At 31.9% G+C, this 61,682-nt stretch overlaps 2 protein-coding genes across 4 annotated transcripts; both read left to right on the top strand.

The window, feature by feature from the left end:
* Positions 1-1,950: 1,950 nt before the first annotated feature.
* LOC136272212 (heat shock 70 kDa protein 12A-like) lies at positions 1,951-37,120 on the top strand. Of its 3 annotated transcripts, none has more exons than XM_066073437.1 (12): positions 1,951-2,064; positions 3,646-3,835; positions 3,972-4,082; positions 13,183-13,240; positions 14,412-14,539; positions 14,831-14,935; positions 15,517-15,621; positions 31,685-31,749; positions 33,369-33,683; positions 35,423-35,647; positions 35,948-36,095; positions 36,189-37,120. In XM_066073437.1, exons 1-12 carry the CDS (start codon positions 2,002-2,004, stop codon positions 36,830-36,832), a joined length of 2,157 nt encoding a protein of 718 aa, XP_065929509.1. In that variant the 5' UTR covers positions 1,951-2,001; the 3' UTR covers positions 36,833-37,120. The 3 variants fall into 3 exon arrangements, with proteins under 3 accessions (XP_065929509.1, XP_065929511.1, XP_065929510.1); XM_066073439.1 differs by having other exon boundaries at positions 35,592-35,647; positions 36,189-36,384; XM_066073438.1 differs by lacking the exons at positions 1,951-2,064; positions 3,646-3,835; positions 3,972-4,082; ... (2 more) ...; positions 14,831-14,935; positions 15,517-15,621 and adding an exon at positions 16,149-16,252 and having other exon boundaries at positions 36,189-37,115.
* Positions 37,121-57,701: 20,581 nt separating this feature from the next.
* On the top strand, positions 57,702-60,300 carry LOC117683885 (uncharacterized). Its single transcript, XM_066073458.1, has 2 exons — positions 57,702-57,813; positions 58,511-60,300. Exon 2 carries the CDS (start codon positions 58,548-58,550, stop codon positions 60,297-60,299), a length of 1,752 nt encoding a protein of 583 aa, XP_065929530.1. The 5' UTR covers positions 57,702-57,813; positions 58,511-58,547; the 3' UTR covers position 60,300.
* The last annotated feature ends 1,382 nt before the right edge of the window (positions 60,301-61,682 follow it).

Below are 61,682 nucleotides of genomic sequence, written 5' to 3'. Positions count from 1 at the left end.
CTTATCCGCCATATTTATGCTTAACTTTTCCACACTACAACTGAAGTGCAGTTTTTTGTTTTTTTTTTGTTTTTTGTTTGCAAAACTTTTTTATTGCCCCATCAATATCGTTCTAAGTTTAATGACAAGGTTGGGGAGCCTTGGTATCATTAAACTAATTTTACAAATTTTCTTCCTATTACATATTGAAGAGACGTTTTTAAACAAGTATACATATAAACACCCACTCTGTAATTCATTCATACAATACATGTGTACTGTGTTCTTCAAAATTAAATGTTATAAACATGGAAGTAATAATGAAACAGTATAATTAGATGGCAAATAAAAATAATGTCATAAACTATTTAAGTTGAGCAAAAATCCCCCATCTTTTGGCAAAGTTTGAGTTATTACCATCTTTGTCGTACATAATTATATTTTTCAACTTTTTTTTGTAATACAAGACTTCTTTTTTAGCACCTTCAAAATATGGTATTTGATTACAACATCTCTTTTTCTATATGTATCTTTTAGTGATCATTAGAACAAGGTTAAAAATATTATGAAATATGCGATATCTACCGAAAATAACATCAATTACTGTAATGTCTATATCAACATTTAAGGTACTATTTATCCAATCTATAAGTTTATTCCAAAATTCTTCAACATAAATACATTCCCAGAATAAGTGTGTCAAAGTTTCAACAAGAGTATTACAAAAAGAACATTGTTCTTTATTCATGATTTTCATTTTAAGTAGGAGGGAATTGGTAGCTAATACTCGGTGAAGTATGCGGTACCGGAACCATCTTAACTGAATATCTCTTGTTAAACGAAAAACCAGGTGATAACATTTTTTTCCACCAGTTTTGATCAACATAAAGATGAAATATCAATTCCCATTTTTTTCACTTTTTGGTTTGTTCCATTTTTAACAATAAATTCATTATATATATCTATTGAGCCTTTTTTGCTCTTGCATATTATTTTTTAAAAAAGACGGGTAAAATGGCGAATTGTACATAAGGTCATCAGAGTCAAAAGGTAAAATAATTTTCCGTATACAGTTAGATAGTCCATAAAAGGTAGTAAATGATACTGTAATACTATACTGTGTACAAAATTCTTCGTAACTCATTATCTGGCCATTAGGGTGATAGAGGTCACTTATATAATATATACCTTTTTCAAACCAATGTAGAATATACATTTACCATTAATTTTAACTTGTTCATTGAACCACAGTGGATTCTTAATTGACATTTCAGTATCAATACATTTTCTGAATTCATAAAATGCATAGAGTACATCTTTCCAAAAGATATTGCTATATAGACAAGCAAGTTTCTTGGTATACATATTGCCAAATATTGCCATATTGACAATCTTTGGAAAATAGCACTCTATAAAAGTCTTCCATGCTGATGAACAATTGGTTATAAATAATCTTCGAATCCAAGTAGTTTTTAGGCTTTGCATAAAAGATTTAAGGCCTAACATTTGTATCCCACCATTTTCATAACTTTGAATAATACAATTTTTAGATACTTTATGTGTTTTAGAATTTCATATAAGTATATTGCAATAAATTCCTTTCAGTTTCAAGTATAGTTTTACTTGGAGGATTGGGTATGCTAATCAACAGGTGTGTTATTTTAGGAATGATAAGTGTTTTTACTACAGTTATTCTACCTGCTGTTGTCAATGACCTTCTGGACCATGAAGATATCATTCGCTTCATTTCCTGAAGTTTAGTTGAATAGTTTAAGCCAATCATTGTATCATTATCCAAATCAACACAGTAAGTAATCCCTAAAACTGTAAAAGGCTCTTGTGACCATTTAATATTATATTCCGGACAAAAATTTTCAACTTGTGCAGTTGATATGTAATCATATGCAATACAAATTATTTAAACCGATGAACACAGGTGTATACCCAAGTAGGCTTACTCAAGCGCGTCACAATCAATATCTGTGCACTCGGGTAAAAAGCTCCATTATTCTAGTGGGTAAAATGGTGTGTCTAATGCTGTTGGGAACATTTTTTTCGATTTTACCTCTCCAGGAATCTGTATTTGTAAGTATAACTGTTTTTTATAATCTATAAGTGTGGCCGATCGAGGGCAACGTATTATATCAAACAAACTTATACTGACGTGCTTTTAATAACCGGAAGTTAATAAAAACACAAAACGAAAGAAGACCACAGCGTGGGTAAAACAGTCTTTAATGCAAATTTAACCACCTTCACCCATAATCCCCTCAGGAAATAATTATTTATATTTACATTCCACACATTTTTTGTATGTAAAATGTGTGGGAAGCTACTGCACACTTTTAACACTGTAACACTCACAGGGTACCGAAAGGTAAAAATGTCGAGTTTTATAAAATGAAATCACAAATGTTAAACGCTGTAAAATGCAACGTCACAAGCGAAAATCAAAGTTCACGCTTGTGGCTGCTACAGTGGCTCTTTCATTTATTTGAACTTAAGGTATAAATCACATTTGCAAAAAAAAAAGTAATAAATGAGTCTGGTAACCTGGTGTAGTGAAAAAGTGGACTAATTTTATTCAAATCAGTCCGGCCATTTTACAGGAAATCATCAGTGAATGTAATATTGGTGTGAGATATTTACCGATTGGAGAAAGATCAGCTGAGTTTCTGATGATAAACATTAAGAATTTTTTAAAATCATGAATGTGACTGGTTTTGTCTGTTATAAAGTATAGAAAAAAAGTGTAAACTAATGTCTCATAACATTAAAAAAAATTACATTATTACATATATTCCAACTAAGCCGGACAACATGAACATTAACATTTCACTTGGTTCTTCTATCGATAAGATTGTGTGTATATATATGTGTTTTACGCGTGCCGTCCAATTTGAGACTTCGACTGACAGTAAACTACTGTAAACCAAAATTTATTCGCGTCGACTTTAATTCGTGATTTACTTCCAATAAACTGGTTCGCGACGACTAATGTTCGCGACTAAGCTTTATCCAGACCCGTATTTTGTTATAACAACCATACGATAAAGACTGGTTCGCGGCGAGAAATATTCGTGACGATGAGGCTCTCGCGAACCTCGCGAAAATTTCTCGCACGCGAATAAAAGTTGGTTTACAGCAATAGACGGGGTCACGTGACCCCGTCTAAAAAAGAGACAGATTGACACGGTTATGAACAAAAGAAGGATCGTCATCGGAAACCATGTACATTGATGGAATAATAATTAAGGCCGAATTTAACTTAGGTTTCCATCTTGAAGTTGTAGATCTAGAGGTTTTCAGTTGCTAGTCAGGTTTGTGTTTCATATGTTTCGTGTCTTTACTCAATAAAATTATAAACCACAAGTGGCTTTTCGTTAAGAGAAAGTTTTGAATAAAGAACAAATGAACACTCTATACAAGCATCCCTCAGGGAGAAGGATATTTACTCTGATTACCATATCGATGACGCTTGACGCTAAAGTCGTGTTTCACCTTTATTACACATACACGACCTTTCTACAAAAGATTGATACATGTATCTTTTAAAGGGCATTTTGATTATAACTGTTTTAACTATAGATTAATGTTTGGGGTTTTTTTCTTACAGTTTCCCTTCCTAAGAATTAAAGTTATGTAAAAGCATTTTTTGACTTACAGGAAAAGCTAGATGGATATAAATTCCCGGTATATTCAACGCAGTTTTGTCCCAGAAATGCAACAGAATGGAAAACGATGTCTAAAGTTTTAAACTGTACTGAGGAAAATGGTTACACGTGTTTACCAAATGAGGAAATCACCGGGCTGTTACAGTTCTGCTACACAGATCCTCACATACTTATTGAAGAAGGTCAACTTTGCTTATATTTGCTACACATGACGATATTGAATTTAAATAATTTTACTAGTACTTATCTATATATGTGTAAATAATCTATATGTTATCAACTCGATGTTGAGAATAATTTTTATTTTCTTATTTGCAGGACTTTGTTTATACTTGATCAAAAGTAAATCTCTGGTACATGGGTATAGGTGCCATGAATTTCGGTTCGGATGCCCTTCCTCTTCATATCTCAGCACGGAGATCTATAATTGTAAGTGATAATTGCTATATACATTCAAACACATATGATTGCGCCCATGAGAAAGGGCTTTGTGGCTTCTTCTTTTTTTTTTACAATTTCAAGATTTTTATAGATTTATATTTGTATTTGTCAGAAGATTAAAGTTATGAAATTCTTGAAGATCCAATAACTATAAATATCTTTATTTGGCATTTAATTATTATTTTTTTTTACCTATGACTTTGTTCACCTTGCGACGTTACGTTATGATTACATCAAAGTCATTTTTAAGTTAGGTATATTGTCCCATTGTTTTATTTGTTATAATCTTTGCTTTTGAAGATATCATTAGTAAATTCATATTAAATAACTTATTAATAACTTTTGATAAGAATAATGCATTTATATCAATACATATTTTTTAATATAACCCGTGCACATTGAAAATGTAACTGTCACGAAAAGTATGAAGTCTTTTTAACGCACATTCATTTTTTCTGAATTTTTTTTATCTCAGTCTAGCAGATATCTGCTTTTATATACTATATGTACACTTCAAAAATGTTTCTAAAGTTATTCATTATCAATACCTAAGTACAATGAACATGGCATTTTAAAAATTTATGTTGTCAATATATGCACATTGGATTCCAGTGCATGCTATGTTACAACGCACTTTGAAAAATTACGCACTTTGAAAACAAATTTCAAAGTGCGTTAATTTTGGGACTTAGTCAACGAACTTTGAAAAAAAATATTTTTTTAAAGTGCGTTGATATCGTCGATATTAACGCACTGTGAAAAAAATGTTCATGGTTTCATGAAAATAGTTGATAGTTTTATATACACGTAAAATAAATTATTGTTTTAACCTTGTTTAGCTTAATGTGATATATTTAACAAAAAAGAACTTATTGCATTCTCAGGTAACTTGATAAACATTTTCTAGATGAGAATTATTTTCTTTTCTCATAAGACAATAATTTACACAGAAAAAAAAATTCGGGAGGTTTGAATTATCCAATATGACATGAACTTCATCGCCTAGCAGTTGCACTTTCCTTTTTTTTAGTATGCAGCAAATTTACCTTTTATCTAGTATATTGGGCTATGCCCGAACGAATATGATTTATATATATGAATAATGGAGATCAATGTATAATAAATTTCAACTGGCTTATTGCAAATATGGTGTGAAAAAAGGATACCTTAGTTATGTTTATCAAAAGCAATATGAGCTTTTAGAAGATCAGTGCGAGAAAAGTAACCCACATCCTAATGCTTGTTTTTAATTTTATAATAATTTAATGTTCGTTAACGTTAATATCCTTTTATTGAAGTGATTTATTTGATTAGAATACGAAAAGAGGGTTACAGTAACTGTTGAAACACATAGATTCTTTAACATACAAATGGAGAAACCAATGGAGAAATTATTGTTCGGCCAGCACGTTTTTTCAATAACACTGCATGTACTTATACAGAGCATATTTCTTTTTCCGATCTTAAATATTTACCCAAAGTTGCTGAATATCATATGTTTTGGAGGCAAAATGAGGGGTAGGGGACCTTCATCCTGTAATCAATTAAATGATGCACTGGTATTTGACCTGTATCTTTGGTTAACCCCACCCATCCTCGTTCTAAAAACGTTAAGTTAGATTCACGAGTGTTAACAAATCATCATAAAATCAAAAAATTGGAAACTCAGTTCAATTTGTGATATAAAAATATTTTTTCAAAGTGCGTAAAGAGTGTCGATACTAAAAAATGTTGATGTACCTTCATAACGCACTTCGAAATTTTTTTTCATAGTGGGTTAACTTGGTCCAAAATTTAACGCACTTTGAAAAAAAATTTCAAAGTGCGTAATTTTTTCAAAGTGCGTTGCCACAATGCTATATGAAAGAGAAACTTCGCCAAAAGTCGATGTTTCTTTTTTTTTCATTTTGCTTTATAACTTCTTTATTCTTCTGTTCATTTACACATGATTGTCACTTTAGGGGTTTCATATCAATGTTTTTTTCATACTTTACTTTGATTTGTTTTTAATTTTTCATGGCTTCTTTAATTCTATGCTGCTTTAATATTTTTTAATCCGTCATAATTTGAATAACTTTCTTTTATATTTACTCTTGTTCCTTACTACATTATTTTACCTAATAGTGTCTCTGAGTCTATTACAAATGTGAATTCAATCAAGTCATTTAAATGAAAAGTCGCACTTTTAAGCAAAACGGTTATGTTTTTGTTGCAATTCCTCCCCCGTCGCGGTTTATGATAATACACAGCAAGCTTTGTAAAATTTTGCGGGATGTTTCGTTCTTAGAGAGAAAATTCGCGGTGGGCATTTTGTTCCGACGTGTATCAATAAAAGATACACTGGGTTTACCATGTTCTAATATCACCATACATGTAGTTTATATCCATATAATAATAATCATCTTCACAAGCTTGGTATAGATCTCGAGAGTCAGAAAATAAGCACAGATACTTGAAAAACTAAATGGGGACAACATCTTGAAAGTAAACATAATAGTGTGCGATATACGTAAAACAACACTTTTTCGCCAACGTACACATATTTTCTCTGCTACAGAGACAATACACGGAACACATTCTATCGTTAAACTGGGTCCGTAAGACATTTATCATTTTAACAATAAAACATTCTATCTTCACTCTCCTAAGAAATATAGTGTGATTTTTTTTTGCATGGAATCAAATATTTTTTGCCATCACGAAGACAAAAGTAAGTTCATGTACTAAGTTGATATGAATATTTGTTATTTTATAATTTCTCTCATAAGAAATCATAGATATATATGAACAGCTAAATATACAACAAGTTTGCAATTAAAATTTACACTTATTCGTATTATACGAGGGTTGTTCGGAAATTATTGAGACAACTCGAATACTTTCTTTTCTAAGTGACGAATTTTGATGAAAATTGGCATAGACACTGAAGAAACGCCAACAAATAATAAAACAAAGTAATATAAAAAGAATATTTAATATTTTGTTTACGACGGTAGATAAACAAGTCGGTGGTCGGAGTACCCGGCGCAGCCTTGAACTCGGAGATTTAACAACTTAAACATATACTTTATAAGTGTCCGTAGAATTACAGTTAATGATAAAAGAAATCAAATTAAATTTGTTCATTTTGCTATTCTTTGCGACTAACTTTTGATTAAGATTCACTGATGTTCGAGTTGAAATACGGATATGGTACACAAATATGTACCAAACAATAGAAATCTGACAACGACTTTACATTGAATTTTGACGTCAAGGCGGCGCATTGAAAACCGTCAAACTTAAGGCCATGCAATTGCTTTAAACACTATACGATTACAAGACAGGGTATAGAGCTTCACCTCATCATATTTTTTTTACTGATTGTTTAACTAGAATTAGGCCAAAGGGATTAATTATCAAGTACTTAAGACACTCGAACTGTTGTCAACTGTTTTAAAATATAAAAACAAATGACTGCAGGGGACATTCACAGTAATTAGACTTTCGGGTAAAAATAACTTGATTATTTTTCCCCAAAAAACAAGAATGAGAGTAAATGTAAATGATGACATCTTGAAATGAAAACAAAAGATGAGAAATAAAGAATAATTCTTATTTCCGTTCGTTTGTAAGGTGTTTAAAACACAGGAGCAATAAGAAGCGTTAAAATGACGTTGCGAAAAGTTTGCGGTTGCGCCGGGTCGCTGGACGAAGGCACGTTGGTCAGCTTACCAGGAATGATCTATTCATGCCATGGACAAGAAACTGTTCACATTGATAAACTCTATCCTGATTTACGTTTTGGTGAAATTTCAAGAGTTGATCTTTTTTACTAAAAGAATAAGAGAAAATGTCTCAATAATTTCCGAACAACCCTCGTATATCGTTTCTGAGTTTATTCGTGCAAATATGATATTGTGGAAACATAAACTAAAAATCCCGTTAGCGTGAATGTAATGCACACGCGCAACATTGTATAATAAAAAAAAATCCAGATGATTTCCGGGATTTTATTTTAGGTGATTTCGTTGATTATTAATTTAGCGAAGCTTAGATGAGAAAAAATAAAAACAAATTGGTAATCTTCAAGTACCAATAATGTTTAAAATAAATAAAACAAAAGACAGTACTTTTCCGATTTATCGCTAAAAAGCACAAAAATTTGAGTCTATTATTTTAATATAGAAGTATAGATGTGTAAATCAATATGTAACGTTGCTGATATTGTCGATTTTCATATTTTACGTGAGTACTTATTCCGCATGGTTTATGTTTTGTGTAAATTGCAAGAATATCAAATCATGGAAATCACGAGCAAAAATAATTTCATAAAGTTTACGACAACAGTTTACTGCATGTGTGAAAAATAAAAGCGTAGTGGAATGTAAAAAAGGGATATGGAAATGAAAATGTGCAAAGTATCGAATATTAAACCTTGATTAATTTACCCCCTCCACTCGACATTTTTTATCTGAAATCTCAATACAAGCAGTAAAGCTGGTGACTTTGTTCTCTTGTAGCATTTTCTTAATGTTTTTGAAGCACAAAATTGTTCATTAAATAGATTATCAAGTTCCTGAAGCAATAAATCATAATGTAATTTTGTCAAATAATAAAATCAGACACAAGTTAAATACTCTTTGCTTTAATGAAAACTATAGTTTACGTCTAAGTTTAATTAGAATGTAATGATTCAAAATTTGTATACATATTAATAAAATGAGTTGGCTCATTTGTTAACATGGGGTATTTGTCGACACATGAAAGCGCTTATATATGTAGCTCAATGCCACGGAGTCTTTAAATAATCAATACACTAACTTTTTAAAAAACTTCTTTCATGTTTTTGAGCGTTTTCTAAAATTACTGGTACATGTATCTTATCTGCCTGAATGCATCTAAATGTATGATAAAACAAACTGAGCAGGTTATATTCTATATACATGCTATAATAGATCTTGTACGCACAATTTACATGTACACTTTGTCATTTAGGAACTTTTCCAAAGAGGTGAGTCAATACCTCTCCCCCTCCCAAAAACTATATATAAAAAAATTAGGCTCCAAAATTTTTTGGGCAACTAATTTAAATTTGAAAAAAGCTTAAAGTCTAATCAATTAAAAATAATTATTGTTTCATTTTTTTTGCCCGAACTTGTAATCAATGCTAGCTTTGAATAATTTAAACCAGTGCATGTACATCGCTAGACTACATACGAAATTGAAATATAAAATCACTTATTCACAGCACAAATAGGTTTTGTAAACTTAAGGTGTTTGGAAAAGTTAGCCAACTAATAGATTGGATTAATACCCCCCTCCCGTTATCTCGCTCTGCTTAAATCATTTAGCATAAAACTTTAAACAAACAGGGGCCTGTTTCACAAAACTATCGTATGACTAAGATCTATCTTAAGACCAATAAATGTCATAAGATCTCATTATAGCCTTTTAAAAAAACTGTCATTACTTTTGATTATCTTAACGAGGCCGGGTCTAATTTGTTCTGCCCTAGATTTTTTAATGAAATTTTTTACATGAATCTCTACTGATATAATTATTATTTTAAGATAAAAAAAAAGACATCTACTACACCGTTTGTTGAAGGGGTCATCTCAAAATTTATTAATTTTTAACATAGGACCCTATGGGATTTTGCTTGAAATGTAGATAGGTAAAGTTAGCTACTAGTAACTGGCTACGAGAAGTAAGAAAAGCTAGCTACTAGTGACTGGCTACGAGATGAAAGAAACTTGGCTACTAGTTACTAGTTACTGTCCAAGTGAGTAAACATACCTAAGATTTCTATTTGTGTTCTTAAGATGTACATTGCATTATATGACTGTCAATTGTCAATATATCTAAGTAGCTGTATATATAAATTGAAGATATATGCCAGACCTGCTAATATCAACATTCTGTCAAGTCATCCACATAATATCACGACACTATTACTCAGATATCTCTCTTAAAGTAGCCAGCTACTTGTGCATTTTGTTACAAATATCTTTATATTTTGGCAGTTTGGTCAATATATCTCAAGTAGCTGTATATTTAAATTGAAGATATATGCCAGTCTAGCTAATATCAACATACTTTCAAGTCATTCACATAATATTACGACACAATTACTCAGATATCTCTCTTTATGTAGTCAGCTACTAGTGCATTTTGTTACAAAATCTTTATTTTTTGGCTGTTTTGTCAATATATCTCAAGAAGCTGTGTATGTTAATTGAAGATATCTACAAATGTGGTCAATTTGAACATTCTATAAGGTCACCTGCATGATAGTATGACACAATTACTCAGATATCTCTTTAAATCTCGTCAGCCACTAGTACATTTTGCTACAAATATCTTTATTTTTTTAAGGGTTTTGTCAACATATCTCAAGTAACTGTACAGTACCCATCAGACCAAACCTAACACCAGAGTAAACCCCAACTAAACCCCAGGTTTACTTTCTGGGTTGACTTTGGGTTTACTTTTTGAAAATTTGGGTCCACTCGGGGTTTACTTTGGGTTTACTCGGGGTTTACTTTGGGTTTACTCGAGAATTGCTTCTGGAGTCAACTATACGCACTGAAATGTGAAGCAGACCTGTATTTTATCTTATCATCCTACTGCCTGTAATTCCTGCCCCATGCATTCCGAATACACATGTAGCGTCTGCTTTCAGGGTATTCTTCTGATCGGGGTTTACTCTCTGTGTCCACTTTGGGTTTACTTGGGGTTTACTCTGGGTTTACTCTCGGTCCACTCTAGTTAACCCAGAGTAAACCCAGAAAGTAAACCCAGGGTTTAGTTGGGGTTTACTTTCTGTAAGGTTTGGTCTGATCGGTACTGTATATATAGATTGATGATATGTAATAGTCTTGCTTATTTAAACATTCGATGAGATGATATTACAGCACAACTAATCAGATATCTCTCTTAATCATGTCAGCTACTTGTGCATTTCGTTACCAATACCTCCATTTTTAACAGTTTAGTTCATATACCTCAAGTAACTGTCTTTAAAGATTGAAGATATCTACAAGTGGTGTTAATTACAACATTTTGTGAGGTAATCCACATGATATTACGATACAATTTCTCAGATAAATCTCTTACGAGAAGTCAGAAAATCCAGCTCCTAGTAACTGGCTACAAGATGAAATAAGAATTGGCTACTAGTAACTGGCTAATAGTAACTGGATTTAAATTAGATTTAAAGAGATATCTGAGTAACTGTGTCGTAATATAATGTAGATGACCTGATATAATTTTGAAATTGACAACGCCTGTAGCCATTTCAATCTTTTTGTACAGCTACTTGAGGTATATGGAAATTGTTTTAAAAAATGGAGGTATTTCTAACGAAATGCACAAATAGATTTATAGAGATATCTGAGTAATTGTGTCATAATATCATGTAGGTGACCTTTTAGAATGTTCACATTAACCACACCTGTAGGTATCTTCAATCGATATATACAGCTACAGTACCGATCAGACCCATCTTAATACGAGAGAAAACACCGACTTAACCCTTGATTTACTTTTGGGGTTTACTCGGGGTTTACTATGGGTTTACTTTTTGGGAGTTGATTTTAATCAGCTCTCCTATCCAGTTACTCTGCATGGCAAACCGAAAGTGAAACAGTGTTTGGACTTAAGCACAAATCATCACCGCTGACAAGACTTAATTCTCGGAAATAATCGATAAATTGGCTGTAATGTTTTCTGAAGCATTGTTTTTCAAGGAAACTTATTTATTGATACCTTGAAAATAGTCAGATTTCAAATGGTAGGAAACAATTTAGACATTTTCTGTAGTGGTACATGTAGGTATTCCTACGCTAGAGTTTACTATAGTATTGTTCAACCAGACGATCGGTGGTTTCCGTAAATCTTCGACAAGCAGAAAAATTCTCTTGCTTGTCGGAGACTAACGGAGACAGCCGAACGTCTGGTTGAACGAAGCTAGAATTCAATATTGCTTGGATCCATACAATTTTGCAGAAATAATTCGATTACTGATACGTACGTTGATGGAATTAATAGTGTCTTTAAATATTCATATGGTTTTTTTCGAAACTCTTTTCGGAAGACTCCGAGTATTCATATAATAAAAAATCAAATACATACAAGAAACCACTTGCTATGCAAAATAACATTATCGTTAATTCTAAACTAAATAATAATCGATAAAATCAACTCAGTACTTCAGTACTTTGATTGAAAATTTGTGTCCTTTCGGGGTTTACTTTGGTTTTACTCGGGGTTACTTTAGGTTCACTTGGAAATTGCTTTTAAGGTCAACTGTACGCACTGAAGTGTAAAGCAGACCCGTCTTTAATCCTATTATTCTACTGCCTGTAATTCCTGCCCTTTGTTTATTCCGAATACAGAGTTAGCGTCTGCTTTTAGGGGTATACTTCTTACCAGGTTTACTCTCTGTGTCCACTCTGGGTTAACTTTGGGTTTACTCTGGGTCCACTCTAGTAAACCTGGAGTAAACCCAGCTAGAGTTAACCCAGAAAGTAAACCCGGGGTTAAGTTGTTGTTGTTGTATAATAAGGAAGCATATTTGCAAATGTAAATATTTTATAAAGCCCAGTTGAGCAATAACACCCCCCCCCCGGTAAAAGATATTCAGTTGATGCAAAATTCAAAGCGTAAAATTGATACACTATCTAAAAATGAAATAATAATAAAAAAAATTAGTTTGCCCCCGCACATGTATAGGAACATCTTTAGGCAGGTGAATGCATGTAAATTGATATAAATTTTAAAAAATTGAATACTCAAGAATGAAGTTGTCTTATGAACTGTCTAAGAATACTTATGATTTTGTAAAACGGAACTGATATATCTTAAGATTGTATTGAGTTTAATCTTATGACAATCTTAAGAAGATGTGTCTTAGGGTAAATCTTAAATTATAATACGATGACAGCACTTAGCCCCGGGATTTGGGTCTTTTTCGATCGCATTCGTTTCGTTAATTCGTTACCAAAATCAAATGTTCTCTTGTTAAGCTTGCATAGTGTCCAATATTAATTTATATTATTTGATTGGCTTTTTCTTATGAATTAAAGCACTGATTGCTCTATTACAGATCCAAGCTGTATACATGTTGAAAATGGTTGTTTCTTTGCTGATCAAAGATGTAAAAGGTATGATTCTTACATACACCTTGTAATTTAAACAAAAGAATTATTCACAGGATTTTTAAAATTAATAATGATTTGATTAAAACATATTTTTATAGTTAATCGGTTCAAGTTATAGATACATTGTGATTGATAAGACTTCTTTATAACATTTGGATGTAGTTGTAATTGTGATTAACATGAAAGTATTATAGTGAGTTAGTAAAGTTCAGCAATAAATATTTTACAGAGATATGATTAAACACACCAATATTTTACGACCTATGAAAAAGTAAACAACCATTCAGAATATATATGAATTTAGTTAATTTATTTCTTATTTTAGTCTAAAAATAAATAATAAAAAAAATCAAAATAAAATTAGATAAACTAAAAATCAAAGCTAGACACGTTGTTGTCTCAATATATCCAAAAACCTTGTAAATTCAATAAATTCATATAAAGTGGGGAAATATTCACAATTGTTTTGATAAAAAAACATAAGCTTTTTTCCGTTTATAGGTTATCGAGTTCAAATCTCATATCAATATTATGATAAATATATTGTAAGGTGTGAAAATGTTTTAAAGATGCATTCTTAAATTCATAACATAACATAAATTGATATACAAGAACTAATTTCAATGTTGTTTAAAAAATGGAAAATTGAGAACACAGGTGAGCGTTTTGCTTCATTTTAGGACCAGCATCCAGTTAGAAAAAGGTTTAAATCAGTGTTTTGTCCTCTTGCTGTTATCAAAGAATAAATGCGTGTACTAAAACTTTGTGTTACAATATGTCCTTTAAAATAATATTATATATATATATATATATATATATATATATATATATATATATATATATATATATATATATATATATATAATCACAACACCGAAATAAACTCATCTAGTTTCATTTTAAATCATGATGATTTAAAATGAAACAAGTTGAGTTTATAAATTTCTTTTTTACTCAAGTAAACAAAATCAACGGCATCGCCTTTTTATCGAATCATGAGGATATTTAGATACGAAAGCTAGATTTTAATCTTATTTCATATAGATCACCTCTGTTAGAAAAAAGGCATTAAAATTGTCGAGGTGCGATTTTTTTCGCAATTTCCTAGCGTTTTTTAAGGATTGAGAATTCATCGTGCCTCTTGTGAATGATTGTTTTGTTCTCTTTTCAAAAGCAACAGGACTATAGCCGCTAACGATAAAAAAACTACTAAGAATGAAAGAGTGCTCTTGTTTGTCTTAATACCATCATCAATCATCTTCTCTGGTGTTTCAACTGCGCTGTTTATCATCTGCAAACGAAGTAAGCCTGTATATTGTTTTTTTTTTTTACTTATTTTACTCAATCTAAATACATTCAAACTTCGATCGACATGTTTTTGATATTGCTCAAATTCGAAATAGGTGTTTACAATGAAAAAATATCTATCCAAACAAAAGATACTTTCTTAGAGCAAATGATACATATTAATACATAATGCACCTTCTCTCAATACCATTTTCTGAAATATATTGAAGAATAATTTTAAAATGAATTTTCTTAAGTGGTGACTTTTTTGTTGTTGTTGTTGTTGTTGTTTTTCTAACATTAAAGAAATCCAAACGTGTAGACAAAAAAAGGATGAAATAGAAATTGGCAAACACAAAGAAGAGAAAGACCCCTTTATAGTGGAAAATACACCAACGATCTCCGAAAAAGGTATGATATCCAAACATTTGATTAAAATTGCTTTTTTTTTCATTCGTATTTATCCAGATGAAGAAATAATGTACATTGTTTTACTAGTAGGGGTTTCTGTCATTAGTATACAAATTAACACCATCGATAACAGAGGGTATACAGATTGTAAACAAATATCATTTTAAAACCGTATAAATACTTTACTCTCTCCTAACTGACGTTGTAAAGCTCAATTACTTTAAAACAACATTTTCCTTATCAAAATTGGTGATCTGTGTTAAATACAAGCATACTATAGCTAAATAAAACGCAATGGAATAATTTAAATTCCCCTCGACATTGCCTATCTTCCTTTGAAAGAAAGTAACGAATGTTTTTGATATCGATCCAATTCGAAATAGGTGTTCACAATGAAATAATATCTATCCAAACAAAAGATATCTTCTTCGAGCAACTGATACATATTGATAACATATTGCACCTTTACTCAATACCATTTTCTGAAATATATTGAAGAATAATTTTAAAATATATTTTCTTAAGTGGTGACCGGGGTTTTTTTTGTTTTTTTTGTTGCTGTTGTTTTTCTAACATTAAAGAAATCCAAACGTGGAGACAAAAAAAGGATGAAATAGAAATTGGCAAACACAAAGAAGAAAAAGACACCTTAATAGTGGAAAATATACCAATGATCTCCGAAAGAGGTATGATATCCAAACATTTGATTAAAATTGCTTTTTTTCATTCGTATTTATCCAGATGAAGAAATAATGTACATTGTTTAACTAGTAGGGGTTTCTGTCATTAGTATACAAATTAACACCATCGATAACAGAGGGTATACAGATTGTAAACAAATATCATTTTAAAACCGTATAAATACTTTACTCTCTCCTAACTGACCTTGTCAAAATTGGTGATCTGTGTTAAATACAAGCATACTATAGCTAAATAAAACGCAATGGAATAATTTGATTTCCTCTCGATATTGCCTATCTTTCTTTGAAAGAAAGCAACGAATGTTTTTGATATCGATCAAATTCGAAATAGGTGTTCACAATGAAAAAATATCTATCCAAACAAAAGATACCTTCATAGAGCAAATGATACATATTGATAACATATTGCACCTTTATTCAATACCATTTTTTAAAATATATTGAAGAATAATTTTAAAATGTATTTTCTTAAGTGGTGACTGTTTTTTTTTATGTTGTTCTGACATAAAAGTAATCCAAACGTGGAGACAAAAAAAGGATGAAATAGAAATTGGCAAACGCAGAGAAGAAAAAGACACCTTAATAGTGGAAAATAAATCAATGATCTCCGAAAGAGGTATGATATCCAAACATTTGATTAAAATTGTTTTTTTTTTCATTCGTATTTATCCAGATGAAGAAATAATGTACATTGTTTAACTAGTAGGGGTTTCTGTCATTAGTATACAAATTAACACCATCGATAACAGAGGGTATACAGATTGTAAACAAATATCATTTTAAAACCGTATAAATACTTTACTCTCTCCTAACTGACGTTGTAAAGCTCAATTACTTTAAAACAACATTTTCCCTATCAAAATTGGTGATCCGTGCTAAATACAAGCATACAATAGCAAAATAAATAGCAATGGAATAATTTAATTTCCTCTCGATTTTGACTATCTTCCTTTGAAAGAAAGCAACGAATGTCAGTTCATTCTAAAATACTAATTTTCTGTTATCTGTAATTGTTTTCGTCTTTTACGGTTTATTAAGAATTCTTGCTAACGTTTCAATGGATTGCGCAAGAAAAAAACTTAAAAAGATGACTTTCTGTTTATATTTTTGTAAAATTCACCGCTATGAACGAGGTTTTATAAAAAGGAAACAACAGAACATTCTTTATTACTCAAAATGTTTCGAGCATTTCAATCCTTCATATGAACTCTTTCTTGGTTTATGTTCGTATCAGGCTTGGGGTATTGCTAAATGTAATGGTTATGCATTGCAATTCAATACATATTTTCAAAGTAATGCTAGTAATGTGTAATGCCACAATTTTTGCAATACAAGTAATGGTAATGTAATGCATTACTTCCAAAAATCTACTGTAATGCTGGCATTACATGACATTACTTTGCATTACTATGCTTTCTATGCATGTTTATTTGTAACATCGTGATGAATTGAATAACTGAAATTGTATTTGATTAAAAATTGTTTTAAAGAAGAAAAATAACTCTTGATATAAAAATATTTTAGTTGTATGATTAAGCATGTTAAAAAAATGAATACCCATTCTTAAATTGTCAATATAACTGGCTATATCAACACAATTTCATAACATTTCAAGAGTGTTGTTATTAAGAATTTCAAATCATTTGAAAAATGTATTCCAATGAGTTGTTCATTCAATGAATTCTTTACTGCGAAGAATGTGTCAACAACATGCAATGCCCCAAGGATAATCAAAAGTATCAAAACAATCTATTGTTTTAAGAGGTGTTAAACACCCCAATCACCACCCTTCTGTTGGCTGTGTTCCATTAGAATAGAGAACAGACATACACCCTTAAAAGCAAAAATGGATTTACTAAAACAGCAATCTTGTATAAGTCATAAAATAGGAACCTGATAGTAAACATGAACCTGTAAATATGTTAAAGCATGTTTTATTTATGAAACATTTATAAAAACTCTTTATATTCTCCCTCACTCCGTTCGTCCGAATATAAAATAATTATACTCTATGATGGTATAAATATGCTGAATCAATCGAAAAATAACAAACTCATGAATATGGATTTCTGCTCGTTAGAACGTTTATACTGTATATTTCATTACAAACAACACACACCAACACCATTATATTGAACACACATATTGCATATATAATTATAATAACAATTTACTGGTAGCCATTACTCCTTCTCTACGTCCCAACGAGCGGTAGAATGACCACAAAACCCGCGCAATTACTATTTATATCCCAATGTCACGTGACCATAAAAAACACACAGATCCACCCCTTAAACCACACAGCTCACACAGAAATATACCAAAAACGAACATAATTTTAATTATATTCTCCCTCACTCCGTTCGTCCGAATATAAAATAATTATACTCTATGATGGTATGAATATGCTGAATCAATCGAAAAATAACAAACTCATGAATATGGATTGCTGCTCGTTAGAACGTAGAACTTACAAAGAGATGACGGCTGTAAACTGTAAAAGCAAATCAACATATATTTATTAAATTCATTCAATCAAAATACTACTAGACACTTTTAATTTATTATCAACAGAGTCTTTGATATAATTTCCCTGGAATAATCAGTTTTCCACCGACCATGTATTTTAATAAGACGATCCGACACATTTTTCTCAGCTGCAGCTGTAGCACCTCCACTTCTTAGACTATGTAGCACGAACGCTTTTGAATCTATTCCGACTTTTTCTAATGTTTCCATCAGTAATTCTCGAGCTCTTGTATACGATATAGGTTTGTTAATCTTACAAAGCATATATTTTTCAGAAGATTTGTAAAAATGCACTGCTCTAAATATATAATCCTCTGAATTGTTTCCGATTTCGGCTAGTGACAAATATTGCTTTATCCACGAAACAGGACACAACTTCCCTCCAGTCTTTGCTATTGTTATTTCATTTCCACGTCTGTATACGTCGGTTTTGCTTGTCTCGACACAAATGTTCATATACAAATCTTTGAAAGTTATGTTTTTCACTTTTATGTTAGCAAGCTCATTAAATCTAAGAAAACCTGCAAAACTAAGAAGCAGTATCGCTATTGTTCTCATACTACGTAAATCACGGTTTTTCTCTCTGTCTCCAAATAAATCTATGACTTTCTCTAAAATGTCGGACAAGGTTTTTTGAATTTAATGTTTTACCATTTGGGTGTCGTCAGCAGGTTATGTTTTTACAAAAGCAGTTAGAGTGTTAGTGAAGTACTGGAGATCATGTGGCATACCAGTGATAATGTATTAGGATGATGGTTGGGTGTGTGGTGATTTTAAAACATGCAAGTCTGCATCAGACTTAATACAAGAAATTTTACAAAAAACAGGTTTTGTTCTAAATACTGAAAAGTCAGAGAATTAAAAACAGTGTAAGTAATTTATTAAGTCTTGCAGAGGAACTGAGTGGAAGATTAGTGAAGTTATTTACTGACAATCAAAATGTAGTGCGCATCGCATGCAAAGGTAGTATGGTTGATGAGCTAGCAATGAGTATTTCTCAATAAAAGTCTTTTTCTCGCAGCAACAAATTTTTTAAAATTTACATATAAAAAAATGAAATATAATGGAGTTGGCCCCCCCACTTTTTTGGAAGTTAGTAAAAAATTGATATGAAAATTAGGAAATGAGTAGTCAAATTGAAGATACCCCCCTCTCCCCCCCCCCCCCCCACGGATTTTGGTAGGGGAGAATTTTTTTTTGGAAGTATAGTTGAGTCTCCCCCCCCCCCCCCCCCACGGATTAGGATTTTGAAAATTTTTGGAAACTTTAAATTTTTCCTTTTTTTTTTATTTTTTTTTTTTATTTTTTTTTTTGCTTGTCAAGATTTTTTGGATGGGTCTGCCCCCCCCCCCCCCCACTTTCAAAAACGATGCTACGTGCCTGTAGTATTATGCAAAATGCGCAAAGTATTAATACCGTAAAGCAGTATGAAGCATATTTTAAGCGATTTAATCAGTGGTGCATTTCAAAAGGAGTCACACGTTTTCCGGCAAGATCAAGTGTGATAGCTATATTCTTGAGCGGATTAATTCAATAAGGCGTTTCCGAGGCGGTGTTGTGTTCGTTCTTTTATAGTATAAAGTGGTACCCTGATCTTCTTTGTGCGTTATATAATCCATGTCATTCAAAAAGTAATGGAAGGAGGAAAACGAATATTGCCAAAACCTTTGAAGAAGAAGGAACCAATTTCTTCCGACATTTTAGAGAAAGTCATAGATTTATTTGGAGACAGAGAGAAAAACCGTGATTTACGTAGTATGAGAACAATAGCGATACTGCTTCTTAGTTTTGCAGGTTTTCTTAGATTTAATGAGCTTGCTAACATAAGAGTGAAAAACATAACTTTCAAAGATTTGTATATGAACATTTGTGTCGAGACAAGCAAAACCGACGTATACAGACGTGGAAATGAAATAACAATAGCAAAGACTGGAGGGAAGTTGTGTCCTGTTTCGTGGATAAAGCAATATTTGTCACTAGCCGAAATCGGAAACAATTCAGAGGATTATATATTTAGAGCAGTGCATTTTTACAAATCTTCTGAAAAATATATGCTTTGTAAGATTAACAAACCTATATCGTAGATTTAATTCTCTCCAAGTAGAACTCTTGTGTTTCTCAAAATCATCCCACATGTAATGTACAATTTTTTCATTTCTTTCACAAGTAAAAACTGCGCCAGCGTAACAACTTGCATCTGAAAAAATTATCTTTTCAGGCATCTTCTCAACACATGTGAAGTATTTAAAAGAAATAGAATTGATGTTTTCTAACCAAAATTTCAATTCTTGTATGTTTTCACTATCTAAACATAGAGCTGAATCCCAACTTTCCTTACCACAAATAGTAATACTGAGATGCCTAGTCATTTATTGGCAAATATTTCCAAATGATGGATTTAATGCAATAATCTTACCTACTATGGAAGACAACCTTCTCGCAGATATGCTACTTTTGTTATCCAATATATTTGTCAAAATATCTTTGATATCCTTAATTTTTTCAACAGGAACCTCTAACGTACTATTTACCATATTCCAAAGAAATCCTAACCACACAATGCTTTTTGTAGGTTCAAGAACTGACTTTTCAGTATTTAGAACAAAACCTGATTTTTGTAAAATTTCTTGTATTAAGTCTGATGCAGACTTGCATGTTTTAAAATCACCACACACCCAACCATCATCCTAATACATTATCACTGGTATGCCACATGATCTCCAGTACTTCACTAACACTCTAACTGCTTTTGTAAAAACATAACCTGCTGACGACACCCAAATGGTAAAACATTAAATTCAAAAAACCTTGTTTTTTCACCATATTTCCACGAAAACCCAAAATATTTATGAAAATCTGGATGTATATCAATATGATGATATCCGGATTTTAAATCATAATTTATCATGTACTTATTTTTCTTTGCATATTGTAATGCTTCATTCACCCCCTCGAACTTAACTGTTTGCTTCTCAACAAATTGATTGACACGTCGTAAATCTAACACCAACCTTTTCTTACCTGTGGCATTAACTGAAACTGTAAGTGGATTAACAACGTATATACTATCTTCATTCAAATACTTAATGAATGCAACCAGAGGACAAAGGATCATCAATAGCTGTATAAACAAAATCACTATGAATAAGAGCTGACCTGTTACTTTTTAAGACCGCTTTTGGAGGCGATTGAATGAATGGTATTACATAACCGAACTCTATTGTATTTTTCACAAACACATTAGCGGACAACGTATCTTTCCAAAATAGTACACAACTTTTTAATCGAGATTTTACAGAAATAATTGTATCTGCATTAAGCTCATATTCATAAGAATTGCATACACAAACATTATCACTATACTCAACTTGATCTCCTCTACTGCTTGCTACTCGAGCATGTTGAGGTCGATGCGACCGCGGGGTTAACGTTAGGCGCTGGCACTTGTTGTCCTCTGGCGAAGGGGCAATCCATGACGTAGTGTCCGCTCTGTCGACAAAAGAAGCACTTTCGGTCATAGAATGCTTGCCGTCCTGATGCATAATCGCTTGGTTTAGTGGTTTTGATCTTTCCTGGAGCAAACGTTTGGCTGAAGCCACGAAAAAAGTCATTGGCAGAAAATGCATTTTGTCTGCGAGCCTGACCAGTGTAAGAATATGGTTTTCCACGATAATTTCGCTTGCGGACAGCGCCATTCATAGCACCCCGTAACTTTATCGCATCGTCGTTATTGTCGGCCAATGGATCGTCTAAATACTCGTCCTCAGTGTCCCACCCGTGTCTGTCCGCTATTTTTAGAATTTTGTTACGTTGACGCAATTCAGCAATTTCCTTATCAATAATCGCTTCTGCTTTTCTGAAGTCGTTATGCGCTATCAAAATCTTCAATTCACTCAGCCTCTCCAATCTCTCGGCATTAAATGAGTGCTGTATTCTGTGTCCTTCATGCTTGAAGTCATACTGACCGCCTTTTGCCGATTCCTCGTGTTCCTCGCACGTGTTAGTGCGGTTTTCACTTGGCTGAGATTTTAACTGCTTCACAATGGAACTCACAATAACTTCGTTTCGCTGTTGTAAAACTTTTCGCAAAGAACTGTTTAACAAAGACACAGCATCGTCATTCGAAAGTTCTCACCGTTAGCCTCGCCTAATAAAAAATCCTCAGACATATGTATGTCCGGATCGGAACTTGCATTACTGGTAGCCATTACTCCTTCTCTACGTCCTAACGAGCCGTAGAATGACCACAAAACCCGCGCAATTACTATTTAAATCCCAATGTCACGTGACATAAAAACACACAGATCCACCCCTTATACCACACAGCTCACACAGAAATATACCAAAAAACGAACATAATTTTAATTATTCAGCTTTAAAATTACTTTTTTAAAACTTATTAACTTTTCACAAAGTAATGGTAATGGTAATGCATTACTTTACTCATGTAATGGTAATGTAATGCATTACTTCAAGAAAATTAAGTAATGGTAACTGTAATTATTGCCCTAATTCATGAAGTAATGGTAATGTAATGCATTACTGTTGAGTCACGTTATGTCCGCCGTCACGTTATGTCCGCCATCACGATATGTCCGCCACTTTTTTTGAAAAAATCGTCACGTTATGTCCGCCATCACGAAATGTCCACCACTTTTTTCAAAAAAATCGTCACGTTATGTCCGCCATCACGAAATGTCCGCCACTTTTTTGAAAAAATCATCACGTTATGTCCGCCTTTACAAAAATTCCGTATATTCCCCAAAAAGTCATTACCATATGTCCGCCGCCTTCAAATTTCAGAGAAATGTATTAAATGCATGCACGTCGCTAAAAATGTCAGCATTGTTTTTTAGAAAATGTATGGGCTAATGTCCGCCACCAGATTTGAATACACTACTCTCTCTATTATTTCTAAATATAATATTTGCTATCCCATTGTGTAATATTATGTTTGCCATTTTTTGATCTTAAATTATTTTCAGAATGAGAATTATATGCATGTATACACTTTCTTTTCAAATTTATATTGATCGTATTAAAAAATATACATGAATGTACACACTATCTCCAAACGTTGAAACGTATGTCCGTCAAAAATTCGGAAAGATCGTATCATGTCCGACGCGAAAATTTATTGCATAATGTCTGCACAAAGGAATGCACGTTCAAATCGTAAGTCGGAACATTATGTACGTCGCATTATATAGACTATTAGTTCGTTTAACGCACACGATGCACACGCTAAAAATTGTGAAAAATCTGGACAAAATGTCCGCAAACAGGAATGCATGTTTAAATCGCTAGTCGTAACCTTATGTCTGACATTATTAAGTGCACTCCAATTTTCTAAATAAAATTTAACTTGTGGAGAAAACGTATTCTGTCCACGCTAAAATCTGTGAAAAATTGAGCATAATGTCTGCACACAGGAAATGTGTCGCAACATTATGTCTGCCATAAAAAAGGTCACTTATTTCTTTAAAAAGTTGTAAATTTTTGTTTGTCGCCTTTAAATTGAAAAAAAAATCGTTTTTTGCCCACGTTGTAAATTGTGGTATAATGTCCGCCATCATGAATGCATGTTTAAATTGTAAGTCGTTATGTCCGACATAAAAAAGTGTTATCCTATTTTTAAAGTTACGCCGCATTAACTTTTTAAGAAATCATAAATGATTATGACCACGCTAAAATTGGTGGCATAATGTCCGCCGACTGTAATGTATGTCATAGCCTTATATAAGCAATTACAAATGTTCACCTATTTTCCAAAAGTCGTAATAATATGTCCGTCGTTATATTTTTATAGGGATTATATAATGACCAAGCTAAAATTGAAAAAAAAAAAATGGTATAACATCCCTAACACGAATGTAAGTTTCAATCGTAAGTCTAACACTATATCCGCCATTTAAAAAGTGCTAATAGTCGTAACATTATGTCCGCCACTAAAATTTTGGAGAAATCGTATTATGACCACGCAAAACATTGTGAACGTTGTTCATAATGTCGGCCTACATAATTGTATGTTGAAACATAATGTCCGCAATTAAAAAAGGTTGCCTAGTTTCTAAAAGTCTTTACATTACAGTGTATGTACGCCGCATTTAAATTTAAAGAAATCGTTTTATGCCCACTGACGATAGTGAGATCGTTAGCGCGATCGGTCTCAGTCGTGTACAACATCGGTATAGTCTGCTTATGCTTTATACATGTACATGTACCCTTAGAAAAGCATACTAAAATATTTGAATTGTTAATGAAGGGACAAACTGATAGGAATCATACCAATGTCTCATCGCAACATCATCATTGTGCTATCGCAACATTATCTTCGTGTTGTCACACGAGATTTCGCATTGTAACTCGTGGCGCATCGGAGTATCGAATTAATAATCTTGTTTATAGATCTGTGCCCGCACCTTATGATCGATAATATCTTGAGATTAACCATTCAGTGTTCGTGTCTTAGCAGAATACATGTTGTATTAGTATACCATGCATATTAATGTTACCGTAAATGAGGCGATATCTTTCGTCCGATATTGGTCGAATCGTCTTCTCGACTGGCGCTCCTGTGGTCTTCCGCCAAAAGGTAACAATGCTAAATAGAAAAAGTAGACTACAAAACAAAAAATAAGACATAAATAAAGCATAAAAAGGCCATTTAGAAAAATAATTAATTGAATCAAATTCTGTTAGAATTAGGTTGAAACCATAGGGACGACAACGAACACAGACTGATAGCAAAAGGTCATTCAATGACCCTCGTGAAATAAAAGTAAACGTACATGTAAATAGCAGACAAGAGAAGTTATACAGTATAGATAGACAAACTGTCGACAAACATAATGAAATTAGAAAAGGCTGACCTGATCTGTTATCTGGAGTAAAACTATACTGATAGACAAACAGACGACGAACAAAATGTGATCAGAAAGGCTCACCTGAACCGTTAGCTTAGGTGAAAGCTATACAGACAGACGACAAACCAAATGTGATCAGAAAGGCTCACATGGCCCCGAGGCCATAAAACTTAGACGGGATTTTTTTTTAATCTCAATCTCACTTTTCCACAAGAAATATATATTGGAATAAGGAGACTGAGATCAAAATTGAACCAGTCTACGTTTTATGGCCCCGGGCCAAATCTGTCAGTTTTTTTTACAGACAGGCAAACGGACGACAAACATAATATAATCAGAAAGGCTCACCTGGTCTGTCCGCTTAGGTGAAAGCTATACAAACAGGCAAACTGACGACAAACAAAGTGTTATCAGAAAGGCTCACATGGCCCCGAGGCCATGAAACTTAGACGGGATTTTTTTTTTATCTCAATCTCACTTTTCCACAAGAAATATATATTGGAATAAGGAGACTGAGATCAAAATTGAACCAGTCTACGTTTTATGGCCCCGGGCCAAATCTGTTAGTTTTTTTTTTACAGACAGGCAAACGGACGACAAACATAATATAATCAGAAAGGCTCACCTGGTCTGTCCGCTTAGGTGAAAGCTATACAAACAGGCAAACTGACGACAAACAAAGTGTTATCAGAAAGGCTCACTTGGCCCCGGGGCTATAAAACTTAGACGAAATTTATTTTGATCTAAGTCTCACTTTTCCACAAGGAATATATAGTGGAAAGTCTCTTTTCAACCTGTCCTCGGTCGCAGCAGGGGTCAAAGTGTATGTGTGAGTCTACCTGCGGCCAGGTGCAATAATCAGCACGTTCTCTATTGGATGATTCATTCACGTGATCATTTTAAAATTAATTTTAGAGGGATACAGATTACCTGAAAGACTCGATCCAATATGCTAAATGGGGAATGACATTTCGTATAAGTAGTATTGATTTTCACCTTTTTCTTTTAATCTTAAAAGAAAAATAAACACAATACAAAGCCGACAAATTTAATTTTAAAATATGATTTTTTTAAGTGTACCTTCATCAGTGCGGACATAATGTGACGCTCTTATTGATCAAAATTAATGGCGAGTATGTTCAGTGCGGACATAATGTGACGCTCTTATTGATTAAAATTATTGGCAAATATGTTCAGTGACTGCGGACATAATGAGTAATTTTGTTTAAGATAGGCGAATATTTCGTAACATTGAACTTTACATGGCGAATAAAAGTAAAAATAATGAAATTTATGAGGTGGCGGACATAATGTGACGATGTTAAAAAAAAGTGGCGGACATTTCGTGATGGCGGACATAACGTGACGATTTTTTCAAAAAAGTGGCGGACATTTCGTGATGGCCGACATAACGTGACGATTTTTTCAAAAAAGTGGCGGACATATCGTGACGGCGGACATATCGTGACGGCGGACAAAACGTGACTCAACACATTACTTTACAATGTAATTCGCCCCAAGCCTGGTTCGTATGGATTGTTTTTTCTTTAATGAACTATTTTTTTTTAAAGTTTACATAAACCAAAAAGGGTAAATGAGAACAATAAATGATGAAGGTTTCCCCGAAAAGCATCGTTTTCTTTTTTAGTTTTGTTTATCGGCAAAATAAGGGATGGGTTCTGTTTGTCACACAAGCAGCTAGTTTTTTTATTGGCTCTTTAAGCATGATGTTAAGCATATGCAAATAAGTAAGTCTGTGTTGGCTTTGTTATATACTACCTAAAAACATTTATTTTATTGAAAACTTCAATTGGCAATCGGTTTTTGGACTGCAGTAAGCTATTCGCAATTCTAACTGTATTCGAACTGCATTCTAGAACGCAGTTCACAATTTGAAATTTTGAATTCATAATTTGGGCTTGAAATGTTCAGGGTAATCTACTGGTGGTATACCATTACCACCCTGAAAATATGGTGAAGTGGTCATCTCCACCTTTGAAGATTCGGGATTATTTGCAATTCAATAGTGAACTGCGTTCTAGAACGCAACTCGCAATTCAAAATTTAGAATTCATAATTTGGGGTCTGAACTTTTTATGGTCATGTTATGGTGGTATACCATTACCACCCTGAAAATATGATGAGGTGGTCATCTCTACTTTTTGAGATTCGTGCTTATTTGCAATTGAAAAGTGAACTGCGTTCTAGAACGCAGCTCGAAATTCAAAATTTAGAATTTATATTTGGGGCCTTAAATTTTCAGGATCATCTGCTAGTGGTATACCACAACCACTGTGAAATTATGGTAATGTGGTCATCATTAGATTTAAAGATTCGGGCCTCACTCATTAAACACTTTGCGCAATTGAAAAGTGAACAATATTTTAGAACTCAGTTTGCAATTTAAAATTTATAATTCATATTTGGGGCCTGAACATTTTGAGGATCATCTACTAGTGGTATACCACTACCACCATAAAAGTATGGTGATGTGGTCATTTTGAGATATGGACCCTAAAAAATTAACATTTTATTATTTTGGTATTTTAAACATCGGGTTTGGAAACATCAAGAGCCCCTGACCTTGACCCTGAAAAATTATAAACTGCAGAATCTTACTGAAAATACACATACGCTTATATTGAATATTTCCAACTATATTAAATCTTAAAGAAAATTATATAATTTGAGCAATTTTGCTACTTTTAAGGGTGGTATTTACTGTGGGTTCAATTTATAAAATTTTGATTGTTATGAAAGATATGTGTTCTTAACACAAAAATGAAATAAATTATTCTTGACATAACATTCGATATTTTTTTAACTATATTATGGAATTATGCTCATACAAAAATGGACTTAAAGAAGAAAAGAGGGCATTTTGACTAAATTTTGCAGATTTTGTTTTCTGCTTAAACATTTTTGATAGTACTTTACTATTAAAAGTTAAGCTTTTATATTTAAGTCAATGTAATCTTGCATGTATTTTGTTGGTATTATCTCACGTAATCATTAAGATAACCACATGACACGCAATGCAAAAATATATTGAAAAATGCTAAATAACAATAAAAGACATCGTATCTCAACATTTTTATCCTTGACCTCATATTAATTTTATACCTGCAAAATAATATCAATATAGGTAGTTCATAGGTAGTTTAATTCAATTAATGTTTATGTATTTCATTCTTTATTTGAATCAAAAATGGGAAGGGATTTGAAAACTAATAGAGGAATTTCGAGCTGGAATAGGTAGTTTAATTCAATTAATGTTTTTGTATTTCATTGTTTATTTAAATCAAAAATGGGAAGGGATTTGAAAACTAATGTAGGAATTTCGAGCTGGAATATTAAAAAAATATGGGTTTTAAATTTATATTGATAACGAATAGCTTAAAATCACTTGATTGCATTTGGTAATATTTTTTTTAAGGGTTGTCACTCAAGGTTTTGTGCTGTTACTTTTGACTTTTAACAATTAAAGTACTTTATCTACAATGTCTCAGTCCACCCAAATAAATTTGGGAACGGTTTACAGTGAGAGTTTAACCTGCAATAGACTTGTGTCTCATCCAGGGATGAGGGGCTACGACTGTCATCCACTTGCATTACGGATACTGGGCACAAGTACCTATCGTTGGCGCCTTCATGGCTCGGAGAGAACTTTAATGGACAGATGTGCTCAATCGGTTTTATGCGGCGTCGACTAGAAACTTATTCAAAAGAGTGTATTCTTTTTTGATCGAGACATATTCAATGAAAATAGATTGCCTGTTTGGCCGATATTTTGATAAAAAATTGTCATTTCCAAAGAGAAAGAACAGAATTTAAGGAGAAAGGCACATTTAAAAAGTGTTTCCATGATAACTAAACAAAAACGTCAAAATTTGATTTCTTAATTTAATTTAACTTTAAAATGCAAAGTCTTGATTTTTTTGTACACACTCCAATGATTTTGTGCAATAAGGAATTTAAAAATGAAAATCAAAAACTGTTGCAATGGCAACAGGCTAACAAATAAGGTAAATTCTTATAATTGAAGGCATTTTTGAACGGGTATTAATTCACATATAAAGTATAAAAATATAAAATCTAATGGTGAGAAATAAAAACTTTAAATCAAACATAATTTCCGGTGCTTTGGACTTTTCCAAAAGTAAGAATTTCTGTGTGAATTTCCGTGAAAATTTAATTTCCATAGCAACACCACTTCTGTGTTGCATATCAAAGTATTTTGGGGTATATAATAAAAATTCAAACAAAAACAATTGATAAAATTCTCGAAATTTGGATTTACAACACATCAAAAACTCCTTATCTCTTTAATTTTTACCTACTTCTTGGCTATATGACCATAGCAACGGGTTACATAAAATGTATTAACCATGGACATTGATAGGTATGTAAAAGTTGAATAGTGTCCCATTTTGACGTTTTAAAAATTGTATAAATTTTCAAAACCGTTGTTTTTTCCATCGTATATTTTCTATGAAAAAAAGAATTGACAAGAACAGTGAAGAAGGTTGATCGATGTCTTTTTTAGTTTATATTTGTGGGGAAAACCTTCTTATATGGCTTCAAAGTAGTTAGGGTGTGCTAATTTTCCTTCTTTAGCATCGGTTTCTATGGCAACGGATACTCAAGGCAACAAACATATCTGTATTTTTGCGTTTTTGTGTCCATGTATTTCATATAAGGAAAATTGGTGTCTATGCGTGGTCAGACCCTTATTTAAATCTTTGTTGATTTTTTTAAAAATAGAATTGACAATAAAGGCTAAGGTTTAGAATGCGACGTGAACAAAACAATATTTTTTTTTTAAAGTTTAAATGTTTATTTCTACTCTTCTTGGTACTATCGAGCAGTTTTTCACAGAGTTATGACCTTAGACTTAGAAAAATTTCAATTATTTGCAGCTTCTGTTCATTTTCTTCGCAAGGTTGCACTTGATACTGAAATGAAATTTGGTGTACAGATTTATCATACGAATATCTCAGTCAAGTTTGGTTTTGGTACGATCGAGCATTTTTGGAGTTATGCACCTTGCACTTTCAATTATTCGCAGTATCCGTTTATTTTCTTCACAGAGGTGTCCAAGGGAGGGGACGTAAGTGTTTCACAAACATCTCTTGTTTACATTTTAGAGGTTAAGCAAACCAACGGGTACGAGTACTTGCTTCTGTAGATTGCACGTTAGGAACTACGCGTACCTGTTTACATACCTTTTTTGTTTAGATATTAAATACATGTACTTGAAAATGTTTAATGAAATCTTAATTTTTTTATCTTTACAACCTCAGTTGAATAATGAAAAATGTACATTAAATACTTATTGTTCAACAACGTCTCAAATATACAACTTGATACCATTAATTGAAAAAGTTATTTTTTAAAGTCATTGCATGATTTGAAATAAGAACTACTCCGAATATACACCTCTATACCACGATCAATGTAATTTTTTGTTTCATCATATCAGTATTGAAATCAAATATTTAGCCTTAAACAAACTACCTTCGTTAAAATAAATAGCTAAAAAGAAAATATAAAGAACAAGTTACAATATATTTTCGTCGGTATCAAAACGAATAACGTTATGTATATGTTTTCCCTAATGCAAGTACATCTATACACGCACGTTTGGCCCAACTTCTCTATCCATGGACTATATTAAACAAACGCTTACTATAGTCAAGGATGGTTTACAATAGTTTCAAGTGACAAACAATCGTATACGATTTTTCAATAACAGTTTTCATCATACTCAAAAAATCATATTTGTAAACTATAATAAACGGCTGTTAAATATATATCACATTGTATAGAAATAAAAACCTGTTAACTATGATTTTCAATATATTACTTATGCCCAAATCTATTGTTTACTCTAGCTTTGGTCTTAAACTGTAGATGTAAGTCAGAAAGTATTTCTTCATAGACAAAATTGCATCTCCGATGATCAGATATGTTGTGTTATATTGTTTTTCGATTGTAAATTCGGGTTTATCAAAATTCTTAGAACTCGGCATCCTCATAGTCTGTTACGTACGTATCGTTTTGAGATGGTATCTCTAGCAAATTCTTTTGCATATTCTTTCTCTTACAACAGAAATCACTAGCCCGTAGACAAATATTGGTCTAATTCATCACCGACTTGATGAAACGGAATCAAAACATACAAAGAATGCATTGTCTCTGATTTGTACCGTAAATCTGGAAATTTCTACCGAAGATAAATTTTGAGCAATTTTGCGCGTGATCTACATTCGCCAATTTTTTTCCAAAAATTTAATCAACAATAAAAAAAAATTGCCGAAGGCTGGTCTGTACTCTTTTTTATATTAACAGGTATCCGTATGTAGTAGGTAATTACCCCCTATAACCAACTTGTGGAGAAGGGCTTCAAAACAATCGATATATATATATATAAAAAATTATTAAAAAATTATTAAAAAAGATCCAAATTAATTCATACCGTGTACATCTTAATATGCGGAGTGTATCGTTTTAGAGATGTGATTTTTTTCACGTAAGCCTTTTAAGATTTTGGTTATGAATACGATTATTAATCGACCTGTGTGATTATGTGTAATGATATTGTTATAATCGAATAAAGATAATTTATTTGAACTAACAATGTATTTTATTAGAAATAAGGTCCCAAGGCATATTGAAAGAAAAATCAGTGCAGATGTCTTCTACGGACGAACTACAGGTACCAGTGTCTACGATTGTCATAAAGTTATAACTATTTTTATATTCATTGAAAATAACATACAATGCACTTTGAAAAATAAAGCACTTTGAACATTTCCTTTTCAAAGTGCGTTAATTTTAAGACCAGTTTAACGCACTTTGAAAAAAAATATATATATTTTGAAAGTGCGTTGATATCGTCGATATTAAAGCACTTTAAAAAAAGAATTCAGGGTTTGGTCCAAATATTTGATACTTTTACAATGAATGATTGCTAATCTATGTTTTGTTTGTGATTGTTGTAACCTTCTTTTGCACAATGAGATATATTTAATAAAAAAAGAACACAACACGGCTAACTTTATGAACAGTTTCTCGATTACAATTATTTTCTTTACTCATAAGCTTACGTAGTTCGACAATTTACACACGAATAACAATTCGTGAAATTTGATTTGTTCAAATATGACATAAACTGCATCGCTTATCAATTGCCTTTTCCTCTTTTGTGTATGCAGCAAATTTACTTCTTATCTCGTAATGATGCCATAAACGAAAACGATTGATATATATTGATTTCTGAGTTCAATGCATAACATATTTCAACTGGCTTCAATTGCATTTGCTCATGAAAAAACGTCATTTGTGTGAAAAAGGTAATTATTTTTATCAAAAATGATATAATCTTTTAGAACATCAGTGCGAGAAAAAAATACACACCATTTAATTTAATGGTTTTAATCTAACTTTTTATGTAATGCAATGATTTATTTGATTAGAATTTGAAAAGAGGGTTTATTTTGAAACACTTACAGATTCTTTAACATACCATTTGAGAAATTATTGTTTGACCAGCTCATTGTTTTCAATATCACTGTACTTATTTTTCGTATTTCTTTTACTACTCTTACATGTATACGTTAACAAGTTGCTGAATATCATGATTTGGAAGGAAAGATGAGGGGTAGGGGGACCTTCCTGTAATCAATTAAATGATGTACACTGTACTAGTAATTGACCTGTATCAGTGGTTAACCCCCAACTCCGCCCCACCCCCTCCCCCCTTCTCAAAGACGGTAAATGAGATTCAATAGACTAAGTGTTAACAAATCATCATACTATCAACAAAAAAGAAATTCAATTCCAGAATGAGATTTATACATATTTTTTCAAAGCGTGTTAACTTCCAAATTTAAAGCTCTTATGAATTTTAATTTCAAAGTGCGTTGATTTGCGTTGAATGCACTTTGAAATTTTTAAAGTCCGTTGCCACAACGCTCCTATGAAATGTCAGCAGTCTTACGTACATGCGGATCTGTGAAGGTAGTGGATAAACTGAGGTCTTTTAACTTTTTAAAGAGAAGAAATTGCTATCTGACTATAATATTCTCTGAAATCCGCACATTAACGACTAACGTTGCAAGTTCAACTGCAATATTTACTTGAATTGACAAATCTCAAAAATTATTGATCAGGCACGGCGTGTTGATGCCAGGCATACAATTTAGAAAAAACTGTGGGACTTTCAGCATTCGGTCCTTTTGATTTATGAAATAAATGAATTGCATTATGGTTTTTGTGAAAAATGATATGTGAATCATAATATTTTTCTTTTCATTATGCACCTTAAATTTTCAGTACATAAAATCAAAATCTACTAGATATGCAGTTGCCGCCATGGATTTAGGAACTGCTTTTTCGGGATGTGCTTACTCACAGAATAAGAAATGGCATATAGTCAACGTTCATCATTGGAGCACTGGATGTTTTATCTCAAACAAAGTTTCAACTGCTATGCTTTTAAATCCTGATCAAACGTTTCGAGCTTTTGGATATGATGCAGAGCAAATTTATTCTTCATTGGTTGAAATTGATATGAATGACGATGGAAAAATCATAACAAAAGACAATAGCAATGACTATTATTTTTTTCAAAGATTCACAGTTTTGCAAGTAAGTAATGTACTCATCATCAGGATTAAATAACCTTTGAGAAGAATGCAAATGTTCATTTGTGTCTACATGTCCGACTCTCTGTCCGTCTGTTAACTTCTCATTTTTAATTCCTTCTGTTACAAGAGGCCCATGGGCCAGATTGCTCACCTGAGACGCAATAGCCACAAGGAAATCAGATTTTTTAAAGTTATATACAAAATATCTTGACAATGTAATAGAATAAAGATATGAAAAGTTTTCCATTTTTCTTCAGATATTATTATGTTGAACATAACGCTACTTTTGAACAGGATGATTTCAAAGTCCTTGAATTTGCTTACGATGTTCTTGAGAACTGTAATATTCATTATGTGATACTGTAAATTCCTTATATTACGCGAGTACTTAACTCCGCGATCCCGCTGTTTTGTATCAAATCGCGAGAATATAAAATCGCGAACGCGGAACATTTATCCATATTTCTTACAGTTATCAACTCTCAGAAAATAATTGCGAGGTTTTAAATTCCGCGAGGGATGCTTCTCGCGATTTTACGCGGATATAAATTCCTCGCGTTTAATTAGGAATTTACAGTATACAAGAACATCTTAAGCAAATTTTGTAAACATATGTAATTCTAAATCAAACACTTTAAGCCAACTGAGGGCCCAACAATTGCCCAAGTTCTAAGCAATTGAGAATCAATAATATCTCAAGATGTTTGCATTTTAGTAAAACCATGTATTATAACATTTAAGTTGACAAGAATAATTTATTTTTTCGCCTATGTAAACAATGTTCCTTCACATATTGTGGCTCCACCCAATCATCTGGGGTCGTGATTTTCACAACTTTGAATTTACCCTACTTGAGGATACTTCAACATAAACCTAAGCTTTCCATGCTTATTGGTTTTTGAGATAAAGATTTTTAAAGATTTAGTCTATATATTCCCATAAAAAGTCGACCCCCCAATCTGGCCCATTATACCCTAGGTGGTCATATTTTTCACAACCTTAGATCTACCCTACCTGAGGATACTTTAACATAAGTTTCAGCTTTCCTTACATATTGGTTTTTGAGATAAATATTTTTACTTATATACTCCTATCTAAAAATTCAACTCCCATTGTGGCCCCACCCTACCCTCCCAGGTCATGATTTTTACAACTTTGAATTTACATTACCTGAGGATGTTTCCACACAAGTTCCACATAAGTTTCAGCTTTCTTGTCTGTATATCGGTATATATAGGTTTCTGAGGAGGAAAATATTCTCAAAAATTCACTTTATATATTCCTATGTAAAAATTCGATCCCCCACTGTGGCATCACCCTACCCGGAGGGGGGGGGGGGGGTCATGATTTTCACAACTTTGATTTTTTTCTTCCTGGTGTTTTAACATAAGTTTCAGCTTTCTTGGCCTATTGTTTTCTGAGAAGAAAATTTATAAAGATTTTTTATATATAATTTTATGTATAATTACCCCCCCCCCCCCCCCCCCCATTGTTCTCGAGAAGATGTTGAAAACGTGAATGTTTACTAACAGACGGACGGCGGATAAAATGTAATTAAAAAAAGCTCAGGTTAGCTAAAAATACTATAATACTAATTCCATTTTTCTTAAAACATCCCTGTCTGCAAAAAAATAAAATGTGTTGAAATAAAAAACCAGATCAGAGAGAGAGAGAGAGAGAGAGAGAGAGTTTCCCAATAGCAGATCAAATTAGTTATTATGTTCATTTTATCTTTTACAGAATTTGGATTCAAAATCTTATATCGAAGATATCACTGGGAAAAAAATGAAAGCTATCACAATATTTTCCATGCTAATAAATTATTTTAAGAATGAATTAATAGAAACTATGAATCGGTCAATTGCTATAGGAACAATCTCCGAATCAGATGTGTTTTTCGTGCTTACAGTACCAGCAAATTGTGGAGAGAGAGCAAAACATTTCATACGCAAAGCAGCAAAAACGGTAATCAGCTAATGGGAGTCTTTAAGCGTACCATGAATATGGAATTCCTAATTTCATGAGTATGTTGGACAAAACGCATATATAAGTCTGAGAAAGACAACTGGTTCTGATTTAGAAATATAACCTTCAATTTCTATGTTTACAATAATGCAACTGTCAAACGATAAGCGCATGTGGTAATTACTACCGCACTGTTAAGTCATTAAAAAGTTCATACTGAATTGAGCGTTTTCACTCTTCTATAGGTTCATAAAAAGAAACATATTTGCAAATGTACATATTCAGGGGTATATTTTGCAGGCTGAAATTAAAGCAAATCAACTATCCATTGTTTTTGAAGAGGAGGCAGTCGCAAGTTATTGTCAACATATGCATCTGGATAATTATGATGCCACTATTGATAACCTTCTTAAGAAGGAAAAAAAATGCATGGTCGTTGATCTTGGAGGTAAATACAATAACTGCATCAGTAATCTTTAATTTCCAACTTAGAATTGATATGCATGTTAAATGTAAAATTTGGTTCATTTTTATCCCTAAGCCGACAGTGTTAAAGTTGCGGTTCTTGAATTTGCTGCTGATGGAACATTAAAGAAGTTGTATCCACCTACTAGAGAAAATTGTGGCGGAATATCCGTTGATGAAGAATTTGAAAAGTTCATGGAAAACATAGGGGGTGAGGGCATCATGAAGTCATTTGCTAAAGACCATATTGAAGACTTTTTAATGATGCAGAGAGAATTTGAAACAAAAAAACGCGAGTCATCGAATAAAGCCATAAAAATTAGAATTCCAGAAAGTTTTCACAAGACCTTGAAAAAAAGGTATAAAGGTGGAATGGAAGCAGCTCTGCATTTGTCACCTTATAGAGACATTGTAAGTTTTTTTAGCTTTAAACTGATTTTGCCGCCTGAAGTGTTCAAAACGTTTTTCAACAAAACAATTCAAAACGTTTCAAATCTTATTACGCAAAATCCTCAGAAGGGAGGTGTTAAATCTATAATAATGGTTGGTGGGCTTGCAGGCAGTGAAATTATTCGAGATTCCCTTAGAGAGAGATTTTCAGATACTTATGTGATTGTTACACCGCCCGAGGCTGAGCTTGCTGTTCTGAAAGGTGCAGTATATTTAGGCCATATTCCGAGTTCAAAATCAAGCCAGGTTCAATGCTTAACATATACATAGTTTACAATTTGCTTCGATGTGAGCCGAACTAAGATCTAAAAGACAAAGGAGGTTAAATAAAATTAAGATATGCAGAGACGTTTGAAACCCGTTTATAAGACGTATGAAAATTTGTATTTGTGTTTAACCCATATCAAAACGAGAATGAGAAAAATTGAGATTTGTGTACTAAATATATTAAAGAGAGAGGATCTGGAACACAAAGCAAATTTAATGTTACATCCGGACGTTCATATGTTGAAATGAAAGTGATTATTTTATTTAAAGAAATAAACATTCGTGTTGATTATAACTTTTGTGTCTTATTTTAAACCCAAGTTATATGTTAGAAGACATGACAAAAATTTGAAGATTTAGTCGAAAGTAATCTTCATTTAGTGAAGCCTCTGATGAAGTCAATTATCAACTCGTTTGATAGTAAATATTAAATTATTGGTAGAATTATGAAAAATATGTTTGTGTCTCTCTTATTTTACAAAACTCCAACATATTTTAGCCTGTCTTAAACTTTAAAATTATCGTTTAGCCTAATTGCAACCCATTTGGTACTTTTAAACGAGGTATAATGTAAACTATATTGCAATGATTACACATGTATTAGCTCTAGATCAACTCATAACCTTAAAAGTTGTGATAAAATTTTGAGACACTGCGTATATGTGTACAATTATATAGATGTAATGATGATCATTGGATATTTTCTTTTGTATGAAATACTTTTAAAAAACACCAAAAACCACGGTTTGAGCTAATGATTCTAGGAGATACATTACTGCGTTATTCAAGAAATGTTCAAACAATTAAATACACAATATTTACAACTGATGGTTTTAATTAAATTAAATTTCACCATCAGATTTTATACCATGGTCAAATCTATGTCATTGTTTTAACTGACAGAAAAGGAGAAAAAATGTAGTCAAGCATTTGGTACCAAAAACGATTCTGTTCTTTTCTCTTTAAAAAAATTAATTGATTATGCAATATTGAATTAATCTTTAAAATTGGAGTAGATAGAGCATGGTCTGCATTTTCTTTCAATTTGCATTTTCGAAGATATTTTGCTAATTTTTGTATTCTTCTTATAATAAATTCTTTCTTGTTTTCGCAATTTAAGAATAAGTATTTAGCTATTTGCAACAAGAGGCCACAAAATGTGCCACATCGCTCACATAAGCAACGACAAACATGATAAATAAAGCTTAATTGAATTATATACAAAATGTCTTAAGAATGCATGTAGTAAAATAAATCTCGTTAAAAAGATTTTTTTAAATTTTCTCCAGATAGTCCTATGCTAAATATTGAGCCCATTTTATAACAGCATGTTTTCATAGTCATAATACATATTGATCATTGCAGTTTTCCAGATGATAAAGAAAATCAACTTTGAATATAAACCTACGTCATACTTTACACCCTTTGTGCGGCCCCTGAATTGTCTGGAGACCAAAGTCTAATAATTCAGAATCAACAAATGTCAAGATGATTTGCATATAAGTACTACCACAAATTAAAACGTTTGTATTTTTGAAAATATTCATTTTTTTGTATCTACGAGATTTTTTGTAGAAATTAAACCCCTCCCCCGCCCAACTGTGGCCTCATTCTACCCCTATGATCATCATTTTGAAAACTCTAAATTGAATCTACGCTACCAAATACTTCCACACAAGTTACAGGTTGTCTCGCCAATTGGCTTTTGAGGAGAAGATTTTAAAAAAGATATGCATCTATGTATTCTTATGTAAAAATTCGAGACTCCTCCATTATTACTCAACCCTACCCCGGGGAGAATCTACAAAACGTGATAATGCTTTATGACAAGCTAAAGCTTTTTAAATTGGTCCACTTGTTTTCGAGAAGAAGACTTTTGTAGATTTTTTCTTTGTGGTTTCTTGATTATTAGAGCGACTACATGCTTTTATGAATTTATGTCGGCTTTAAACACAAGTAACAGATTGGCTGGCTAATTGGTTTTTGAGAAGAATGCTTTTGTAAAAATTCGACCATTACCCAAGTTGCTCCACCCTATCCCCAGGGATCTTGATTTGAACAAATGTAAATCTTCAATACTTGAGGATACTTCCACACAAGTAACAGCTTGTCTGGCCAATCGCTTTTATGAAAATAAGATTTTAAAGATTTTTCCCTCCAATTTATGTAATTATTCGACGCCTACTTTGGCTCCCAACATTAACCCGAAAATTGTTATTTGAGCAAATTTGAGCAAATTTGAAACTACACGACCTAAGGATGCTTTCACCCAAGTTACAGATTGTCTGGCTAATTAATTTTTTAAAAGATTTTCTTCTGTAATTTCCTATGTAAAAGTTCGACCCCATTGTAGCCCTACATATATAAATCTGTGTAAATTTCGACCCCCAGTTGCGGCCCATTCTACACTATTGGATCTAAAAAGTACTAAGAGTGCAATTTTTACTGATAAATTTACTCATATTGTACAATTATTGCTAAGAATTGCTGATATTTACTGACATTTTTACTGTATTACTGATTATTACTGATATTTACTGACGTTTTTGCTGTGACTTTTATTTTTATCGATATTTACATGGATTTACTGTCGCAGCTGAAAATGGCAGATAATTACTGAGAATAATTTAAATGCCCAAAGCATTGGCTATTAATGATTTAAAAAGCCATTATTCAAATTTAACGCCATTTTTTTTCAAGTGTGTATTTGGTCGATATACGTTTGATTTAAAATTTGATTTATATATATATATATATATATATATATATATATATATATATATATATATATATATATATATATATATATATATATATATATATATGACATTTACAAAAAAGCCCGAGTTCCTGATAGACAACATCTATTTAGTTTTTGGAAATCAAGTCTTCCAACAATCTGTTTGAATTTCCTTGGGTACCAATTGTGCCCCATTGTTAGCAGACCTATTTTGTGTTCATATGAAGCAGAATTTATTCAAAAATTTGTACGTGAAAAAAATATCACTCGCTGTGGCCTTCAACTCAGCATTCAGGTATATCGGCGACGTATTATCAATTAACAATTATTATTTCCATACTTATGTCGACTCGATATATCCAAGTGAACTTGAAATAAAAGACACCACAGAGTCTGCGTCATCTATTTCATATTTGTATATTTCACTGGGAATGGACATTGATGGTAGCCTTACAACAAAACTTTATGATAAACGCATTGACTTCAATTTTTCTTACTTATGTAGCAATATACCCTCAGCACCTGCATACGGTGTTTTTATCTCTCAGTTAATTCGATACGCAAGGGCATGATCTTCGTATTAACAGTTTCTAAGGAGAGGCAAGCTACTGACAAATAAGTTGATAAAACAGGACTATCATCAGTCTCGTTTGAAGTCATCTTTTCGTAAGTTCTATGGTCGATACAACGACCTTGTCAGCAAATACAATCTTCCACTGGGTCGCATGCTGGCTGACGTTTTTCATACAAATTGGCACACAATAAATCACCTAGCTGTCTACGGACTTTTCCGTTTTTCCCCGATTACGACAAAGAGCACACGGCGGGTAAGGTCGGTCAGCAGAGGATGCTCACTACTCCTAGGCACCTGATCCTACCTCTATCTTTTCAGAACTTGCCATTAGAATTCAGACCAGCTGCTCTTTACTTCACCATTATCAAAGATGCTCTCCCAGTTTTGGTTTTTTTTTTTGTTTTTTTTTTTTGTTTTTTGCGAAATTAATGAACTACTATACATTATAAACAGAAAGCAATGAAATAGTAATTGAATATAAGTAATGCATCTCAAAAGTAACGTGAGCTAAGGTAAAGTATTTATTTTATCACCAAGGTAGTCTGGTATTGAATGATAAGTAATCCCAGGCTGTGACATTTATCTGTCGTCCTACAGACGAACTACTGTTCATTCCTTGCCAAGTATCCCTGCTAAAGTTTGTTTAAACTACAACATTTCTTGTTTCGTTCTTCCCTGTCTTCTGAAAAGCATTTGCAATCCATTTGCTTCTATGGTTTTATTCATATTAGAACTCTGTATTTTGAAAAAGAGCAAATGAATATACAAGAGTCGATCCAAAAGTAATGTCACACAAAGCACTGTACTTCTCGTGGATACTTTTTATATAAAATTCTAAATCAAATTTTTTTTCCAATTACATTTCAAATTTGATTAAGAAATTTGATCAAATTATGTTCAGAAGATATGAATGTTTTAACACGCTATTAATTTTACATCATTGCGTCATGAATTTACCTTTTTTAAGATTTCAATTCAAAGTAAATAACTTTGAAAAATTTGAAGAATCTTAAAACAACACAATATATTTTTAAAAAGATATGGTGTATACCTTTTCTTAATATTTTTGTAAATATTTAAGAAAAGTCACCGTCAATTACGGGTAATCTTTGGGCTTTTTAGTTTGTAGATCTAGGAAAACAAAAGACCGGAAATGCAATTAGTGATGCGATGCATTTTTGCACTCATTGATAGAAACAACTTTCAAATGCATTGAAATTGATATATGAACCAAAAATGAGAGAGAGAGAGAGAAAGAGAGAGAGAGAGAGAGAGAGAGAGCATGCGCGAGCGCACGCGTGTGCGTGTGGGGGGGGGAGGGAGTGGTGCTCGTTGTTGTGACTCAACTTCTGTTGCAGTGAAACCTGGTTAGTGTCTCGCAAATATGATGGTAGTTTTGTTGTTGTTGAAAACCACGGGTTCCATACAGTCCGGTAAGGCAAAATTATGAACAGAACTCTAGACATTAGACGGTATTGTAACTGTGTTTAACTTGGTGCCGCGTTGGGGTTGGATCATATGACAACTACACTGTATTGTAAAGGCAATATGGACATGTATTCCAATGCAAGAAGACCTAATTAGTTCCAACGAAATCCAAATTATTTACCCAATTAGAACTGTCATTCAGTTACAAAATTTACAGGAACTGAATTATTTAATTTTAACGTTTAGTTCATGCCTCTTTATATGTATGTATAAATACCAGTCACACATATCTTTAATTTTTATTTTTGAATCTTTTAGATAGTTATATAATGATTCTCTGCTAGCTGGCTAAAAATAAAAACACATAAAATAGCATTCTTTCTGCAAAAAATAAAAATCGTTTATAATATATAGAAGTATGTTAAAAAATCTGCAAGTGGTTAAACATAAACCCTCTTTTCAAATTCTAACTAAATAAATCACTTCTTTATAAAAAAAAAAATTACATTGACAAACATTTAATCATCATCAACTTCAAAATAAGCATAAATGTGTGGGATTTTTTTCGCACTGATGTTCTAAAAGATTATATTGTTGTTTGATCATATAACTGTTTTTGATAACATAACTTTTTCACAACATGTTTGTTTATAAGCACATGCAATTAAAGCCGGTTGAAATATGTTATACATTAATCATTTTCGTTTCTGGAATAGCCCAATGTACAAGAGGTAAATTTGTTGCATACACAAAAATAGGAAAAGGCAGTTGCTTATACAGCGATACAGTTTATGTCATATTTGGATAATTCAAATCTCCTGAGTTGTTCTTTATGTGTAAATTGTCCAACAAAATAAGCTTATGAGAAAAGAAAAAAATATCATCTAGAAACTTTTTATCAGGTAAGCTGAAAGTGCATTAGGTATTTTTTTTTAATATATCCCATTCAGCTAAACAAGGTTTATTAAATTATTTATTGTATATAAAAGCATCAATTATTTCGACCAAACACTGAACATTTTTTTAAAAGTGCGTTAACATCGACGATATCAACTCATTGGAAAAAAATTCAAAGTTCGTTGACTAGGTCCCAAATTAACGCATTTTCAAATTTCTTTTTAAAGTGAGTCATTTTTCAAAGTGCGCTGTTACATAGCTCTCTAACGAAGCGCATCCATAATTATAATAGTTTTGGTTACATGGCAATATGGGACCTCTTAGATTGAATTTTAACACAATTTTAACACATACATGCATCTGTCTTTGTTGACCAAATAAATAACTGCCATATTCAATGAATTTAAGCACTGAGTTGAAATTTAAGCACAAGTTTTTTTAAAATATGTAATTAAGTTCATGGCCAACATAGTAAGTTAAATCTGTAGACCGAAAATTTGTCATAGACATATTCATCTTTCACTTTTTTTTACACAAGGAATTTAAATACCTCGAAAAGCAGTTTAGATTTCAACACAAAGAACATTTTCTTATTGTAAATTGTGTATATCGTGATATCGCAGCCAAATTCGAATTCCCAGAAAAATCGTATTCCAACATAGGAATAAAGAAAATTATAATTTTTAAAGTTTTATTTTCATTGTTAAAATGTTACCTTTGTGATATTATTATGCCAGCATCCTTATTTATGTTGTATATATATATAATTGTTGAACTGTGCTCCCGGACCAATACAGTGATCCTTCTATTGATTGGTTGTTCAACATAGAAAAACATGATTAGTGATTAATTCTTTTTTATATATTCTAATGATCAGCAATGCGACAATTGACAAGCATTCAAAGTGAGAATTTGCATTGTTTGAATTCATATCTGCACTGATTCCTGGACATAAGGTAGGACCTTATGTCACACAGAAAGTAGAAATCTGTTAATAGTGATACCATTTTGAATAGTGTTAACTGTCAGTACCTTCGTATGATAAACAAATATTACCTTGCCTATTAACTCAATATTTAACGCTTAATTAAAGAGTAGAAAACAGTTTCATGAACTAATCTACACTTTAGATGTACACGCATATCACAATGCACAAAATGCACACACGGTATAATCTCGAATTTTTTAAATGTATATTTTGAAAAGAGGGTGTTAAATAATATTTCACCATACATTTAAATAATGCTACATGTACGCATCCTTGCTTGGGTCAAAATTTTGTTCCAAATATTTTGTTTCTATACATAATTTTTTTTATAGTAAATATCAAATTTGTTAAAGAAAAAATGATGTCAACAACATAGAAATTTATCTGTTTTCTTATGATAGCCTTATTTGATAGAACTTCCTTATTCCAACTCGACTTAGTTTTTGTCTCTAAATGTCTGTTAAGATGGTCATCACGTCTATGCCATTTTTCATGCTGTGTCGATTATCTCCGGAGATTTTGTTGAGAAAAATTTAGTTTTTGTGAGAATTTTTTCTTAACCCTATTCTTTCATTCATTTCAAGTTATTTGATCAAATTATTGCTGACAACATTGATAAAGATACAAATTTTGTCAACAAAGTCAAAAGAGTTTTTAGATTTTATTTTTATTGATAATAATCAAACATAGAAACTCTCTTTTCAACTTACATTGTACAACATCAGATTTCTGGTGTTAACAGTAAATAATAAACAAAAAAGTAAGGATTTAAGTTTTTCTTTAATAAATGGGTAAAATGTTACAACAAATAAAATTTACAAATTAAAGTGAAATTTAAATATACGTGAACGGATAAGTAAAAAATTTGAAAGTCAAAGACGTTAACCCTTCTACTTCCGATGAACCATTTAGGCAGTTATGGTGATACATGTATTTCGCATCGATAGACAAATGAATGCCACATGCAAGCTCCGGCAATACATTTAAAAATTATAATTTTCATAACTGAAGGATGAGATCCCTTCCCATATGATAATATACATGAACAGCACTTTATGTACAATTTAGGGTTAAACTGTTTGCAGTGAATTTTCAGTTAAAGGAAGTGAACATGAAAAAATTATCAAGGGCTCAAATTTGTCTGTTTGATGTGTATAATGATATCTGAAAACCGTTTAGACAGAGCTTTCCTCAGTAAAAAGATATACCACTTAGAATAACTAATTCTTGCAATCCATGAGCGCTGCCATATTGTTAAAATCATTACCTCCCTGCTGGGTTATCTCTAAGCATCTAAGAGAGGGCAGCACTGATGCTGCCGTCAGTGAGACACATTGCATTTTTACACACGTTTAGTAACAGAGATAAAATGCCATCATCAAAATGTGAATGGAAACTTGAAAGGAATGTAAAGAGTTGTCATTTTAAACAGTGTTTATGGAGGAAGATTTTGGGTCTCAGAATGATGCATTCCCACCAGCAGTTAATGTGACATGTAACTAGAATGGAATGTCCGTGGATCAGTGTTATTGTGACCTATTTTTTCTTGCACTCGGGAATTTCTTGTTTATGAGTTTGAACATTACGTGTGCTACATAAATGAGCACACAAGATGCATTGCACAGCATCCGACTTTTAAAAAGTGTCTTAGTCCTGTTATTCTTCTGACAGCATAAACAGAACCGGCGTACATATCCTCAAGATCTTATGTATTAAAAATAAATAAAAAGTAACGGTAAGAAACCCCACAAAGAAAATGAAATTACAATTTTATATTAATTAAAATTGAAATCTAAAAACAGCATTTTATTTATATAAACACTGACTGCCACCTCTCCGTACAAACGCCTGGAATGTGATGGTCTTATATTTCACAAATTAATTTATCGATTCATTTTTTGTACAAATCATAAATAGTTATCTGAGATTCATTTATAGAAATGTACTAAATCCTTGTCTTCTCATGACAGTACACAAAATTTTTCTTCACATCAAGGCATATTTTTTCTTCGTAACTTTTATCAACTCTGTACATGTATAAACACTGGCCTAGTTCCAACATTGACCCAGTCACCAGCAGCAATGTGGCTTATCTACGTCAGAGAACAGATGCATGCTGGGGAATAATGGATTGCATCCATAAACCTTTCACTGAGAGTGTTACATTGATAAAATCTCTTGATAGAAATTAACAAAAAGGTAACGGACCTCATTTTTAAGTTTCAAAAGGCTTTTAAAATTTATTAAGCAACAATTATTTTTTTCATGTTCACTTCCTTTAATCAATAATCTTAACATTTCATGTCATAAAAAGTATAATGGTCTATATAATTATTACAAACAAAATTAAAAATTAAATTATGCCCCCTCCCCGTGGCGGTTGCCGGTTTTAGATTTGCTCCTGTGTGCCTACATGTACATCATCGTGTGCACAGATTTAGAGAAGGGGTGGGAGTGAGGGGTCCAACCCCCCCCCCCCAATGAATATTCATTTATATCAATAGTACAATTTCCAAAAATTACTCCTTGGGCCCCAATGCTCTTACAGACATGTAAACGCTCTAACCCATTGCGCTTCAATGTTAGGTAACATTATTTGGGGGGGGGGCTAAATATTTAATTCATATTTAATATATTTTATTGTTTATCTCAATAGGAAGTATACATCACAATATGCAGGTGTCCTGCACCATCTTAATGCTGTTATTTACCTAATAAAATAGTGTAAGTGGATTTGAAGAATAGGTCATAAAAATACATGCATGTTACAAATAACTGATCTTTGTCTGAAGTTACGTACACAACACAGGTCTGCAGGACTCATTAGCGGGTACTAGTTTTACGCAGCTCTTCGATTAGATGGGTTCACATGTATACATACATGTATGTGTTTTCCATATGCAGAAAAGGATTAGTTAAGATCAGCTAAAGGAATTCATTATTCTGTTTTAATTGGATTATCATTATGATGTTGACCAATATAGGTAAGCAATAATACATGTAGTAGCAGTAGCACAATATAATGAGATGCCAGCATACTTAAATTCTACTTTCACTTTCTAAATGTGATCTCCCTTTGACAGCATACTGTATCATCATCTTTTGATATTTGAATAAGCTTATCATCTTTACCTATCCTATCGCATTTGTAAAGTTTCTGTCATTTTAATTGCAAAAGTTATTTTTTTTTCATTTGTCAGACTTGCACTATAGGAGTATTTCTTTCTTAATGTATTATAATGAATCAAATACAATACCTTATGGGACTGTTCTGACCCCACGAAACAGATAAATACAAAATATCTTCTAATGTCACTATGATGCATCAAATGGTGTAAAGTACATTAATGACCCCCAGGTGTTGTCTTTAACCCCCCCCCCCACCCGCCTTAATGAAATAGGAAATGATGATACACTGTATATTTTTTTAACTTCTGAGATCTGAGATCCTCATCCCTAAACTATATAATTTATTCTTGTTCTTTGTGTCATTGTGCGTAAAATTGTATATAGGTTATGCCCCCTTGGAGACACTCTGACATTCTAGAACTAGAAATAATAAATTATTTTATCTTATTCATATGTAGTGTTTGATCCATGTGGGTAATTCCTAGCCTAATGATGACACTGCTTTGTTTAGGAGACATTACAATTGCCCCAAATAGGCAAATACACATGCATATAACATTTTGTTTATAAATCTTAAAAATTGAATTAAGCAATTTCCATAATGTTAATGTGCATTAGGAGAGAAAAAGCAATCAAGAAATGATTCAAAATTTGCTACTGTACACATGTAAGAATGTATTAAGAAGACTGAATCTTTAGAACCAGGTTAGATTGGGAGGGGGGGGGGGTGAATGTGGAGTATGAACATTTATAATTTGAATCATTTATTGTTATCAATTTTAACTTGTCAATGAATACTAGTTATTGATCCCAAGGTAGAAATATGACCTTTGATCATATCTCAATAGATCATCTGTCAATTATACAAGGTGTACGTAAATTAATTTTTTTTTAAGAATGAAATTTTTTACCAGTTTATAAAAGTTTTTAGACAACCAAATTATATTTTGATTTTGATAGATCATTCGACAATTAAGGGGGGGGGGGGGGGACAATTTATGTTTAAGTTTGTTTGGGGGTGGGGGTTCTAAGTCATATATTTGACAATTTTTTAATGTAATTTAAAATAAGACTAAGCCATACTACAGTCATGAACATGAATAGTATAGAACAAAACACAAACTAATACATGTATATATACATAGGAAGTTTTACAAAACATAGATGATTGATCTATATATGTATCTGGGTTCTTAAATTGAATCATATATCATGTACATATTATATTATTGTTTCTTTGTTCAAGGTATTTCAGATGGTATGTAGGTCATGATCCCAAGTGCTCTTCCTGAAATTATCAAATATCATAAAAACCATTGAGACCCCCACCTTAATCCAAAGATATTATTAATCCAAAGATATTATTCCTTCTTAGGTCATGGCGCATCAGATCATTATGGCATGTATGTCATGACCCTAAGGGGTCATCCTGACCCCCTTAGAATCAGAAATTGTCAATTATCTTTTAAATGAATTATTGATGTTGGATGATCCTATCTCTATTTAATCTTTATTATTAAGTCTCCCGAATGAAATTTGGAGACCTATTGTTTTTGTACGGTTCTTAATTGCCTGTATCATAGTATACCAGAATTACAATACTTCAGTATTCAAGGAACTTGGTCTTTAGAAACCATAATTAACATTCAACATTCAACTATTCAACAGTCAAGGTTCACCAACTTTGGCCTCTCTTACACGGATACACGGACGGATGGATTTGTGAGCCCACCGAGGCCGCCATTACGGGCCAGCCAATAAGTGATACAAAAACTTAAATATATTTCTCTGTGAAAACTGAATCATAAGATAAACAAATGTATTGAAAAGTATTAAAATGTAGTAAAATGTTCAACTAGTTATTCTTTCTGACAACCAGCATGGCCAATCTGTGACACCTACAAAATTACAAACAACATACATGTAACAAGTGTTGTGAATGCTTATTATAGAGTTGCGCTTGTTTTGAAGATAAACAAGTCAAAACCTGTGTTTATACTGGTGTTGAAAGCAACATTTGAAAAGGATATATAGTTTTTAATTAATAATATCACAAGAAGAAGGATTTGCAGCAACAATATCATAGAGTGTTGTTTTTTTTATTATTGACAAAGGCAGTAAAGATGATTACAAGTACACACAGCTTACACAAGAACAATTTTGTCTCTTAAAATATTAGAATATAAGAATATAGGCTTAAGTCACACATTTAACTAACCTGTACACTACTTGTAAAAAAAAAAGTTTAAAATAGTTTAATATTGTTCGAATACAATTTTCCACAAATACCTCTTACTCTTACTCTTACTCTTACAATATGCATCGTAGAGATTAATGGCGTTAATACGATTGTTAAAAAAAAATATTTTTGTATAGATTTTTGTCTATAGCTCGGAATTTTGTCGGAAAAGCCCGATAAATCATTTAAGAAAAAAATATATTTAATTCTAAAATCAAAAATATTCAATAAAATTAACTTGTTTGCATATTCAATGAAATTTGTTTTTAAATTCTAATTTTTTAATTGTGTCTAGACTAAAAAAGATATCTTCATTATCAAAAAATCTTGTACATGTATAAAAACAGCATTAAAAATAGTATATAAGAAATAAAAAACTTTTATTTTTGGGTTGAGCCAAATGTTTTCAATGGAACATTTGAAATTTCTTGTCTATTTGCGTTTGCGTTTTCAACTAAAATCCAGGTGTTAAAACTTCTTTCCAAAAAATATTTTTTGTATTTTTACATGTACATATATTTGCTGTAAAGTCCATATCTTTAATTCATAGGTTTTTGACTTTTATTTGTTATTCTGCCTTAAAAAAAACTTGGTCATTTTGTGTCTGAAAAAATCATTCTTCAAATCAAACAAGATTTTAGAACTGAACTAAACTCTGTAAAATCAATCCTTTAAACCACCATAATTATGCTCCTGTATAAAAATATTTCGTTTTTACTTTGTGAATATTACTTCCCCATAAAAATTGATAAATTACCTTATTATTTAAAGTTTTTTTTTGTAAAACAGAAATCTGAATTAAGTAACGTAAGTACTAAATGGTTCAATTTTGGCAGAATCAATGTTTTTATTACTAAAATAACTATATATGTTTTAAGTCAAATTTGTCCCCAATAATTCGCCATTTTTAAAGCGTTTTAGGTACATTAATTTGTTGTGTTATTTTTTTTAGAAGAGTTGACAAAAATATGTTCTTCACCCATTTATTTTATTTATATGCACTCACACGCAGTATTTGACGTCAGAAGTGACGCTATTTTTATAAATCAATCAAAATCAGTGAACAATTGACATATTTCTTATCTTTTTTCGAATGCGAAATGTAGAGCGACTTTCTGAACAAGATCAAACTTTTTGTCATTTATTAGTACTGTAAAGATAAATCTAATCTTTGGTGAGAATATTTTGTTTGTTCAAGCAATCGCTAAATATTTTGATGAAGAAAAACTGCTTAAAAACAATCCATTTCATGCTAAGAAATACATTAAATGGCGGGAAAAGGTCACGTTTGTGATGTCATATAAATAAATTGTGGGAACTTAAGTCAAAGTGAAAATAATGGAAAAACTTTAAATATATATATATATATATATATATATATATATATATATATATATATATATATATATATATATATATATATATATATATAACAAACAGTAAAATGTTCATTTAAGGGAACCATGTTAGTCCTTTTATCTATTGGGATGATTTTCCTTAATGTCCATTGGTTTTAAATCCTTTTAATTTCTGACTGTTATGGCTAGACATCTCATCTAAACATACTGAAATTCTAATTCAATAAATAAAGCAAAGGTTGAGTTATTCCACTTTAGTTTCCATCTTGTGCGGTGAAATATATCTCTTGAAAATGTCTTACTCCCGACCCAAACAATTTCAGTTTTTGTGTAAGTAATTTTCAGTCCTGACAAGTCTGCGAAGTAATCTAAAACTCTTATTATTAAAAAATATTAGTCTATGATTAAAGTGAACCAAAAAAATAAGAGAGGTCAGGGGTAAGAGAAGACAGAATATTTAGAAAGCTTTTATTCTATTCCATATATAACAATTCCTCTGATATCCCTATTCTTTCTTATTAAAATCACTAAAATCTCAGTTCCTTTGAAGATTATAGTCAGAAGTTAATCCATTTTGAGAAACACATGATTTGGTTCAAATGTAAAGGATTTTTATCCAGTTTTTATTTATAGATGGTCCAACTCTAATAAAATCAAGTGTTTCAAAAATATTTTTTTAAGATAAAGTATCAAATGGTTTCTCGAAGTCAATAAGCATTAATAATCCTGGTATTATATGTGGGTTAGAATAATTGATCAAAATAAATATGAGTCTTATATTTCCTAAAATAAACTTCCTCTGATAATCCAGTTTGGTTTTTGTTTATTAATTTATCTAAGAATGACTAAATTCTATTTGAAATGCACCCTGATGACAGACATTTTGTCAACAACAAATAGGAGACGTATTGAACGCTATTTTTTTTAAAGAAATTTTTGTTTTCCAGCATTCGGTGAGCAAGTAATAATTTCTAACTTATTTGGTTCTGAAAATGCAGTAGTTCATTTGAGTTATTAATTGCTCTTGTAATAAAAGCCCCCCCCCCCCCCCCACACACACACACAGAGACAAAAAATTCACTCGTATTTCCGTTTTTAGGTCCTAGACTTTTATAATTTTTCATGTTTTGTTTTAAAAAATTGAAAACTTCTGTGATTGTTACAGGGCCTTCGATATTATCTGATTCTTCTTTGTTTAAGTTGGGTATATATATTAATTTTTTTTTAAATATATGCTCTGTGTCTATTATATCCTTTCTTATATAAAGTTTCTCACAGAATTTCTTTGTTTCACTTTTAATTTCTTGTTGATTTCTAATAATTGATCCATTTTCCTTCTTAATTACCAGTATTTTTTTTTAGCAATATAGCTTCTTGATTCTAAATTAGCCAAATATTTCGTTGAATTGTTTCCCTGTTCCATCAATTTGCTTTTGATCGTATACATTGACCTTTTATTTAGTAGTCCTATTTGTTTTTACTATTTTTATATATTCTTTTTCAGTTCATAGAAAGTTGTTCAATTTTCATATTCCTTTACCTTTTAGAAATTCATTCTTTTTTATGCATAAAACAACTGTTCTGACCAATAACTATTTTTGATTTTAATCGTTGGTGACATATTTTTTAATGTATCTGATATAAGAAGAAAATTAAAAAGAAATTAGATTTGGGTTGTTTTCACGGAAACTGTCTTTTAGGTTTAAAATTTTAATTAGTCTTAATACCTCAAGTCTTGATTTTGGATTATTTAAGCCTTTGTAGTTCACTGAATCTAAATTTTTATTAAAAATTGAATTAAAGTCACCTCCAAGAACAATGTGTTGGTTCGTAAAAAGATTCTCAATAAGTTTGTATAAAATGCAGGCGTATCCCAATTTGGGCTATATAAGTTTAACAATAAAACATGTTAATTATAAAAAAAAAATCAAGAAAAAGAAAATTGCCATCATATAGTTATAAGTGTTTGTTGTTGATGCAAAAAAATATATATAATGTATAATTTAACTCATTTTAAACATGTGTGCTAACATCTATTTTTTTAAAATTCGAACAATTTAGGGTTTATTTATTTTTAATTTTGGTATTTTTAGTATTATGATACTTGGTTTGATTCTTTTTCCTTTTTGGTGAATATTGTCATCTGTGAAGGTCCTAATTTAAACGTTTCTTGATATGCAAAGTACATTATATGGAGCATTTGCATAAACAGTTATGGATTTGAACTGTTTCAATTTTTTAATGTAATGCATTTGATGTTGTCAATATATCTATTTACTATGGTCCCAGAATGTAATTGTTTTAGAGAATAATAATGCAATACACCGATCTTTTAGACAAGTTTTAATGCTTCTGAAGAAACTGAATGACAGATGATTACCTCTATCTTGCTTTTCGAAAAAGAAAATAACTTCCAAGTGTCTCAAATTTCTATCATGAACCGTTTCTAACTCATATACAAAGCCAGATTTAGAGAATGACAACTAGACGTTGCTATAAATTGCAAACGAAAGTAATGTTATGAAAACTTAAACAGGGTTTGTTTATAAATGCTCTTTTGAAATTATTTCGACAGATTAGAACGAAACCATTTACACCAATGTTTCTTGCCAGGCAAATTATACGAATTTCGTTCATAACACTTTTATAGCACTTTTTTAAAACAAAATTGTGTATGATATCTGATACATGTAAATGTCAAGCTGGAAAACATTAAAAGTACTGATGTTCTCATGTTTTAATTTCACTTGTTATTCGATGATGAATGACCAATATAAGATCTTTGTATTTCACATTTTAGAAAGAAAAACCATCAACCGTTAGATCCTAATGATAGGAACCTTACGCAATCTTGTCGCAACTATAATAAGAAGTTGCATTTTACACAAAAATTTTCATTTGATAAAATAAAACCACAAAATCAGGTGGAAAATCTTTTAAAGTTGGAAGCAGGACTGTTTAATGTCTTCAATTCATAACTTTTTACTTGCAACGTTAAAAAAAAAACGAGTCGAAAAGAAATTTTAAAAATAATGTACGAGAAGAAATAAGAATACAACAATTAAATGAAGTATTTTAAAAAAAATCCTAAATTCAGATATGCCCAATCGTTGCGAGTATATAAAGCAAGAAGAAAGCACGTACGAAGGAATTTTTTTTTAATCTTGAATAAATATAGTGGTAAATAAATGAGGTTTAAAAGCATGTATGGATAATGAAACACGTCTTTTACGATAGATTGAGGTTGTGTCCCAGTAATAATGTAAACTAACCTACAGTCTTGCACATTCTTTGCAAACATGTATAATTAAAGATTTGAAATTATTTTCTGACCAGTTAATTATTCATATACGTTGCAAGAGATCTGATTTGAGTAATAATGTGTTCTTTAAGTAAATGCACACGCGTCAACTCTCGTAATGTTAAAGAAGCTTCTGATTACTTCCTCCTTAAGAGCATTACTGGAGCCAAAAAATGTCCTAAAATTCATTATCGAAAGCATTTGAAGACTTTTTGTTTATTTGCATTTTTCAAATCCAAACAAAACATAATTTCTATTAAACTGATGTCAACTTTTTTTTTAAATATTATAATCACTCTCTTTCCACACCACTTTCATTTATACACTCATTCAGAAATCAAAAGTAAATAAACCTGAGGTTGTATATTAGATGGGTAAAAAATGCATGTACTGTAATCACAGTCATAGGAGGTAGACATGCCTGTTTATTAATTTCTCATTTCAGTGACCTTGATTGTGTTGATATAGGAAAAGAGGGACCTGATATCAATTAATTGTTGGAAAATCGAAAAGTTGACTATATATTCATGTACAACATGTTCAAATCATTTAGCAAACGCATTCACTTCCATTGCCAATAATACGGCTTGTTTGAAACAATTGTTTGAATATTGGTTTTATACGTAATCCTTTTTTAAATGTTTAAGCAGCAAATATGGAGATAAGTGTAATGTGTTTAAATGCTCTATCATACAAAATAATTAACACAACCTCAAAATTCAATGTTTATTGTCCTTTTTCCACTTAGTCTCCGAAATGTCAAACAATCAGATTATCTGTCTAGTAGTAAATTAGTAACAAGAGGCCAACTGGCCTTAACGGTCACCTGAGTAGCATATAACCCATACACAAACTTATCGAGGAGTCTCATATATATGCATTTGAGATTAATTAGGTTTCTTTCTGGAGTAGAACAATTACATGTATAAATTTGTAATGCAACCACCTCTCTGCCTGAAATATTTCAAAAAGAACTGTAAAATTTATAATTCTGGCAAAGAACTTAAAGATCTGGTGTACAAAATCATGAATTCAGTTTTCCTTTCAGGTGTGTGAGAATAAAAAAGAAAATAATTCTTTAACATTTTATGCTTAAGACCTATACATCCATTTTCGTCCTGGCCTAGAGTCAAAACCCAAACTCCAGGGGACATGAAAATTAAAATTTCAGTAGGGGATTTCCTGGTAAATATAATTATAAGTCAGTTTTTATACAGATGTGTGAAAATTAAAACGAACATTTTTAAACATTATATGCAATAACACTATATTGCCATATTGCCCCCCCCCCCCCCCCCCGATGTCCTGAACCCCTGACCCAAGGGCCATGAATTTCAGTTTTGGTAGAGGAGTTAGTGGACATCATAACCATGTATTCAAAATATATATGGGAGTAGAGAAGAATATATATATATATATATATATATATATATATATATATATATATATATATATATATATATATATATATATATATATATGGGAGTAGATAAGATTTAATACATTTTAACCCTTTGACCATATTGGCCCTCCCTAGACCTAGAGCCTGAACCACTGACCCAGGGGTCATGAAATTCACAATTTTAGTAGAGGGCCTCATGTATATTATGATCATCCATTTAGTTTTTAACAAATATATATGGGAGTAGAGCAGAAGATTTTCAAAGATTTAATACATGTTAACTATAATGCCATATTGGCCCCAACCTAGAGCCTGAACCCCTGAGCCAGGGGTCATGAAATTCACAATTTTAGTAGAAGGCATCATGGACATCATAACCAGACATTTAGTTTTTAACAAATCTATATGGGAATAGGGAAGAAGAGTTTCTAAGATTTAATACATCTTAACTATATGGCCATATTGGCCCCACCCTAGAGCCTGAATCTCTGATCCAGGGGCCATGAATTTCACAATTTTGGTAGAGGGCTTCATGGACATTATAACTATGCAACCAGTTTTTTCCTCACATGTGTGGGAGAAGAGAAGATTTTTGAAAACTTTGTTTTTTTGCATATTTGGCCCCACATGTGTCGCCCCGGGGGTGGTAGAGCCATTTCACAATTTAGATTCCTCTTACCATAGAGATGCCGCACACCAATCAAAGTACTTAAGTACTGACGGGAGTTGATTTTATCGATTATCATTTATTCAAAATTAACGATATGTGATTTTGCATGGCAAGTAGTATCAGTAATCGAAACATTTCTGAGAAATTCTATGGATCCAGGCAAGATTGAACTCTTGTCTTGTTCAACCAAACACTCGGCTGCCACTGTTTATCTTCGACAAGCAAGAGAGACTCTGTTTGGTCGGATATTAACGGAGACAGCCAAGCGTCTGGTTGAACGAGACTACATTGAACTCTAGCGTAGGAATATATGCGACTTTAAAAAATATCTTAACTGTTTGTACAATTAAAAATCTTATTATTTTCATGGTATTAATAAATAAGTTTTCTTGAAAAACAATGCTTCAGAATACATAGCATCGAATTTATCGATTATTTTCAAGAACTAAGTGTTGTCAGCGGTATTGATTTGTGCTTAGGTCCAAACACTGTTTCACTTTCGCTTTGCCCGAGTAAGTACATAGGAGAGTTGATTAAAATCAACTTCCAAAAATGGTAAAAATCAGCTTTGTAGTTTTTAAGAAGTTAAAAATGTAAATTGCTAACGCACGACGCACGACGACGGACGAAAACGGATAGCAATAGGTCACCTGAGTTTACTCAGGTGACCTAAAAATGAAATGTAAAGTAGAACAGGTTTTCAATGTCTTTGTATTATATTTTCTGAATCTCTTTTTGGATAATATTTCACTTAAAACCCGTAAAGCACAACCAATGCAATGCACAGATCGTATTAATATTGTCATAAATTATTGCATAAAAATATTTAATATTGTTTCAATGTGTATGCTTTATATGCAACATATCAATGAAAAATGTGGAATGGGACCTTTATTTAATATGATATTGATGAAACTTAAATTGAAGAATACTTAAGGCATGATCTTTGATTCAACTGATAGAGACTGACTGTAGGAAATATCTCACCAACGAAGAAAATCATTATGCAGCAATATCTCATTCGGCATCCGGAATTACATCAGAACAAAATGATTATAGAAGGAAGAAGCTGAAAACTTTTAGTTTGTTCCCTGTCCTAGATAAAAACAAACTTTAACGTTGGCACAGGGTACATGCATACCTGTTCATACATTAAAAAGTTTTAATTATGAACGAAGAAGTAATAGAGATCAGTGGATCTAAAATGATCTTGCAATTCTAGAAATTAGTAGAAATACATATTTTAAGATGATTTCAAACAATATTTAACTACAGACGATCACACATATATAGTTAGTGGTGAATTATCACGACACCAACGATAAAACTGTTAATATAGTAAAGAATAGAACTAAAACGATAGTAAAAGTAATCAGACTCAGGATTTTATGGTGATTTTGTTTGTTTGTTTTTTTGTTTTTGTATTTTTATGTTATCAGGCGACAGGGCGATAATTCCGCTTTGTTCGTTTCAAAAACATTTGTTTTTGTAATCAACAATTTTTAAATGAAGAAACCGATTTATAAAAATGATAACGCAATTGCAGAAGTCATATGTTTGTCGTGATTTAATATTTCTGTGCGCGTACATAATGAAAGAGAATGAAGTAGAAGCTGTCAGCATTACAATGTTCTTTTGATTGATTTAATTTTGATCCAAAAAATCTTAATGATAGTCATTTAACGCTCTTTATAGCGTTTAAAAATCATTAACAATTTTCAACCATACTTCTTAGCAATGTATATCGCATAATAATTTTATTTTCTGAATAAAATGGAATTTGTCTTACATTGAACAAAGATCTTGCATAATATTCATCGAGCTTAATTAAAGTTCATAGGAAGTTTTTATTAATGTTTTTGTAAATTTCCAGTCATTCAGTTACCTTGAATATTTCATTAATCTCAAATTATCCTGTTTTATTTTCTAAACAATTGTGAGAATTAAATACGTTTATATTATTTAGCAAGTATTAAATATGCTACAAATTTAACAGAAATATATGTTTACATTATATTTATTATCTCGAATCAAAAAGATAACAATGTTTACGAAAGACTGTAACTTACTGATTATAGGGAACAAGAACGAAATGTAATCAATAATAACTAAGATAAACGCGCTTATATCATTTAAAGGTATCATGTTAATATCTAGTCAAAGCTAATATTTCTAAAGTCACCTGACGATTTGAGACACTTCACCCAACCAGTATACAAACATTGTACCAGAAAGGGATATCGCCAAGGATTGCATAGGTTTGTACGTGTACATTGTAAATCATTTGTTTATGAAACCATATTTCAAATATTCATTAATTTGTGTTAGTTTTTTTTTTACTTTTAGTTCGCCCAATCTAAATTTTGTAATAAGTTTACAAGTTTTTTCTGTTTAAGTCGTATGTTATCTGTACTTTTATTGAGGGTGGACGGGAAAACTCAATACTTGCATTATATTTTTTTTTATTTTGCAATAGAGATATTTTACATTTTTTTTTTCATTACAGTTTTTGTAAAATTGGCCCAATTCGTAAAAGCGAGAGAAATGAAACTACATATCCGTTCGGAATCAGTTTTTGTAATTTTACCATTTTAAGATGTTGCGATTAGATATTGCCCTTTTTGAATTTTTTAAAACGGTCTTCGCATTTCAGTTATATCAAGGTGTACTGTCATGCACATTTATATTCCTATGTGTGCTGTACCACCTTCATATTTCAAATGTTTAAATGCTTAAACAAGATTAATGTCAACTTTCATAATTAATTGCAAGCAATAGAAAAAGTGGTTATTTTTGCACTGGAAACTGTTGGTAGGTTTTGACATGAATCATAGTTTTAAACCCATTGGGTGGACATGAAGATTTCTATGGCGAGTATGACTAAGCTTGTAATCAAGTCTCAATTTTACAAATTAAATGCACACTGTTAAATGTGTTTATTCAATATATTTTCAGACTAAATTTCAAAGGTATATGTGTAATCTGCAAGGCCATGTTATCTTTGCACAACATCAAAGATGTCATACGATGTCACCTGTGTGATACACCTGTCCCTCTTCTGTACTGTGACGTTTGTCATATCAACCTATGTAAAGTATGTGCTGCAGATCATCTCTTGGACGATTCGGTGGAACATAAAGTGGTGCCAATTAAGCAAAAACATTCGTCTCATTTGTATCGTAAATTGACGACTGATGCCAAAAATCAATGTGAAATGCATAATGAACAATGTGAACTATATTGTAAACAATGTGACGTTCCAATTTGCAGCTGTTGTTCATTATCTAGTAAACATTTAGGGCACGATAAATTTGGTATAATTGAAGCGTTTAAAAGCAAAACAGACGACCTACAAAGAGATTTGCAAGAGTTAGAAAAAAGATTGCTCCCAAAATATCAGGATATTGTCTCAAGTATCAAAGTTCAATATGATGATCTTGAGACGAAATCCAAAACTCTGATAAAAGATATTCACAAACAAGGAGCAGATTGGCATAAAGAAGTTGACACTATAATCAACAGAAAAAAATCTGAAGTTAGTGAAATGCAAAACAAAAACATAGATGCCCTAAATAAACAGGAGTATGATATCACTCTAATTATTTCTGAAATAACACAGATCATTGGTGATCTGAAGGAATTGCTGGAATCCAAGGATGTTTACAATGTTTCTGCATACAAATCCAGGAATGCTGAATTCAGAAGACTGCCCACCGAAATCAAATTTACCGTTCCACGTTTTATTTCCGAGCAGATAAACACAGAACAACTCTTTGAGCAATTCGGCTCTTTGTCAGGGTCTCCCCTTACCACAGAATTCGAAATACCAATACAGACCTCTCTAGCCATGCCCTCCTCACCAGGAAAGCCTTTTCTATATGATCCACAGATAATCGCAACTTTGGAAACAGGATATGACAATCTAAACCATGTCACATGTCTGTGTGACGATGAATTATGGACACAAGGCAATAGTAACATCATGAAACTTTACGATCTCCAAGGAAACTTACAACAGTCAATCAAAACTAAATCTGGAAACAACCCTTACGACATAGCTGTGACAAAGGATGGAGATTTAGCTTATATTGATTCCAAAGATAAAACTGTGAATCTAATTAAGAAAACAAAGATGCAAAAAGTTTCAAGACCACGAATGCGCAGATGGCGAAAAAAGGACACACAAGAAATACACAAAATGATTGAACTTAAGGAGTGGAAACCCCTCCGTTTCTGTATTACCAATTCCGGCGACTTCCTGATTACCATGACATGTGATGATAAACAAGAAACAAAATTGACGCGGTACTCGGGATTTACAGAGAAACAAAATATTCAATTTGATGACAATGAACAGCCTCTCTATTCATATGGTTCTTACATTGTATATGTAAGTGAGAATAGAAACCAAGATATATGTGTTGCAGACAATAAAGCTAAGACAGTAGTTGTAGTTACTAAAGCTGGTAAACTCAGATTCAAATACACTGGTCCTCCTGCTAATGCAATTTCCAAGGAGTCATTTGACCCAATTGGTATCACTACAGACAGTCAGGGGCGAATTCTGACAGCAGACCATTGCAACCATCGTATCCACATCATCGATCAGGATGGACAGTTCCTCCGCTACATTGACAACTGTGATTTTCGCTATCCATGTGGTTTATGCACGGACACAGCAGACAATCTCTTTGTGGTCGAGTTTGTCAGAGGTCAAATAAAGAAAATCAGATATTACGTGTAGAGAAGTTTAACGAATTTATCGACAGTGAAGTATTGCTGTTTTCAAAAGATATGAATGCGAAGTACAAATTTAAAGTTTAATAAATTATTGGTCAGGAATGTTTTTGAATTATTATTGTTTTACTTATACCAGTAATTGACTATAATCATATAAATGCCTTAAATATATTATATTATTATACTTTCATGTTAAATACTGAAATCTGATTGGTTTAGACGCAGTTGATAATCCGTTCTTTTACCCTCAGCGTTAGCAACGCACTTGACAGCGGGTAACACTATATAAATAGTGCCTGTTTGGGAGGGTAACAGTTGAAATTGACACCCCGAGGAAACCATTGTCAACCGACGCGAAGCGGACAATGGTTTTCTCGGGGTGTCAATTTCAACTCTTACCCTCCCAAACAGGCACTATTTATATACTGTTTGTTCTGCTTTTAAACAGCTTGGAAAAAGTGTGCTAAGTGAGCTAGTCTTTCTCAACCAAGCTGACAGGCCTAAGGCTTTATTTGTAACAATTGTATCAGTTTTGTTTGTGGTTCAGGAGCTGAGAGGCTGGTCACAGTAAAATGATAAAAAAAAAATGACGTCACCTAAATGACCTAATTACCGCAAATTTGCAAACAAATGAAGATATTCTCATTTTTGCTCTATATTTTGCATTCGGATGTATAGAGCGCAGGTCTGCTCAAGTGCGATTTTAACATATGTTTTTCTTCAGATAGTTATACATATTATACTAAAAAATGGTACTTAGCAAGCCTGCGCTCGATGTTTCCCAGTCGAAAAACCATCGGAAAACAACCATATTTTGCTACAAAACATCAATTTATCAAAATAATGCAATCTTCATGACGTCATTGCTACATTATGACGTCACTGTGGTGATAACCTTTTAAACCTTTATTTCCAATATGATTTTAATTATCTTTCACCATATTTTAAAGCTCTTTCTAAAACTTTGGTTTTGGGGGTAAACAATGCATAAAACCGCACATTTAAGTATTGAATCCTTATTTTTTGAAAGATATAGTCTCATAACTGCAACGGTGTGTGCATACAAATTGAATAACGCGCGTTAGCGCGTTATGAAAATTTGTTTGCACACACCGTTGCAGTTATGAGACTATATCTTTCAAAAAATAAGGATTTAATACTTATATTTACATTTTTTTACCTTCTTGCCTTGGACGCAAATGCGAATTATACCTCAAATTACTGTATTATCCTATTGGTAAGTTCAAATTAATGGAAGAGCCACAGTAACAGCCACAAGCGTGATATTTAATTTTCGCTTGTGACGTTGTATTTAGCAGCGTTCAACGTTTGTGACGTCACAATTAAAACTCGTGATTTAACCTTTTAGTACCCTGTCTGTGTTACG

This window comes from Magallana gigas, chromosome 10 (assembly GCF_963853765.1).
Source record: "Magallana gigas chromosome 10, xbMagGiga1.1, whole genome shotgun sequence".
Lineage (NCBI taxonomy): Eukaryota > Metazoa > Mollusca > Bivalvia > Ostreida > Ostreidae > Magallana > Magallana gigas.
The sequence above is the reverse complement of the archived record's forward strand: the minus strand, read 5'-3'. Positions and strand labels throughout refer to the sequence as shown.

What these genes read in the sequence shown, in the direction of transcription:
- LOC136272212 (XM_066073437.1), top strand. Translation starts at nt 2,002, where the DNA reads ATGGTGTGTCTAATGCTGTTGGGAACATTTTTTTCGATTTTACCTCTC. An exon ending in AAAGATTCACAGTTTTGCAA is followed by an intron (nt 33,684 to 35,422) that starts GTAAGTAATGTA and finishes TATCTTTTACAG; the next exon opens with AATTTGGATTCAAAATCTTA. An exon ending in TACGCAAAGCAGCAAAAACG is followed by an intron (nt 35,648 to 35,947) that starts GTAATCAGCTAA and finishes TATATTTTGCAG; the next exon opens with GCTGAAATTAAAGCAAATCA.
- LOC117683885 (XM_066073458.1), top strand. Translation starts at nt 58,548, where the DNA reads ATGTTATCTTTGCACAACATCAAAGATGTCATACGATGTCACCTGTGT.